Source organism: Osmerus mordax, chromosome 8 (genome assembly GCF_038355195.1).
Source record: "Osmerus mordax isolate fOsmMor3 chromosome 8, fOsmMor3.pri, whole genome shotgun sequence".
NCBI classification, from domain to species: Eukaryota; Metazoa; Chordata; class Actinopteri; order Osmeriformes; family Osmeridae; genus Osmerus; species Osmerus mordax.
Genome location: NC_090057.1, coordinates 14,816,696 through 14,870,528, shown reverse-complemented (window position 1 = coordinate 14,870,528; position 53,833 = coordinate 14,816,696). Strand labels below are relative to the sequence as shown.

At 43.0% G+C, this 53,833-nt stretch overlaps 5 protein-coding genes across 7 annotated transcripts; 2 read left to right on the top strand and 3 right to left on the bottom strand.

Moving 5' to 3' along the window:
• Positions 1–1,847: 1,847 nt before the first annotated feature.
• Positions 1,848–22,827, bottom strand: vash2 (vasohibin 2). Its single transcript, XM_067241837.1, has 8 exons — positions 22,015–22,827; positions 17,450–17,538; positions 16,567–16,623; positions 15,758–15,832; positions 11,378–11,615; positions 10,863–11,006; positions 8,584–8,705; positions 1,848–2,055 (listed from the first exon to the last, which is right to left on the bottom strand). Exons 1-8 carry the CDS (start codon positions 22,333–22,335, stop codon positions 1,986–1,988), a joined length of 1,116 nt encoding a protein of 371 aa, XP_067097938.1. The 5' UTR covers positions 22,336–22,827; the 3' UTR covers positions 1,848–1,985.
• An 804-nt stretch (positions 22,828–23,631) lies between these two features.
• Positions 23,632–37,816, bottom strand: flvcr1 (FLVCR choline and heme transporter 1). The gene is given in 13 exon segments (XM_067241253.1): positions 23,632–26,366; positions 26,848–26,915; positions 27,201–27,312; positions 27,530–27,635; positions 28,705–28,815; positions 29,045–29,148; positions 30,640–30,707; positions 31,147–31,287; positions 32,088–32,232; positions 35,604–35,724; positions 35,726–35,739; positions 35,970–36,050; positions 37,709–37,816. Coding segments are annotated over 13 exon segments (1,203 nt in total). The 5' UTR covers positions 37,751–37,816; the 3' UTR covers positions 23,632–26,276.
• nsl1 (NSL1 component of MIS12 kinetochore complex) lies at positions 36,523–43,842 on the top strand. Of its 3 annotated transcripts, XM_067241256.1 has the most exons (7): positions 36,523–37,917; positions 38,659–38,950; positions 41,936–42,008; positions 42,202–42,332; positions 42,827–42,878; positions 43,029–43,096; positions 43,231–43,842. In XM_067241256.1, exons 2-7 carry the CDS (start codon positions 38,855–38,857, stop codon positions 43,477–43,479), a joined length of 669 nt encoding a protein of 222 aa, XP_067097357.1. In that variant the 5' UTR covers positions 36,523–37,917; positions 38,659–38,854; the 3' UTR covers positions 43,480–43,842. The 3 variants fall into 3 exon arrangements, with proteins under 3 accessions (XP_067097357.1, XP_067097359.1, XP_067097356.1); XM_067241258.1 differs by lacking the exon at positions 36,523–37,917 and having other exon boundaries at positions 37,926–38,950; XM_067241255.1 differs by lacking the exons at positions 36,523–37,917; positions 38,659–38,950 and adding an exon at positions 41,590–41,749.
• On the top strand, positions 43,740–46,872 carry batf3 (basic leucine zipper transcription factor, ATF-like 3). Its single transcript, XM_067242463.1, has 4 exons — positions 43,740–43,768; positions 44,616–44,694; positions 46,001–46,108; positions 46,442–46,872. The coding sequence occupies exons 1-4, from the start codon at positions 43,740–43,742 to the stop codon at positions 46,655–46,657; spliced, it is 432 nt and encodes a 143-aa protein (XP_067098564.1). The 3' UTR covers positions 46,658–46,872.
• A 3,464-nt stretch (positions 46,873–50,336) lies between these two features.
• On the bottom strand, positions 50,337–53,588 carry atf3 (activating transcription factor 3). The gene is made up of 4 exons (XM_067241527.1): positions 53,471–53,588; positions 52,639–52,891; positions 52,348–52,455; positions 50,337–52,158 (listed from the first exon to the last, which is right to left on the bottom strand). Exons 2-4 carry the CDS (start codon positions 52,879–52,881, stop codon positions 51,868–51,870), a joined length of 642 nt encoding a protein of 213 aa, XP_067097628.1. The 5' UTR covers positions 52,882–52,891; positions 53,471–53,588; the 3' UTR covers positions 50,337–51,867.
• Positions 53,589–53,833: the final 245 nt, after the last annotated feature.

Genomic DNA, 53,833 nt, shown 5'->3' with positions numbered 1-53,833 from the left:
ACATTGTTACACACTAAACATAAATAATCAACAATGAAGTGTTTACACTCAAAACTCTCTTGATTGTTATTGAACAGAGCAGTATTTATGAACACTGCTCAAACAACCCTGTTTTTCAGGTTCTCTGGATACTGACCTAATAGAATTATGTGACAGGAAGGTAGCAAGTTCGTTGGGTAGTATAATAGTATTTAGGCTACTTGTATATTACTAGTAGCTGGTTTCAAATAACCCCTATTGTGCAGTTTTTGGAAAAGGGGTGCTAATGGGTAAGAAAAAAAAAACTATAGGCATCGTAAGGAATTTTACTGTAACCGTTTACCAACAAACCTTGTGATTATAATGACAGCACTGATGATGACAACGTGGTAACAAACTGGTTCAAGATCAACAGTTTAGATGCACCAATGAAAGCACTGATAATATGTAACAGTTCAAGGAGATATCAACTCATTTGTAGGCCCTGTTCTCTGATTCACAGTAGTCAGGGCAGTCTTTCCCCCCACCGTCCCTCCTTGATACAGTTAGTCTACTTAACTTACTTGAAAGTATATAACCGTCTTGTAATTGACTGATGATTACCTGACTGGCTGGCTGGTAACTCTGGCTGGCTAGTTGGCTGACAGGTAACTGTCTAATTTACTAACTGGCTATGTAATTAGGTGATTGTGCTTCTAAAACAGTTATCAAAACCGCTGAACCAGGTAGTAAAACCTGTATTAAACATTAAACTGACTGTTTTGTGCTTAGCGGCTGGTCAAGACATGGCTTAACTCTTAAAGATGAATGGATGGAAAGACTGAATTCTAACAATGCAGCAATCAAGGAACAGTCGGTTCAAGGAAGACATGGATTATTTCTCTGTTGAACGTGCATAGCTTCTTGTTGATCCAAAAGCTACAAAAGTTGGATAAAATACTTTTAGTTGGCAAACTTCACACCTTGTTAGATTTACAAGGGTTTGATCAATGAACCATTTGAACAAAACTATCATTATAAACAGTTGGTAAACTGATATGCCTGGTTATATGCAGTTCAATGTTTTGCATTGTTTCTTGATTATTCATTGTTCCAAACTATAGGGTGATACACAAAGGCCTCTGGAGAAAGTTCAGAAAAAACATACACACAAACACACATACCTGTATTCACAGGTTTATAAGGAATTCACCTTTGATTCAACCCTTCATCACATTCTTTTTTGGGGGGGAAAAACTGATATTCCAAAGCACCAAAACATGAATCATTCTAAGATCCGGCTGTGGGGCAGGTGAGGCTAGTGGAGCCGAGAGTTTGGAAGGAGAGTCAAGCCAGAGATGAGGTTGACTGCAGTGCTCTGTGCTGTACTCTACTCTGCTCTGTAGACCCTTCTATGAGGATCTTCTCACCCAAGGATTCCACTTTTTCCTTGACTCCTCTCTTACCCCCATCTCTCTCTACCTCGCCCTCCTCCCTCCCGCTCTCTGATCGAGCACATCCATTCTAAGGTACCAAGAACACCACTGCTTGAAAACACGGACCGTAAAATACATGAGCCTCTGTGAAATGATGGCCTCATGCAATTTAGGCACATCACTTAAGCGTCAGTCCTCGATTAAAAACATTGCTTGGTAAAATGGTACGCACGGAGGCATAGCCACGGCCATGCGCAAACATGTGTATAAACACACACACACACCTTCGATGGAGGTGTCAGAATGATACACGAGACAGGAGAAGACTGGAGGGCTGAAATACCTCTGGCGGTATCGATCTCAGTCTCTCGTGTCCTCTCTCTGGGGGGGGGGGGGGGGTGAAGTGCAGAAAAAAACACTGAAGTTTGGGGGGGGGGGGGGGGGGGAGAGAGGATGTCCTGGAGCTGGACTGCGTGGAGACCGGATGAGGTCTTTCTAGTCGGTGCAAGGGAGGGTTGGTTGAGAGGGAGCCTGGGAGGATGGAGGAAGGGCGAGCGAAGGGTGAGGAAGGGCAAGGGGGGCAAAGGTGGCTCAGATGCGTATCTGGTATCCATCGTTCAAGGTGCTGAGCTCTGCAGGCTTCCGATCCAGGGCTGCAGGTCTACGGGAGAGAGGGAGAGAGATGGAGGGGAGAGGAGATAAGGAAAGAGAACCATTAGAGCCTGTTCAACTCAGCACGTTTGATTATTGTCTTTACTGAACATCTCAGATGACAGGATTGTAGCTGACTGCCAACAGGGGGGTCAGTGACCAAACTACAGTCTGGATGACACACCAATGCGATAGAGACAGAGCTCCTACAGGAAGGAACTCACTGTCCTCTTCTCTAGTTCAACTTTAACCTCCCCATAATCTGAAAGAAAGAGTGTGTGTAGGTTCACGTCAGGCTCATCAACATATTGTCCTTGGCCATGGACTGCGAAGGCGCCATGATGCAGCACTTTCTTCTATTGTACAACACACACACACACTTTCTCTCTCAAGGCCTGACAGGGAGAAAGAGAGTGGCTAGCTAGCAGGCAGGACAGCAGCCGTCAAACAATCATCATCTATTAATCCTGCAGTAGTGATGTCAGCTGCAGAGCAGGGATTTTAGACACAAACTTAAGCCAGAGGCACTTTACTTCTGTGAAGCCATAGACACACACACACTTAAACCAGAGGCATTGCACTTCAATTCAGTGAAAACATACACACATTTTAAGAGGCATTGTACTTTACTTCAGTCAAAACACAAACACACACACACACTATGTCTCACACACAGTGAGCATCTTCCCCCTGACATACAGTGAGAACCTTAAGCTCATACATCAAAGAGTGGTGCTAGAAGCCGATAATGACGTTCTCTCACCCTTTCACACACACACACACACACACACACTCAAACACACACCCTTTCACGCACACCAACCAGCTCTCCTCACAGTAAGTCTCCTCTGTTGTCAACTGGGCTCAATTTTAAACCTGGCTTCAAGTCCTTAACAGCACCAACGCCCCCCCCCCCCCCCCTCCCACCACCACCACCACACACACTCCCCTCCTCTCCCCTATGTCCTGCTCATTCTACCTCTCTTTCTCTGCCACATCTCGTTACCCCAAAGTGCATTTCCTACCCTCTGTGTCTTACCTTCCTATTGATCCCCCCATGTGTGTGTGTATGTGTGTGTGTGAGAGAGTCAGGACCCTGGACAGCATCCCGGCTCTCTCTCGCTTTGCTATTTCGATCAATGGCAATCTGTACTTTTAGTGAGGCATAGTTCTATGCTTTCAACACCTACACCCTACCATCTCTCTTCAGAGACAAACTACACAAACACACACAGTGCCAGAGCCACTCACACACACGCTAATTAAACTCTAAAGTTCCCTTTCTCTTGTGTGTCTGGGGGTCAGTGTGTGTCAGTGTGTGTGTGTTCTAAAATCAGTAACATGAGATGTTACGAGGCTGAGGCTGTTGTTAAGAGGCACGGGCAGCAGGGCAGGTCTGTAGGAGATGACAAAAGGGTGAGGAAAGGATGGGAGAGAGGAGAGAGGACAGGACAGCAGAGCAGAGGAGTGAAGGGTCAGATTTGTGAACATGGTGTCTAGCGGTTCTAAAGATACCCCGATGCTCTGAGGAGAATTTACTCTGACACAGAAACACACACACAAACAGATACACAGACTCACATCAGCTCAACTGAGATTTGTTCTGATCTGAGTTGTTGACACAGCAGTCTAGAAGTGACATCAGACAGGGCAGGGACTCCTAGAGCTGGGGGGACACGTGTCCTCCTTCCTGCCTCTTCTCTCCTCTCCAGCGCTCTCTTTTTTCAATTTCCTATCATACTCTCTCTCCCTCCTTCAAAGGTAGACACCCAGGAGACACATTCAATATTCATCAGTCCAAACCCCCCCCCCCGTCACCCGTCCCCTCAGCCTGCTCCCTGTCCCCTGTCCCGTCCCCTCCCCCAGCAGACCTGAGTAGAGCAAGTGAAATACCTGGGGTCTGCTCAATCTAGCGTCTCTGCAGTTTCTTCTTAACTTTTGATATTTGTTCTTGTCTTGATGCTGTGTAAGTCAGCATTACAGTTCCTGTGTGCTGCAGTATCTCCTTACTATTCGGTACCATACTCCTCTCTCTCTTTCTCTCTCCCTCTTTCTCTCTCTTTCTCTCTCCGCTTTAATCTCAGCCAGTTCTCATCCCTTCTTCCCATATCTGGGGATAGAACACATTGTAGATGCTGTCAAAGTGCTTGTATACTTTTTGGAGGTAGTAGCTAGCTGAACTACCACATCAATCTAGTACAGCCAGATATTAGGAATATACAGTATCAGAAGGTAAATGATTTGAATTGTCTTGTCTGGATTTTATGGTTGTTACAAATTCAGACATTGAAATGATCTCATGGGAAAGTATACGGGAGTTGTAAAGTGAAATATCTTAAATACTTTCAGTTATTGTTTTCTTAAAATGAACAACATTTATGAATGTGATTTTGGCCTTAAAATGCTTAGAGTCCTTTGGAGGACGGGAGGGACATGTCTAGGTTCTAATCTCTGGCTCAGCCGTGCTTTAGCCCCCTCCAAGGCTAAATGTAGCCTGTTTAACTAAGCAGCGACCTTGGCAAGCAGCATCCTGTTTAGCCTGGTAAATTAGCCTGCTTAGCTGAAGCCTGTTCATGTCCTGCTGTAGCCTGCTAAGCTTAGCCACAGCCTTGGCTATCCTTCTTAGCCTGGCTAACTGGTATGCTTAGCTTAGGTCTAGCTGTAGCTTGGCCCTGCTAGACATTTTGTCCGCCAATACTCAGTTAACTAAGTTAAACTAATACTAAGTTAAATAACTATTGCTAGTCTCTCCCTCTTTATCCATGTCATTTATCTTAACTGACCTGTGAAACTAGAAAAAACTCATAGCCCTTTAATCACCCTCAACCCTCAACTCACCTAGAATTTGATCTATTGAGTGAAAACCCACACTGCCATTTCAATGTCAGCTCACTCCGGTTGGCTCCATCTGAATAAACCTCTCTAAATCTCTCCAGATAAATAGGTTTCTGTTGGACTATCTTTCCGTGCCAGAGTCATTAGATTGAATGCCTTCCTAAACCACTGTTGAGTTAAACTATCTTCTGGCTAATCAATGATGTTAGCAGGGTGGCTCCAACAGTCATTAAACTAACAGATATCAACAAATCTCTCTTTATGAACTGTTAATGAGAGGATGGATAGTGTTGGCCTGGCTGTCTGTATAGGGTAATCCTCCTGTTTTTGCAAAGGGCTAAGGACTATTTTGATCATCTAAACACACACACACCATTTTGAATTACAGTGCATCCGGAAAGTATTCACAGCACTTCACTTTTTCAACGTGTCGTTATGTTACAGCCGTATTCCCAAATTTATTAAATTCATTTTCCCCTCAAAATTCTACATACAATACACCATAATGCAAATGTGAAAAAAATGTATAATTGAAATGTTTGCAAATCTATTAAAAAAAAAATTGCACATGTACATAAGTATTCGGAATCAGAATCAGAAAGCGGTTTTAATCGTCATGAAAGTTTGCACAGACAAGGAATTAACTTTGGCAGGAAGGTGCATACATTCATTCAACATATAAGGATCATAAATCTTGATTAGTGATGTACAAGTCTAACTATACTAACGGTACAAAGTCTAACTAATACTAAGGGGCTGTAAAAATGTTGAATAAAATAAAAATATACAAAGTTAAGTAGCTATGATATACAATATAAAATAAAAATATAAAGTACAAAAATACAAAAAGGGTAACTTAGTGCAAATATGATAAGTTTGCAAATATGGCAAGTGTGCAAATGTGGCAATGGTTAAAGTCTATGTGGGCCCCTGGCCTTGTTGAAGAAGCCAGCAGCGGATGGGAAGAAGCAGTTTTTGTAACGAGTAGTTTTGGTCCTGATGGACCGCAGCCTTCTGCCGGAGGGGAGTGTCTGAAACAGTGTGTCCAGGGTGGGAGGAGTCAGCCACAATTTTCCTCGCTCGCCTTAGGGTCCTCGAGGTGTGCAGGTCCTTGAGGGTAGGCAGATTGCAGTACTTCTCAGAAGTATGGGTGATACACTGCAGTCTGCTCTTGTCCTTGGCAGTAGCAGCAGTGTACCAGATGGTGATGGAGGAGGTGAGGATGGACTCAATGATGGCTGTGTAGAAGTGCACCATCATTGTCTTTGGCAGGTTGAATTTCTTAAACTGCCGTAGGAAGTACATCCTCTGTTGTGCTTTCTTGGTGAGGGAGCCGATGTTCAGTTCCCACTTGATGTCCTGGGAGAGGATAATGCCCAGGAAGCGGAAGGACTCCACAGTGTTGACTGGGGTGAGTGGGGCTTTATTCTTTCTGAAGTCCACAACCATCTCCACTGTCTTAAGAGCATTGAGCTCTAAGTTGTTCTGGCTACACCAGGTAACCAAGTTAGCTTCCCACCTATATTCAGACTCATCTCCACCAGAGATGAGCCCAATGATGGTGGTGTCGTCCGCAAACTTCAAGAGTTTGACGGACGGGTGACTGGAGGTGCAGCTGTTGGTGTACAGGGAGAAGAGCAGAGGTTAAAGGTTGCAGCCCTCAAGTGATCCGGTGCTGATGGACCGGAAGTCAGAGACTTGTGTTCCCAGCTTAACGCTCTGCTTCCTGTCAGACAAGAAGTCTGTGATCCACCTGCAGGTGGAGTCAGGCACGTTCAGCTGGGAGAGCTTGTCCTGAAGCAGGGCGGGGATGATGGTGTTGAAGGCAGAGCTGAAGTCCACAAACAGGATCCTGGCGTAGGATGCTGGGGAGTCCAGGTACTGGTACTGTAGGGTGAAGTGGAGGGCCATGTTAACTGCGTCGTCCACAGACCTGTTGGCTCTGTAGGCAAACTGCAGGGGGTCCAGTAGAGGTTCTGTGATGGATTTGAGGTGTTTCAGCACCAGGCGCTCAAAAGACTTCATTACCACAGAGGGCGACGGGTCTGTAGTCATTATGTCCTGTTGGCCTTAGCTTTTTGGGCACAGGGATGATGGAGGAGAACTTGAGACAGGTTGGCACATGGCATGTCTCCAGGGAGGTGTTGAAGATGTAGGTGAACACCGGAGACAGCTGGTCAGCGCAGTGCTAGGGTTATTCATAGCCTTTGTAAGTATAGCCTTTGCCATGACAATCAAAACTGAGCTAAGGCGCATCCTGTTTCCACTGATCATCCTTGAGATGTTTCTACAACTTTATTGGAGTCCACCTGTAGTAAATTCAGTTGATTGGACATGATTTGTAAAGGCACACACCTGTCTATATAAGGTGTTAAAGTTGAAAGTACATGTCAGAGCACAAACCAAGCCATGAAGTCCAAGGAATTGTCTGTAGACCTCCGAGACAGGATTGTATTGAGGCACAGATCTGGGGAAGGGTACAAAAAAATTCTGCAGCATTGAGGGTCTCAATGAGCACATGGCCTCCATCATCCGTAAATGGAAGAAGTTTGGAACCACCAGGACTCTTTCTAGAGTTGTCCGCCCAGCCAAACTGAGCGATCGGGGGAGAAGGGCCTAAGTCAGAGAGGTGACCAAGATCCTGAGGGTCACTCTAACAGAGCTCCAGCGTTGCTTTGTGAAGAGAGGAGAACCTTCCAGAAGGACAACCATCTCTGCTGCACTCGGCCCATCAGGCATGTAAGAGTGGCCAGACGGAAGCCACTCCTCAGTAAAAGGCACATGACAGCCTGCATGGAGTCTTCCAAAAGGCAGCTTAAGGACTCTCAGAACATAAAGGCCGAATTATACTACTCCGTTTTCACGGAGACGGACACAGGGAACGACCTCTACAATTTGGAACGCCCTCTCTGAGCCCTCTCCGAGCCCTTCGGAGAGCTCTACGTGCACCTCCTGATTTTCCTGACTAACCGCTTGCGTCAGGGGCGGGGGTGGGGTTGCCGTGACCAACAAGACGAACAGAATCCCTTGACCGTCATTGCTGTAAGTTTTTACAATTCAGATTTCAGCTAAACAGTACATGTAAATCAGCATCTGAATTAAAATGTGATGAGAAATGGGCAGTGTGGTTGCTGAAAATGTGCTTATTTTATTGATGAAACAGCTAATTTGTAAATTTGCTCTGACTTTTCGATAACCTAGCTAGCATTGCAGTGCAGCGCCACCTACTCTTCTGGTGGTGAATTGTTTTCAGCACCCACAGCCTTCGGAGTACTAAAAATTCAATGAATCCGTCCAACTCCGTCCGTCTGTCTGTCCGTAACGGAGTCGGAATAGTATAAATCGGCCTTAAGAAATAACATACTCTGGTTTGATGAAACAAAGATTGAACTATTTGGCCTGAATGCCAAGCATCATGTCTGGAAGAAACCAGACAACACTCATCACCAATTAATACATTAATTGAATCTATTTTGGAATAAGGCTGTAACCTAACAAAATGTGGAAAAAGTGAAGCGCTGTGAATACTTTCTGAATGCACTGTAGTAAAGGGGCATTCCCAAATTTAGAACATTTGAAATATTTTGAACTGGTAATACACACACTGCCACACATGCCAGGCATCCCTTCTGGAATCCAAAGCACTGCAGTCATGTGTAGGATTTTGGACCCTCCAAATATCTGCAGAGGGCTTGATACTCACGACTTGTCTCGGCGGTGGAGGTGGCGTCGCTGGGGGCTGCTGCTCTGGCGTCGTCGCGGCGACAGGGACTTCCCCCTGGTCCGCTCCTTGATAGGTGATTGGGCGCTGGATGACTTTAGGATCTGAGGAGTAACAAGAGGCGGGTTCTAATCACTGAAACAATGTCAACAAATCATCCAAATACAAATATACGGAAGTGATGTAGTAGCTATCTGAATGTTGTGTTTCTGGGGATGCTAAGCTCTTCCCTCCGTACTTTGTTACTAACAAGGCAACTAAATTAAGCTAGGTTAGGCTTAAGGAAACTTCATTTTCATTTGACTTATATCCAGTATATTTATATATTTAAGAAAATATTTAAGGTTCCAATTGAAGGTAGGTGTAAGGGAACTTCTACTGTTTATTGTATGAATTTATTGAGAAGACAATCCTATTTGTTCTTTAATATGTCTATAATATAAGTGCTGCTGTAATAGTGTAATTTCCCCTCATGGATCAATGACATTCTAACAGATTCCCCAAATTCCTGGAATACTGTGAAAAATATCTTTATATTGTTTTCCCAATACATTATTTAGAAATGGTCTGTAACAGGAAACAAATGCTTCAGGGAACAAATGGGTTTTCAGGGGATTTCTCAGACTGGAGGAACCTATTTGGAGATCTTTCTTTTAACAGTTTAGAGAGGGATGTTCCTTTCTTGAGTCATACTCGGGAGTCCTGGGGTAACCCCCGTTCAAAAAACAGAGAAATTAGGGAGGAGTATCCTGCCCTAACGCACACACACACACACACACACACACACATGCACACCAATACATACACACAATTGCACACACATACACATTCACACAAACACAAATAAACACATACACACATGTAGGAACACACACAAACACATTTAGGAAAACAGAGTCATACTGTAAAGAGTCACACACATAGGGACACACAGACATACGAAAAACACACACACACATCAATAGATAAAAAGTTAAACCAACCGTTTCTCTCACTTCCAAATACACAACACAATCTAGCTACCAAGCAACATCACCCATGGTAGCACCCCTCCCCAAACACGCTGCCACAGCACACAAAGAATGTGGGACACAAGGTCAAACCTAACCTATGAATACATGCAGGAACACACACAGACACACTTGGTGTCCTATTTCTCTCATTCTGTTGGCAGGCTGAGGTCCAAAATGTCAAACTCATTTTCTTCAGGAACATCATGTCCGACTGCCCCACTTTTGGGCGGGAAAGAATTATGCACCCCAACATGGATGATGGAGTCTGTGAAAAATCTTGAATTTGTAATATAGTTCTCTACCAAAACATTACATCAGCCACCTGTGTGGGCTCACAGATCATCCCTGGAGTGATCTGTTCCGCCTCGAGCCCCAGGGTCCTCCCTGAGGATAGGATTTAGTTTTTCTTCTACACCCTTGCCTTCCTGTCGGTCTGGGAGAATGTTATGGAAGTTCCCCTCTCGGCTTCCTGTGGGGGGAGTGTGTGTGCATGGGGACGGGGGGGTGGGGAGTGTAACCTTATCTATCATGGAGTATTGAGGGCAAGGGAGAGGGTGGGAGATAGGATGGGAAGGGAAAGGGAGGGCGGGAGAGAAGAAGGTGATATGTAGAGAGGAAGAGGGTGGGTTGAGGGGGGACAGCGAGAGATGGGGTGAGGCGAGACGAGTCAGATGGAGAGATAGAGGCGGAGGGCAGGGAGTGGTGGGGGAAGGGACACTAACACTGCAGACTGGTTTAACAGTGAGATATCTAGGTCATGTATTCGCAGCTGTCACACTGGAGAAGCTAGCATTACCCCTTACTTTCTGTGTGTCTGTGTGTGTGTGTGTGTGTGTGTGTGTGTATGTATGTGTCCACATTCTCCACACAAAATATGAGGTCCTGCTATATTTGTGAAACGGAGACATGCTTTTCTAAACATGGCCCTTTCCTAGTTGATATAGTGCAAGGTCGATACATAGGAAGGCTGGTATCAAGCTGCCTCACGAGAGAGACACACGTACACACACAAACTGTACCCCATATATCTTTCAACCTTATGACTAATTTCTTGGTCACACTTTCAGCTGTTCATCCTCTAAATGAGCTGCTTCCTGTGTGAGGGTTCAGACAGGACGATTCTCTGGCCTTGCTTTGTGTGTATGTATGAGTGTTAGTGTGCGTGCGTGTTTTGTATGTAAGTGTGTGTACGTGTGTTTGTGCGTGCGTGCGTGCGTGCATGTGTATGTTTGTATGTGTGTGTCTGACCTTCATCCTCATGTCTCTCCCGTGTTTCTCCAGCTCCTTCCTCATCTCCTCCTGCCCCAGGCGTCCGGCGTTCAGCACCAGGTACTTCCACTCGATTGGCTGGAACACGTGAGGGTCATGGGGCACGTACAGACCTATCTTCACCTGCGGACACAACATTCCACACGCACGTTAAGATATCATAACGTGTAACAGAAATAGAACACACAGAAAAACCTTTGGAGGAACCCGCACTTCCGGTTGAACCGTAAATTGGCGTAGGATTTGAACACAACCTGCACCACAGCTTTCGAGTAGACCCTCTAGAACATGGAACCCATGGATGGAGCAAAACACACGGCATAACTTCTACAGTACGTCCTAAAGCTGAACGTTGAGACCTCTGGCATCCGTATACACATGAACCCTGACATGGAAATGGGTCCTCCACTTGCTAAAAGCAGTAATCGTCTACTTTCCCAACCTAAACTTAACCTCCAACTTCTCAAAATCAAATCCACACGCTTCTGAGACACCTTTTTGAGCGTGTGCTGGTAGCGCCGGTACGAGTCCTCGAAGTCGGCAACCAGCTCGCCGAGAGTGCGGAAGGTCAGGGGCTTATCCATCAGGTCCTGGCGCCGGCTCATGCCCAGCGTGCCGTAGCGGCCGTTGCAGTAGACGCCCAGGACCACGTGGTGGAAGTGGTGGCCAGAGAACTGGGTCTTAAAGCTGATGGGGAAACGCTCCAGGGAAGTCAGGCCGTTGGTCAGGTAGCTGGAGGCGAGGCGTGGGGGTTAAGGAAGAAAAGGGGGTGGGGGGGTGGTGTGATGTGCACGTTTTTTTCCAAGTGATCTGTTTCTGAGAAATGTTTTGTGCCTGTGGTTGTTTCTATAAAGTGAGTGAGGCAGAAAGAAAGAGAGACAGTGAGAAAGACATAAATAAATAGAAATAGAGAGACAGTAAGAGAGACAATAAGAAAGAGAGATAGAGTGAGAGACATGTAAGGGACTACAGCACTTCTCAGAAACTCATTGTGTTGTGTTTACATCAACTCATGACCTAACTAAGGTTGTCTGTTATTGGATATTTGAGACTGAACCTGTGAACCTTAGCACACACACAGATGCCTGAACACCTCCACACACACACAAAACACATACAGTGTAGTATCTCAAAATTTATTTTCTAATGCCCTAGTTCATAGGTGAGATCAACTAACTATATATAACCATCTATCCAGCCAGCCAGCCAGTCAGTCAGTCAGTCATGTAATTGACTGTTTTCATAATCAAGATCAGTACACTCATATCCCCTCCAAACCTGGACTGCACTCCCACTACTGTCTGTCTGCGACTCTTATGTAACTGGCCTCCCCCTACCTCCCTCTCTCCCTCCCTCCCTCCCCTGAAGACACTGCAGTCTGAGTGCAACCATGCTACAGGAAGGAAGGGAGGAGATGAGTGAATGTGTAAGCACGATTATCTGGGACTATCCAGAGCCTGGGGCACTCATGATACACACAGGGGGGTTCCCTGGTTTGTGTGTGTGTGTGTCAGTGGCCTAATGACTGAATCGACCACCTGACATGACTTCAGGGTTCTGCAAAGATCATCAATGAACCTTTACACCTTCAAACCATAGCGCTCTCTGTCTCAGCTGGTTGGTTTTCCGTGTAATCTGTGGGAAACAGTGGAACCCTTTGTGACATTGTTTGTAAAAAAGGGGCTATTAAAGTATGTTTTCATTTGAATTGGACCTTGAGTGCAGTTTAATCCCAAAGCAAGCAGACTATTTGACACATAGATGCAGAGAACATAAACTGGTTGTGGTTCTTTTAGCATATTTTAGGACCAGCTGGCTGGCTTGGTCTGCACTCCTACCAGCAACCATCTGCCATGCGGTTCCTCCCAGTGGAGTGCAGTCAATGGACGGGAAACCCATCAGTCATCCCAATAGCACGCCTCCACAGCATTCCCATTGGCCGGAAAGCTTAAATACTGCCTATTGTAATTCAACAGGCCGGATGGTAGAGGTGTGTAACTGTCCAGCTGACAACACCCACCTCAACATTCTTAATTAACCAGCATGTTTGCAGTGTCCCCAGATAGGAAGGACTCACAAAAGACTTGTCCTGGACACGATTGTTCGCTGACAGTTACAGGTTGGTTTGTGATATGAGTGTGTGTGTGTGTGTGTGTGTGTTAAAGATAGCTGTGGGTTTAAGCTAGCGGGTTGCTGTGTAACCCTTACAAAAACAAAGTCTATTAAAGTATACTATAAGTGTACTAAAAAATGGATAGTACTTTTAGTTCACTTTTGATATACTTTTAAAAAGTACACTTAGAAAATAGTTCACTTTTGATATACTTTTAAGTATACTTTGAAAATAGTTCACTTTTGATATACTTATAAGAAGTATACTTGGAAACAAAAAATGGTATACATTTCTTCTGGAGTAGGATGTAGGCTACATTTTCTTTTATTATAAAGCAAAAACATTCAAAATACTTACAATATACTAAAGTACATTACAAGTTACATTTTTTAGATCCATCTTGTATATTCTAATTATTCATGTCTAGGAAAATATATTATGCATTGCACATTGAATCTTTTTTGTTACTGAAGCTGTAACCTTAATTACGGCCAAAACATTTTGAAACCCTATACTCTTATACGATACTAATAATTATCAATTGGAGTATTAATGGAAAAAACAAAACAAAAAAAACTACTTGAGAAAGAAGCAGACAGAAGGGTTGCATTATGCATTTGAAGGTTATACTGTGAAAAGATGAAGATAGCGTGGCTCATTGGCTGGTCAATTCCCATGATGCAAGGCGGTAAATAGTGTTAAAATTTGCTGATAAATGTGTTTATCAGTTTGTTCGAAATACAAATGTAACTTCAAGAATTTCGTTTTTTTATTGTGTCTGTTTAGAATGTAGTGTTTTGTTGCATGGTAATTGTCATTGTTGTGCTGGTTTACAATTGTAACCATGAGTTAAATGACTAACGTTTGATAAGAGCTGGATTAATGCAACATGAGTCCATACGCAGGAATTAGCTTCTTTCATCTTATAATAAGTGTCACTTGGCGAGGGCCCCCGTTCTCGTCAAGTGATGCAAGATCGGTGGCGTTGGAGGGGCCCCTAAACATATAAATATCATAGGAAATCATAGTAAATGGACATTTATTAAGTTTACTTCTTGAAGTACTTACATTAATTGAAAGTGCACTTGAAAGTATTCCAAAGTATATTTTGAAGTACTTTAGGAAGTATACTTCATGAACTGAAAGTGCACTACACAGGTTACTTTAGAGTATTCAAAGGTATACTTTGAAGTACTTGAGGAAGTATACTTCATAAACTAAAGTGCACTACACAGGCTACTTTACAGTATTCAAAAGTAAACTTCAAATACATTATAAGTGTACTTTAAAGTGTACTAAATGACCTAAAAAGTGGGCCAATTCAGTTTACTTAGTACAAAAATAGTATATAAATAAGTACACTGCTAGTATACTTTAGGTACCATGATAATAGTATACTTTTTATACTTAAGTATACTTACAAATTAAACTTGAAGTATACTTCTTCTTTGTAAGGGAAGTGGAGTGTTAGAGTGTAATTCAGGGAGTCAGATGGCTGAGCGGTGAGGGAGTCGAGCTAGTAATCTGAAGGTTGCCAGTTCGATTCCCTGCCGTGCAAAATGACGTTGTGTCCTTGGGCAAGGCACTTCACCCTACATGGTCCCTGTACTTACTGTAAGTCGCTCTGGATAAGAGCGTCTGCTAAATGACTAAATGTAAATGTAATTATACACAAAAGAAGCAGTAGTTGGCGAACAAGAGAAAAAACAGTTCCTCTGTCCTCCCCTCTGCTGCAGCTGAGGCACTGAGTACACACACATTCCTTATGCTCACACACATACACACCTCACACACACAAACATGATCTCACAGACAAGGGGAGTCATAAGAACACACATGCACACACTCATCTTGACACACAATTACACACAAACGCACACGCCCACTCGCTCTCTTCACTCATCCCCCGCTGTCTCTGTCTAATGAATGGTCCATTAACGGACTCAGAGAGAGATCATATTTCCTGTGTTAATCCCATGTGATGCAGCCAGCCAGCGCTAGCGTAAGTATGTCCCACTCAGAATGACGGGAGGGGTTAATGTTGCCATGGAAACACTGCCAAGAAACACAGGAGTGTAACGGCAGTGTTTGGGATTGTAACTCGGGCGTACAAATGACACACAAATGACAACAAGCCTTTGAGACTTGAATGTGGTGTTTTCTGTGTGAAAGGACAATACCGTACTAATAATACTGAGGTTAGGGAGAGGGAATATATGTGAATCCAAAAATGTGTAGACTGGCTGACATATGATAACATAGCTTTAGAATGGCTTGCCATTTTGGTCAGGACTTAATTCCAAACCACTTTAGCCCATTTTATCCCCTTTTTACACACACACACGCTAGCGGAGCAGTTTAGCTGAAACACACACTGGCAGGGTTTCATCACCAACACGGTTACGTTCTTTTGTTCCCTCAGACAGTCATGACCACACACTCCGTCTTCTGAACCCTGTCTTTCACATAACCACAACCACAGTTATGACGTACAATCAGTAGAAAGGCAGTTGGGAGGTCAGGCAGTTTAGAGGTCAGGCAAAATAAGTGTCAAAGTTCCCGATTGGCCAAAAGACCGTTGCAGTCATGAACATCAGGAGGTGCTAGGTTGAAGTTTGCAATTTGATTGGGTGAGCAAAACTTAGCTTTGGACTTCCTAGCTCTAGTTTCCTAGCAACAGGGTGATATGTGTAACCTCGGGGCAGAATGCGTGTGTGTCTGCGTTATCAGCTCCTTAATTATCTAGCCGTGAAAAGGATACATTCCAAGGATAACAGCTTCAAGGCATTTGATTGGAAGAGATTCCCTAATCATCTCTCTGGCTGTCTCCATCAACCTAAACAGAAAAAGCAGGAAAGCATCAGTAATCAATTACAAGAAGAGCATTTGGTGTGTTTTCATACAGTCCTTATCCTTTTGCTAAATGCAGATAAGAGAAAGTCAGACACAGACAATGGGATAAGATCAGCGTTCGTCAAAACCCATTCTCCTTTATTGAACCCAGATTTTATTAGAAAAAACCCCTGCTGAGATAAGGACGGCCAAACATATGAAATCTTGACCTGCTTACCTAGTTTTAGTTAGAGAAAAAAATGGCTGCCGTGAGAAAGCCTGCAGAAGGGAGTTTCCACTGTGTTCTGAATACTGAGGGTAGAGGCATCAGAAAAACCAATTCTGGCCTGCACTGATCTACAAATGGCGATAGCTAGCAGATAACTTTTATTCTTAAAGACCAGGTGTGCCAAGACAAAGTATTACAGGGTTAGGCACAGGTAACACCCAGAATTGATGCATATTTTTTAATGGGTTGAAATAACTTTAATTGTTTGTACAAAAGCGGACAGTGTTTCTCTGCGTGGCTCTTAAGTGGTGTGTGATATCTTCTATCAAAAACTACGGACCCTTCTGTGAAACCCCATCTGTGCTGGAGAACAACCCCTTAAACTGTTCTGTAACAGTGAACAATAAATAAAACATGAACAAGCATGATGACAAATGGACTCTTTTTCCTCACACACACATACACACTGGTGGTAATGCTTCAGGAATGTCCTTGGGGCCTCTACTCACCCAGACAGCGGTCTGGTCTTCTTGATCTCAAAGAACTGCGTTCCTGTGTGATTGTATCTGGCGAAAGTTGAGGACCAGAGAGACAGTGCTTGTATACAGTATTGAAGTATTGTTCCTGTTACCACACTAAAGTACCTTAACCAATGCCTGAAATACCATGTTTCTTCCTAATCTTATTTGTCAGCAATAAATAATACCTTCCTTCTAGCTATATCAAGGGTATGTAAACATTGTGACTCTGTATGTTAGTCACATGGCTGCTTCGGTCAAACTTATGTCTGGTTTTGTCAAGCTTATGTCTGGTTCTGTCGGTTTTCTGTGACTTCTGCTGTCAAGTTCTTGACTGCTTCTGTCAAGCTTATGACTGCTTCTGTCAAGTAATCTGCTTCTGTCAAGAATGTCTGCTTCTGTCAAGATTATGCCTGGCTATGACAAGCAGAAAACTGGAAGTGGTTCCATCTGGCTATATCCATGATCATTTACTATTATATGACACCTAACTGCACCAGGAAACACCTGTTGGCAGTTGGCACACCTGCATTTCCTCAGGATTCAGTCAAAGCAGATGAAGGAAATCCACCTGAGTCTTTACATCCTGTTAGCTTGACACGCTCGCTGGAAGCTAACGGCTAGCTCGCTGTTTCATCTCAGCATATAAACATTGTTTATGTGTCCAAAAGCAGCAGAAGCTAACAGAACAAATACCTATATAATCAGCTAAACAGGCTGCATCTCAATAAGGAAAAATGTTTACCACATTATGATCCCTACAGACAAATACAACAGTAGGTCTGGTTTCTAAAAAGAGGGATTTATCTCTATCTTTGCAGTATATTTTACACAACAAATGTGTCTCAATCCAGCAAAGGGAGGGTAAGGATACTGCAGAGTCTTCATGTAGTTCTGGACAGCCAGCAGCCAATCAGGAACAGACATGGAGGGCTTGAAGTTGGGCACAGAGGGAACATGATGCTGAGGGAGAGAGAGGGAGGGGTTTTAAGGGGTTAGAACAAAAAACAAATCAACCACATTTGTGTCTCTCCGCGGTCCGTCATAACCAGTGAGTGAGACCGAGTCTGCTCTGACACACACACTTCTTACAAACTTTTCTCTTGACTCTGTGGTCACAAAATAAGGAAAAATGTGTGTATGTGTGGTTGTGTGTGTGTCTGTTTACAGGAGCTGGGCCTGGGGAGGGGAGCAATAATAGCCGTATCATTTCCTGAGGGGGAGGGGGGGGGGGGGAGTGTTCCTTTCCTGACATGAAGCAGCCTTTTTTAGGAGTGTGTCTCGTGGTGGACACCAACAATCTGAGCCTGAAGCTGGGTAGAAAAAGGGTGAATGAGAGTAGACAGAGACAGAGAGAAAGAGAGAGAGAGAGAAAGTAGGAGAGAAAGTAAAAAATAGAGTGAGAGACAGCCTAATGAATAGTAGAGATGCAAGTCTGATGCAACAAGCATTGCAGAGAGACAATAAAGAATCAGAGAGAGAGAGAGAGAGAGAGAGAGAGAGAGAGAGAGAGAGAAAGTAGGAGAGAAAGTAAAAAATAGAGTGAGAGACAGCCTAATGAATAGTAGAGATGCAAGTTCAAGAAAGTATGCAAGAAAGTATGATGAGCGGCAGTAACAGAAAAAGAAAGCCTGATGGGAGAGAGATACAAAAAGGAGGGGTACCATATGAGCGTTTATTTGAGTGTGTCTTGTAGATAGGCAATCGAATGGAGGTGTGATGTAAGTTGCAGTTTATGTTAGTGTTGTGATATAGTCTTTCATCAACCACACACACACATCATCCAACAGATCAGTTATATGGTTACATGGCTAAAATTAACCACATCAATGAATGAAATGCAGAGAAATAATAGCAGCAGTCTGGGTCTCAATAATCTCTCTATTCTAAATAGGAGCTGATGCTCCTCCCAGGAGTTCCATTGAGCTGTAGGTCAATGGAATTCTTGTTTGGAGTGGTGATTGCTCATTAGTGCTTTGTAATTGTTTGTGTTGTTGGGATTGTGGGTTGTATAAATGCCCTCACTTACAGGTGGGTGGGGGTTAGGATTTAAGACATCCATAGTCACATTTTAATGGGGATCGTTTTGCTTTTTCACATTGGTGTAGAATGCTTATCCATTCTACCGTTTCTCCTCTCTCGCTTTCTCTTCCTCTCTCTGTCCCCTTTCACTCTTTCACTCCATCTGACTACCCCCTCTCCATCCCTCTCTTTCACATTGAAGAGAGATACATCAGCGTAGGTCTCTACATATTGGATCCTCACAGGAGAGGAGCACCCTGATGTCTCACTTCACAGGGTGCCTCTGCTACAGATAATTAGAGGGTTTATTTGAGGCTGATTCCAATTCAACCTTGCACTTATCTATCTGCCTTCTCTTCTATCCATGCCTCCCACCTTCTCTCGTTCCTACATGTTGATTGTTTGTGATGTCAGATGCCCAGCAAAACTCAGTCTTATGTGCATGTGTGTGTGCTTTGACAGGAACGTGTACTTTCCTCTGCGTGTTTAAATATGTGTGTGTGTTTTTCTCCGTGTGAAAGTGTACCTCGCCGCCCTGTGCTAATTAAAAGCGTGACTCTGCTGGTGGGAGCAGAGAACATTCCCACTGCGGGGTAGGTGTAGGAGTGAGGATAGAGTTAGGAGCAAGATGACACCGACCCCTGACCCCCAGACAACAGGCCACCGCCTCAGAGGCAATACGCCCCTTGCGGGTGCACCGACAGATAGCCAGAAACTATGATTTCTCCGGTTCTCTCCGGTTCTTTATCCCTCCCTGTCTGTTCAGCTGTCCCTTCAGAGGGGGGTTGTGTGGGGGTTAAAGAAAAAAGAATGCTCAAAACTCCTGGAGCTCCAAGGCTAATCTAACCCTCCTTCCACCAGAGATAGAGAAGAGGGAGAGAGAAGGGAGAGAGACAGAGAGAGAGACACACAGACACAGCCTGAATTTAAACTGAACAAGCCACCTAAGGCATTTGTCTACATCAGTAAGGCTGTTGTGCCTGGAGAAGGTCTATCTTTAGACAGTGATACAGTAAACCTTAAACCAGTAAACACACGTGTAACCTGAATCACTGTACTCTGCTCAGCCACAGCTTGAAGACGTGCCTTCAGTCAGGCGCTGACATCCTGATATCCTTGGTGTTTGTGTGATGTTAACAGCAATAGCCTAAAGACCTCTCATTACAGCTGTCTAGTGATTTTGCCTAACCAGAACATATTAAGCTTGATTTGATTAGTCACAAAATACCGCAACATTCCTTTTCTTCTAATTTTACCTGGCATCTTGCAAATAAGAGGGCAGTAGATACTCCTGCTACTCTACACCATCTTCTCAAGGTCTTAGGATTTTGAGGTCTTCTCAAAATCCTGTTATGACAATCAGTGAGAGTGAGAGGTGAGTAAGCTTTGAAATAACTTATTTCGGAGCTGAAAGCTTGTTGTTTCCAGAAAGTGGGAAAAAGCTTTTGGCAACAATAGGCTTCAGAGATCTCAGTCCCAGAAACCAGATGGAGGATTATTCAGATACCAAACGTCCATTAATCTGAGCGTTGCAGAGTTCAAGTTGTGGGGTAACCAACACTGACATGGTGTTGGTCAAATCATGTTTGGTAGGGAGGCAGGAAGCTAGAAACACATTATTTAGGCTATTTCTTTCAAACCTTGTCACACACAGGAGCAGTGTATTGCTTTGAATCCTGTGCCATAATTCCTTTTACACAAAAGACACAGTCCTACCAGTTTATGTCAGTCCAATTCTCTTAAAAGGACAGCTAGTCTAGCCGAGCATCTCACCTGGAAGCCATACATGGTCAAAAATGTCTCCTAATCAAAACCATATGCTATGCTAGGCTAGCTAGCATCTGGACACCATACATGGTCAAAACTTTCTCCCAATCAAAACCATTTGCTATGCTAGCTAGCTTTCAGGTCATCCCCTTCTAAGTCAATCTCCTTAGTGATTTAGCTAGCTAGCGTGGGGGAGTCTGGTCACAGCAAGCTTGCCTGAGGCCAACAGCCAACACGACTCCAGACACCTGTCCAGTCAAGCTGTACAGTTCAGCATAGCCGAGTGTAGTCTAGCACAGCCCCACTTAGGTAGGTAGGTACTAAGGGGAAATTGTATAGTTAAATCAGTCCTAATTAGAATTTTGTAAAGCTTTTGTAAAGCTCTCTCTTGGAAGTCGCTTTGGATAAAAGCGTCTGCTAAATGCATAAATGTAAATAAATGTAAAATAAATAAAAATGTTCAATTCATGATTTTTGGTCACCTGTCTTAGCCATGCCTGGCACAGACACACACCTGTACACGGACAAATGGCCTTGGCCAACTGATACATGCATTAGTGCAACTTTAGCCCTTTCTACAGTTAGCACCTGCTGTTCCGCCTTATTAAACCCTAACATGGCCACACTTCATACCAGTATAGTACTGACAGCTGATATTCAATTTAGACTTGTATACAAGTACAAATTCCCTGGCCTAGCCTAGCTTAACCTATCCTAGCCTTACAAGCCTACTGTGTAATACTGTGTGACAAAGACATTGTCAGTATAGAACCACCTTAACCCAGTTCACACTTTGCCCATCACCATGACTGGGTGAACATGGTGTTGTTTTGGGTTGCTGGTTGAAGGTGTGTTGGGAGGGTCTAATTTATGGGCATGAGATGACCCTTATACCATATTATCCCTTGTCCAAAAGACAGACATTTTAATCTAACATTTTAACTACTGTCTTCATTTGCATTGGTTTATTGCTGACAGTCGGGACATATTACATTTAATGTCACTTCTTCTGTAGCTAATAAAGTTTCTACCCCCCAATTAACACCGTGGTGACATGGTTAGGGACGCTGACAATGGGTCCTTTGAGCGAGGGTACGTGTACTATCATAATTCTGTGCTATTTGTAAGCTTACCACTCTGTGCTATAGGATCTTGGCATCCCCATAACAGTTCAATAATTACAGCATGGCCAGTTAGTTCAACAGTTTCCTTTCACAGAGCACCCATAGAGCAAGGTTAGTGGTAGAATCCTGGGGAAGTTATGGGGTGTGGGAAGGGGCAATGGGCAGGGAGGGCTGCAGGGACAAGGCCATGTACTGAGACAACAGACAGGATATGAGGCAGGACATTGAAGCTAGGGCAGGAAGAATAGTTTGCATGCAACACATGTCATTCCACCAGTAAAACAATAGAGAACAGTTAGGATAAAGGATGGTGAACCTCTCAGCATGAAATCCTGATTTAATTATTTTGTTCTGTTTTGTGCATGGGACACTGGACTGGGCTGGACAGTTTGTGAAACTGCACTTCTGTAAACTAATACTGGTTTGGTGACCATCATTTCAATTATTTTACTATTTTATAGTTTTCTCTTACACGGAGATGATGGATTGTGGAGGTCTGTGTGACAGCTTCTGCTGCAATACTTACTTTGGGAAGATATGCAGCATTCCGTATTTTGTTAACCATCTCCTGCCCATCTGGATGCACTTTCGCTACATGAGTCCACATCCTTTCCCAGGTCACTGTCTCAATAGGAAACCCAGTCCGGTTCACGTAGAACAATACGCCCCCGTCCTTCTCCTCCTCCTCTCCCGACGATCGCCCGGTGTTGTTAACTGTGTCCCCCTGAGAAGAGGACTCGGCACCGGGGCTAGAGTTGCAGCAGTAGCCGCTGGTGCTTTTTGACCGGTGCCTGCCCATTTTACCGGCGGAGGAGCAAGTGCTGGGGGCGGTGATCGGTCCTGTCATTGTTAGAGTCAAAAAAGGGGTCTCTCTCTCGGCAGATGGCGGACCGTGCTGATTCCCCTTGTCGTTGTAGGTCCTGATCAATACATGTTGCTGTCGATCTAGATACCTACTCCAGTCTCTACCTCAGGACAATAAATAGGCTAAATTACAATCATGTAGCCTAGCCTACTGCAATTATTCTACTGGCAGACTATCCTATTCTATTAAGCAAAATGAAGAATTGCTGCAATGTATTGTCATCGACTGCCACATATGACAGCAGGTGATCAAAGCGCACATAGTTGTCATGGAGCCTACCTCGCATGAAAATCCATTCATGTTTTCGTTATGCTAGTCGACCACAGTCGAAGTTGGGCTTCGTTTTCTGAGGCACCGTAACTTCATCCCTCTCTCACTCAAAAACACTGCGGGGGCGGCTGACTCCCTCGGCTAGTAATGATGACCTCTGCTACGCCTTCCTCCCAGATCGTCAACATGTTGCCTCCCCATCGATCCTTTGGTCAAAAGCGTCGTCCAGATGATGAAAGTATTTTTCAGTCGCTAGCTTAATTAATTAATAACATGCTTAGAGCTAATCTTTTTGGATAAATTATTTCACGATGTTGTTCTCAATTGTAACCCCGGCAGCAAGCCACGTTCTAAGTTATTTGATTGGCCACAGCAACAAAGAGGGGCGGTCGTATTTCTTTCACAGAGGGCTACTGACAAAAACGTTAGTGCAGCGTTCATTAACTTCATTAATAATAACAACACTAACAACTAATTGCTGTCCAGTTTGCCAGTGTTAAAAGCCAGTAGTGAATTAATAGTAAGTTATAGCTCACTTAGTGAAAGAATAGTCCCTACGTAAATGAGAGTAGGTCTAGTCCTAAACATTAGGCTAATTGTTGACTAGCCTACATTTAATAGAAATATGAACAATATTAAATCATAACAAACAATGGATACAGAGAATCCCTTCTATCAAAGATACTGTGGTTCAAATAAATAACTTCAATGATCCAGTTCAGTTTCGTTGATCTAGCCTGCCCCCTCCTGGACCAAAACGTTCCTCTCCTTTTTTATATTATTATGACGTAGATGCACTACTACATCGGTTATAACGAGTTTACTAAGAGTGAACAATAAAACATGGACTTTTCGGATTGAAGTGCTTTAAAAGCACATCAATCAAGCACTTTTAAAGCAAACATTAATTACTGTACCCAGTGTAGGTCACATAGCGATACTGCATCTCCATTCCAAATCGTATGTTATACACATAGCCTTTGTTTCAACGTTTCTGCCGACAACTAGTTGCCCACTGAAACTAAAACCCGATTTATTAAATAAAAAAACTTTGTTTACAGAGTAGGACATGAAATCATGTGCAACAGCAGATTTCCAAACCAGCCAATTAGGCTACATGCGGTAAAAACTGTGGTTTCGAAGGAACATGTTTTGCACCTACATTTGTTTCACATATCAGAGCACCTCATCGTTGAGCACAGCAAGGGTACAATTATAAAAAGCAGTAGGCTAACATATGTTATCAAAAAAATGTTAGCCATAGTTCTTCCTTCAGACAAAATAGAAATGCATTAGTTAATGAATAACTTTTTTGTGTAAAAAAATTATTTACAAAATGATGCTATACTGGAATTCAGAATCCATCAATATTTTAATAAATAAATAAAAATAACTTCGATGCGAATAGCAAATCCAATGACAGAGCTCTCAATTCTAACAAGAAAACGATATAACATGGGTGATTAAAACCTCATAGTCCACATCACATTTTCACAGGTGATGGGAATCCAGAGAACATTTTTTAAATGCCTTGTAAACTGTAATATACGGATTGTATATTATGTGCTTCGGTTTTAAACCATATTATTTCCATTTTATTTATTCCCGGTTGTGCTTCATTCCCTCACTATGTGGTGCAGTTCCACAAATAACCACTCAGCGACACTGATGTTAGAATTTAGACAGCAACAGATGGAGTCTTCTCAAAGGGACAGTTCACCCAAAAATGTAAAATACAGCTTTTCCCTCTTACCTGTAGTACTAGTTATCCATCTTATATGTATTTTTTGTGGCACTTTCAGCACCCCAAGACTAGCCCAATCTAGTTCCATTATAGTCGAGAGAAGGCAGACATCTCCACGGTCAATACCTCCAAAACTCGGCAACTCGCACCCAAACAATCTAGATCGATAAATGGCACTACAGGTAAGTATATATAAAAACATATATATTTCTGATTTGGGGGTGAACTGTCCCTTTAATAATTCAAAGGTGCAGTCTTTTTCTCACAGTGTACCACACTTGACACAGTTTCACATTCAAACAGCATGCATTGAGTAGAAAACATGAATGTTGTTTGTGCATGTTTGTGTGCTCTAACCCTAAATTGGTGAACTGAGAGCTATTTGGTGAGGCAGAGGTCTCTCTCTGCCAGCAGCATAATGAATACTGTTCAATTGTACTGGACAACGGCAAAACATGTGAACACAGCATTTAGTATAGTATAGTAGTAGAAGTATAGTAGTAACACCACTAACCCAAACCCCATACCTTCCTACTCTATGTAATGTACAGGACTGTAATGTACAGCAGGTATCATCATTATTTCCACACACAGCCATAGTAAAATGGAAAAGGACTTGGATTGCAGAAACAGCCAGCAGTACATTATACAGCACACGTATAAAAGAGTATATGGAGTAGAGTCTGAGGAATAGGGTCTAGGGAGTAGAGTTTAGGGAGTACAGTCTAGGGAGTAGAGTTTAGGGAGTAGAGTGTAGGGAGTAGAGTGTAGGGAGTAGTTTAGGGAGTAGAGTCTAGGGAGTAGAGTCTAGGGAGTAGAGTTTAGGGAGTAGAGTCTAGGGAGTAGAGTCTAGGGAGTAGAGTGTAAGGAGTAGAGTGTAGGGAGTAGAGTTTAGGGAGTAGAGTCTAGGGAGTAGAGGCAAGGGAGTAGAGGCTAGAGAGTAGAGGCTAGAGAGTAAGGTGCTGGAAAGTAAGGCTTAGGCAATACAGGGCTAAATAATAGGCCTAGGGCATCGGTTTTCAAACTGCGGTATAAAAATCTGTAATGGCGCACAATGAATTGTATTTACTATCATTTGGCAATCTAATAAATGTTTAATATCTCTTTTTTCTAAAACTTCAGATGCATTGATGATTGTTTCAATTGCGTGCTGACTACCAATGTTCAGTGCACACGTTTTTAACAAATGCCATATTTAAATATGTTAGGTAACAACTGGGCAGGCCGACTTAGTGGAGGTCTAATCCCTCCTCCTGTGTGTTTGTACCATCCAATCGTGAAGTGTTGTTTTTGCAATTACCCGATTATTGGTTAATTTTAAATGCATGACCAATTAAAAGCCAAAGTTCTGCCTTGCAGACTGATTTAACTATTTTTTTACAAGCCACTATGCTCTGTATGCCTATTGTGAAAGCTGAAGAGTTTTCAGAGTTTAAGAGTAAAAATATGCATCGTTCGCTAAAGACTGGTACATTGGCAAAGGATGGAGCAGGAGAGCAGTGTAATTACATTAAATGTTTCAAATAGTTAGGTCATTGTTTTGTTGTTTTTATCACATTATTGTACCATATATACATATATATTCTATATTATGACTATATCAGATGGGGGTAAGTGGTGGACTATATTATTTTGAATGGGTTAAGCAGATTATAAAGTTTGAAAACCCCTGGCCTAGGGAATAAGAGGCTAGTCAGTACAGTCTAGGGAGTATGGTTGTGGTGGTAGTGACTACAGGGTAAGACCATAGAGCAGTGGTTCTGTAGGGTGTGAGAGGCAGGAGACAAGGAGAGAGGGAAGCATATTGCTCTAGAAAGAACTAGAAAACGGGGCCTGACTGAAAAGGTTCCTCCGGTTTGCTCTGGAAAACGTTGACGTGTAGAATCCCATATCCATCCTGTTGTCGCGGTTACAGTGAGGTCTCATGAGAGAAGCTTACAGAGGGCTTCATCATGGCGCCGTTCGGGGTAGTTTCGTCGGAAGGGCACTCAGTAGGAACCTGGAGCATAGGAGACAAGACTGGCTTCAACCAGACCCCAACCCCAGGAAACTAGCCTGGCTGTCAACACCTCCACCCGCTCCCACCAAGGAGACCAGCTCTTTCCACCACCAGGGTGATTTATCACAGGCTGATTATACTTGCATAGCCATGGGGAAGAGTATCTTAGTGCCTGTGAGGAGGTATTTAACCACTTCTTGCTGCCACCTCTGCCCTGGGATTCCCAGAGCTACAGAGCACACTGTACAACTGGAACTCCTCACAGCTAAAGTAGAGGTAAACTGTGGCTGGATGTGAGGTTTTAAATGGCCAGGTGCCTGGTGCCATGGTCATGTGCCAGGTGATTAAAGTGATCTGGAACTGAACAGCCTCTATTGAGTCCTGTGTGTGTACATGTGGGGGTGGATAATTAACAGAGGTCAGTGCTAGGGGCTGAGTAGAACGCATGATTTGAAGGAGAGAGAGGGGTCATGTGACGTACCGCCGTAATGCCTTTGGATTCGACCCCCATGTTGACGTTGTTTCGTTTCAGCTCGGATTTGATTAAGGCTGAGAAAACAGGAAAGAGATACAGTGGTGACGGAACAGACAGAAGACAAACAAATTCATATACAAAACAATATTCATGTTAAACATTGTGGGTGCCCAAGACTTCTGCACAGTACTGTATATTACCGTGCTCCTTTTCTGCCTCTCTCTCACATACACATGCCTAACCTGTGAGGAGTATTTCCAATCAAATAGTATTCTCTCTCTCTCTCTCTCTCTCTCTCTCTCTCTCTCTCTCTCTCTCTCTCGCTCTCTCTCTCACCTATACGCACACGCACAGTTTACCTGTGAGAAATATTCCCAGTAACATCCACGCACACAGGAAGAGGTTCCCATAAAGGGGATTATAATCTGTGGTGAGCCTCCCCTGGATCAGAGTGAAAATAATCCCAAACACCTGCCAGACAGGAGAGACAACCAGTCACAAGACGCGTGGATAGAGCAGCTCCTTTGGCGTGGTGTGTACACATTCAAAAGTATACAATTATTTGTAAGAACGATGTCATAAACAGTGACAGAGATTAACAAATTACAATTCAATGAATTTAAATGTGAGTGATAAGTAGGATCATCGTTATTAATAACAATTGTCCTCATCCTCTTTGACGCTGTACCTGTGCGAAGGCGTTGAGCAGACCGGAGGAAGTGCCCTCAGATTCGGGGTAGGTGATCTCCACCCCAAACTCGAACCCGAGAGGCAGGTAGCCTGTCATGAAGAACCTGAGAAGGAACATGGATGGACGGTAAATGGGTGTTTTGTAGTTTTCAGATCAATGCAATGTTTGTCAACTGACATGGCGTTCCATTTGTTTTGAGCAATCTTGGGCCTATGTCTCTGAAGTTTCCATTCTCAAAGCTGAACTTTAACTTGGCTCCTTACCTATTCAAGCCATCCCAAAAGATTTGCAGTAGGTGCTTTAAAAATGTTAACAAAATTCTAAATTATATACGAGTTAATTCATTTATCCATCCATCCATCAGCAACTGCTTACCCGGAGTCGGGTTGCGAGGGCAGCAGCTCCAGAAGGGGGCCCCAAACTTCTCTATCCTGAGCCACATTAACCAGCTTCGACTGAGGGACCCCGAGGCGTTCCAGGCCAGTGTGGAGATATAATCTCTCCACCTAGTCCTGGGTCTTCCCCGAGGCCTCCTCCCAGCTGGACGTGCCTGGAACGCCCAAGGGGCATCCTTACCAGGTGCCCAAACCACCACAACTGGCTCCTTTCGAAGTAAAGGAGCAGCGGCTGTACTCCCATCTCCTCACGGATAACTGAGCTCCTCACCTTATCTCTAAGGGAGACGCCAGCCACCCTCCTGCGGAAACCCATTTTGGATGCTTGTACTCGCGACTTAGTTCTTTTGGTCATGACCCAGCCTTCATGACCATAGGTGAGGGTAGGAATGAAAATTGACCGGTAGATCGAGAGCTTTGACTTCCGGCTCAGCTCTCTTTTCGTGACAACGGTGTGATAAAGCAAATGCAATCCTGCCCCCGCTGCCCCGATTATCCAGCCAACCTCCCGCTCAATTCTCTGCCCCAATTCTCCCCTCACTTGTGAACAAGACCCCGAGGTACTTGAACTCCTTCACTTTGGATAAGAACTCTACCCGGAGTAAGCACTCCATCGGTTTCCGAGGTCCCCGGACCTCAGATTTAGTTTTATAATAATAGACTTATTCATTTATATAATAATAAGATATTACTATTTATTTATTTTACACAACATTGATAAGGAAAACCTTAGTGGATGTGTGTGTGTTGGGTCTGTAACAAAGTGATCTTACTCACCCCAGCACACCGGCGTTGACAAACACTATGTAGATGTTGTTGAGGTCCAGAGTGAAGGTGAACACCAACATGCCCATGAAGGAGAACACGTACACTAGCAGAGTGGTCATCCTGGATACACACACACACACACACAGGAACATAGCACACACACACATGCAAAAAAAACACACACACAGGCGCACGTGGTTAGGACCGAACATAGACTGGCAAGTCGGCTTGGCCGTGTAATACATGGATGGGCCTCTTGGTTGCTCCAGAGAACTGTGTCATACCACATCAGTTTTGGAACATGACGCTGCATCTGAAGATACACTGCGTGTGTGTGATTGGCCCATACTTGAATGCCTTGCTGTAGTCCAGCCATAGACCACAGATGATGGAGCCCACGATCCCAGCCACCACCAGGGTCAGTCCGATCCTGCCTGCATTGAGTTCCTGGTTCTGGGGAGGGGGCATAGAACGGAGGGAGGGGTGTAGAGCAGAGAGAGGTTTGTTAAGATTGACAGGGTTTCCATGGGGACTGAATATTTCTTTAGTGGGTGTAACAAGCCCAGCCCCAGCTGTCCTGTAACACAGACTGCATCTGCAACATGATACCATATTGTTTCTGAGATGCTGTTATGGTACTGTGTCTTGTAAAACACTCAAAATGTCCTAACTTTGATTCACTACTGCACTGACTATATGCACTGTTTGTTTAGTAGCTTTGGATAAAAGCTTACTCTAACTGAATTAACGTAAATGGGATTGTACAGTAAAAAATGTTACTCCTGATGTGTGAAATGTGTGTGCGTGTGTTTATACTGCTGAGGATTTACAGGCAGACTGATGGGAGGACAATTAAGACTTATTCATCTGACATTTGAACACAAAGAGCAAGAGAGAGAGAGAGTTATCCCAGTCTGCCAAAGTAGTTATCGCTCCCATTCCTAGTCTGGGTAGCAGGCATGCGTGAACGCTGGCTAATGACGACCGACCAGACAAAAGACTCACATCCAGCCAGGATTTTAACTCTTATTTAAACACTGCTGGCATCATCTCCCTCTAGGGTTGCAAAATTCCGGGAATATTCAAAGTTGGAAACTTTCCACGGAAATTAACGGGAATATATGGGAATTAACAGGATTTAATTGGACATTTTGGGGTAATTTAACTGTATTTACCTTGTCATAAGCAGACATGCATGCAAACATTTATAATACAACTTTTGTGTGGACATATACATACATCCTACTCTCACTGCTGTAAATAGTTAGTCTACTGTATACAAATAAACTTAGTATTAAAATGAACATGGCTTCAGTTTACCAAGTAATCAATATGCTAGGTAATGACAAACAGTGTTGGGAAAGTTCACATTCTACATGAACTAGTTCAGTTCATTGTTCACAAATTTTTAAATTAACTAGTTCAGTTCATAGTTCATAATTCAAATTAAATTTAACTAAGTTCACAGCTCCAAAAATGCCTTTCAATATGTTGCGAGCTATAATTGAAATCTCTATCTGTCTGCAATACCGCTCTTGGCGCTCTCACACTTGCCAGGCATAGGGCTGAAACGTTCAGATGCAACACTGATGACAAAGACGTTCAAAAACAACAGAACGTTTTACGTTTATGTTTCTGGCAGACAATGTTCCCAACCAGCTGCATTCAAGGTCCAGCTGAGCTAGGCGTGCATAGTCTTGTTCTCAACTACATTGAAGTTCCCTGTTATATGCTTTTGCAAAAAAAAAATTACCAGAAACTTTCCGCCCCTTTGCAACCCTATCTCCCTCTCTCTCGCTCTATCCGTCACCCTATCTCACTCAGACGTTTTCTTGTAACCCACGTCCTCAGCCTCAGTCTCCCCTGGTGTATTTACATAGTCAAAACATTCACAAACAATATCCTTCCATATCTGTTTGAACAGATCCGGTTTGCATCTCACACCTCGTAACAGGACATGATCATCTGATTGAGCAGGGTGGAGACAGAGTAGAAGGAGCCTGTCATGATGCCTGCAGGGAGAGGACAACCAAAACAAACAAAAAATATGAAACCCCACGCAAGAAACACATTTTACAAATTGTTATAAAAACATGTATTTATTGTATGTTCTGTCTTCCTTTATGTTCATTGTCTTTTCATTTATGTTGTAAAGCGCTTTGAGATGCAACTTTTGAAGGTGCTATAGAAAATAATGTTTTATTATTATTATTATTATTGATAACAGTTAATAGTTTAATATTATCTATTAGGTAAGACTTTAGTTTTTATGCTGTTTCTTTGTATAATGCGCCAACTGGAAGAGCACTCCTTATTTTGTTGTATGCAAAGCTATACAATGATAATTAAGTCTTTAAATCATCAATTCAATTTTCAATTTACTTTCTTATTTACATGAAAGCTATTGTCAAAGGGGAAACAACTGGAGCTGTCTGTCCCCTCTGGTCTTACCATAGCTAATGAGGAGCAGGATGAAGGCCTTGTTCCTGAACAGGTTGACTATGGAGCGTTTGTAGGAGTAGTCCTCGGGGGGACCGTCGGGCAACACTGCCTGGGCATGGCTGGGGGGTAGGGGGGGGTGGTCCTTCATCACTGGGGGGGTGAGAGGGAGGGGGGCACACAGAGGCAGTGTCATGGCATTGGTGAAGGAAAGTTTCATCTGTCTCTTCTCCATCTCTGGAGGAGGTGATTGTGATTAACCTAAACACATGGGAACACCACGGACATGTTTTCAGGTCACTTTGTGGTTTACAGGAGAGTATGTCTTCTGCGAACAGGTCACGTTTTCCCTTCACTGTTTCACGAGCGCTGTGTTTATGACAGCACTGTCTCTCTTCTATACACATACACCCCCATCACACCGTCTCCCTTACCTATACAGGCATGGTTAGTATTTATATAGAGCATATTGTATACAAGCTGAGTGCTGTGGCTGGCTGTGTCTATAGAACAACTGTACTATAGAAACGACAGTTACAGTGTATTCATATGTCCACATGCCAACATGTCCGCACACACAGAGTGAGAGAGACTACATTCAACTACTATGGGGAGAAGTCTGGCTTGATGAACACAACTGGTCCATGTAAGTCACGGCTCTCCTCACCTGAAACAATGAAAGGAACGCCTAGATATTAATCATGTAACACTATCCTACTGGCTGAAAAAATTAAAGACAGAACACTGTTCACCTAGCACTACGGACGTTAACCATAGGTCAATGACCCCTTCACTAGCATTATGAAGTCATTTTCAATGTATAGGGCCGTTTAGTTTTTTTTCCTGGAATGAGCAGCCCATTTGACCTGCTATTCCAGTCTCAGTCATCTCTATCTTTTAAGATCTGTCACAGCCGAAAGGACCTTAGTGGAAAAGCTTGATGCCCTGCTTACCTATGACCGTCAGTACTAAAAGCAGGGTAGAGACAGCTGCGGTACCATAGAACATGATGCTGATGTTGTGACCCATCAGCTCTAAGTTGTCCGCTGTGTTGGGTACCAGGACAGGGGGGAGCAGAAACCCTATGGCCGTCCCCAACTGCAACACAACAAGCAACAAAAATCAGTACAGGACAAAAAGTATGGCCACGTTTTGCAGTGTCAAGTTGTTATTTGGTTGTACACAGATATAACTCCTAGCCTAGCAGATAGGTAAAATAAAATATTGTAACCGACTCCATTTCTGTGGTAGCCTAGTTCTGTTGTTGATTCATTTCTGCGTTTGTATACATGCAAAGTAGAAATAACTTGCACTAAATGGCCTTTGTTGTTTTACTAAATAAAGTAAAAAATATTAAACATAGTATACAAGAACAGTTTTAGTACGCTATAACACAATACATTTAGTACAGACAATGGGGAAAAAAAGAATGGATTGAACCATAGAAAAAATGAAACACAGTATGCTTTCCCACTGCTAATTAGCCTGCCCACCTGGTTACCAAGCACTGCCGTGGCGCATGCCGTGGACACCTCTTTCGGCCCGAACCACACCGAGGCAATCCTCGAAGGCAGCCCGAGGATAAACACCTGTGCTACGGAGCAGATGATCTGCGCCGTCATCGTGACACCAAATAGGTCGGGGCGAACGCTGGCGCACTTCAGCCACGCTCCGATGCAGTTCAGCCCTGCGCCGATTAGAGCAGTGAGTTTAAGCCCCTTCTTATCCAGAAGCCACGAAGCTGGGAAAATAAGAGGGACGTAGGTCACCATGTAGACGATGGACAACAAGTCGATTTTGTTGCTGGTCACGCCGTAAAAGTGGGTGAATATGTTTGAGATGATACTGTACTGGATCCACTGAAACGCATTGACGAGCGAGTAAAGACTAAAAACGGCCAGGACAGCGAACCGCCTTGAGTAGAGCTTTGTTTCGAGGCATTTCTCTTCGCCGGGAAGCATCGCCCCTTTCTCATCAGGGGGGATCTCCTGTTCGAGCGCTTTCGAGTCTAGTCCGTAAAGACTCGCGGCTCCATTCAATATTTCAGGATATTGTTCACGGTCAGCGGCTCCTCCGTTGGTCACCGGCGCCTTGCAAACTATGTATATTTCGTCAGGTGCGTTGTCACAGCGCAGATGCTCCTGAACGAGTTCCCCAGCCACCATGATGGTGATGCTGCGCCGACGCCAAATCCGAAAGACAGCGTAGCCGATTGAGGAAGTACGTTATAAGTAAAGTAGGCTAGCTAGACCATACAATATACAATTGACATGACTGAAGTATGTATTTCTCCAATTGAAAATACAAGTGTTAACTGTCAATGGGCTGATTCTTGTCCGATCTCTTTGTCAGTTTTATGATCTATTCGTTGAGTGCGCGTACCGCCTGCTTCCCTGCCTCGGATGCATGAGGGGCAGGGAAGGGCTAGCCTAGTACCGCACGCTGATGGCACTGCGATGATGCCGACCAATCAGATCGCAGTGTATGGAAACAAATCAGTGACAAATTTCGAATTTTAAGAGGCATTGAATGGCCTACCTAATATTGTAATTTAAACACCACCGAATTCAATGCATCAAAATATTTCTCCCTTAACCGATTTTGCTACCATAATCATAACCTTAACATTGCTATGCGCCAGGGGTAGTAGGCCTAACTACTTTATGATCGGTAGCAAAATTATAGGACACCGGCACCCCACACTGTTTTGCAAAGACGCATTCAGTAAAGTATCTAAATAAAATATTTAGATAGTTTAAGTTACTGCAAACTGACATGACGAGTCACCTCACCAAAGCAGTTTTATAACTTCTCATCGGAAAACATAGCGAACTTAACATATATTTTTATTAATGAATACTTCCCTGACATAAATAGGCCTAAGTAGTTTTACTAGTTCGTAGTTTGGGAATGTGTAGCCTATCATAAACCAGTCCAAGAAAAGAAGGCGTTAAGGAGCCATGGAATTAGCCTATCTATCCGTAATCCTAATCTCCGTGGTCGGTTACAATCACTCTAGTATGAGGGGCTGATTAGGAAATAAAACACGTTTCTGCACCCTCTACGAGTTGTCTTTTATTGTAGCTCTACTTTCGGTGTATGGTTTGGGTTAAATCAGGATCCAGGATTGAGAATGTTGACTTTGTGTAGTAGGTTTAGGCCCTATGTCTAATGTTATTGTCTCAACACTTACATAATAATGAAATTATTTTTACCACATTTAAATTGTAATGACGGACATATTCATGGTATTGCTCGTGTTCCATTTGTGTGTGCCCAAGCGGCCAAGCCGGTGCTGTGCCGAAAACCGACCCCCTGCCTCTAACTCCTCTGCTCGTTCAAATATAAGCCGTGGTTAATATTTTAATTTTGTTTATGTATTATAAGTATTTATAGACTAGTAGCACATTACACGTCTTTCAAACGCGAACAAACAAGATTATTTTCTATTCTATAAAATGCGGAAAACGTAATTTTTACTGCACAAAATGGGGACAGTATAAGGACAATAAATAACGCTATCACGTAAGAGCAACATTGCATCACGTTGCTTACATTTTGAACGAACTGAATAATAACATCTCCACAAGCAAGTGTGTGCGTGTTCACGAGCAGGATATATTTCGGCAGGGAGTCGGATTTCGTCACAACACCTGTCCAATTGTCGGACAAGGGTGCACTGATGCATATGGTTTGCCTTGTAGTTTTGCACAATGGTAGGAAAATCCACGACAAATCGACAGAATACCGGCACAATGATATCGCTCTATACTGCACACACCCACACTCATTTAGTCAGTAGCCTATAACCCATAGCTCTCATGTTTCTGAATCCATGGAAACAAGACGCCACAAAAAGACGCTCATGCGTGTTTTCTTTGACCACTGGTCGGTAGGCTACTTGAAAAAACCTTAGTCCTAAACATGGCACAATTCAAAAAGGAGGCATGGTTTGAGTTGAACATGAGGAGAGAGCCTTGGTGTCGGGTGGAGGCATATAGTCCCTGGCAAGGCGCTGAGAGGAGACATTTTGGCTGTCACCTGCAGGAAACATGCGACTTCAAGTCGACCGAGCAGCGAACCTCCTGTGTAGGACATTCTAACAAACACCGGGAAAGAAAACACTTCGAGGAGAGCAGTAAGCATCCTATTACGCCATAAGGACGTTGTGTGTGTTAAAACTATTTTTAATATACATTATGATGTAGTTTTTTTCTCGGATTGAAACGTTTATTTATTTTCCCTACTTTTCAGACAAAGCGCACCTGGTTTGAATTATTGATTGACATTCCATACACTTTGCCTGGAATATTTCTTAAATAAACCACAATTTACAATGATCGTTTTCACCTTGCTTTTGGAGTATTTAATTTAATTGTATAAATAGCCTGTAGGATACAACATTTTAGTCATATTACAGGATTAGGCCTACATATTACAGGAGGGTCGTTTTAAACGGACTCCGCTACCTTTTGAGTGTGGGTCCTGATCTTCTGGAAGAGCATGAGAGCGTTGTGTGACGTGGCCTGCTGGACAGTCTGAGGCACCAGGCCCTTCACCTGGGCTATGTATTCACCTGACAAACGGACAAGGCTCATTCCTCATCTGTAGTGAGAGATGAAGAGATTGTGAAGTTCTCTGAAGACAATGATGTTGATGCTCATTTTTATAAAAACAGCTTTGCAGACACAGGCCAACACTTCAGTCCAAACAAACACATAGGCCTTGATGGAACTGCAGCCCAAACCTCCAGTCTCAGTACAGGACATGCACCATTCCATTAGGCTAAACTAGTCCCATTTGTGGTTCCAGGGCAGACGTGTGTCTAAACCTACCTGTTTGTCGAATCCCAGAGCAGGGGAGTCAATCTCCAGGCAGATGTGTTCCAGAGAAATCTGCTTGATAAGCTTGTCTTTCTGATATAAGACAGTATAAACAGTTATGACATGGGAGCTGGGGCACTGTAATGGGGGGGGATTAGGATGATTCTAAGGGCCCTGGTCAGACAGGGGGCCCAGCAGAACCCCATACATTCCTGTATGATTTCAATTTTGGAGCTCAGAGTATAATTTAGCCAGGGGGCCCAGAAATCCTAGCGGCGCCCTTACATTACATTTTACATTTAGTCATTTGGCAGACGCTCTTATCCAGAGCGACTTACAGTAAGTACAGGGACATTCCCCCGAGGCAAAGTAGGGTGAAGTGCCTTGCCCAAGGACACAACGTCATTTGACACGGCCGGGAATCGAACTGGCAACCTTTAGATTACTAGCCCGATTTCCTAACCGCTCAGCCACCTGACTCCCTAACCCTGACTCGCCCTTGCATGGGAGTACACATTTGTTCTTTCCAGTAATAGAGTACTGCACAGTAATAGGAGCTTTTTTGGTATATAGGCTACTTTGTGAATAAGTGTCTCTTATCAGACAGGGTCAGGCACAATCTGTTCTATCAATTATAGCATATAATAACACATAAGCAAAGCAGTAACACCGTATCTGGTCTAACACAGTGTGAAGAGTATGACACAAGTTAGTTTGTTATTTACATACCATTGTGACATGGTTATACAAGAAAAATGATAACAGGGGTAAGGTTCAGTACAGAAGGTCTAGGACATTTCTTTTTTTATTGTGACCATGTTCAAAACTACAGCTATATGTTTCCACAGAAATACATCCTAAGCTGTTTCAGTCACAGTAAAATATTATATGACCAGGGTCCTTGTGTTTAATGCCTGGCTATGTCCCATGCCTGAATACAAACTTATAAAAGCTACATGGACCTGATCAGTGACAACATTCCTCGTTTGTAAGACAGCAGAGGGAATGGCTGAAAGAACTAACTCCTAACAGTTTGTCAGTGCAATTCCACCTTGTTCACAGACTGCATTGAAGGTTAAGACCTGAGGTATCTTTTGTGGAAGAATGGGATTTCCACTGTGCTAATGTTGATCACAATCAGTAGATAAGCTTCTGAACAGCATCTGTTCAATATCAATATATTATGTTTTATTATCCATTCATATAAACGGAAACTACTATATTCCGATGACAGTCACATGTCTGATGTAGTATCCTCCTGCCTATAATAACAAACATCAATTGGCTGTATGTTATCTTAGTTTTTCTCTATCAACTATAAACACCATCCCCTGACCTTCATGCCTGAAAGAGACTTTGCCAGTACCACCGTGGGCATTTTTATGTTGAGTTGTTTGTTAAACTCTCCAGTCTGCATATTGCTAAATAGGCCTAATTATAAAACCCAGAACTCAACTGAACGTAGTCATTCCATTCCTGAAGAGATTCCAGAAATGTGTTTATCACCTTACCATGGCCTATCATTAAGTACTAGCACTGTGTTTTGAGAAGAAGGCAGAGACACGGAGGTAAGGGAACAAGGAGACATTGTTGAAACTCCAGCCATTCCTTCATTGACTGTCCACCTAATGGGTTTCATTCCAACACCTGGCTACTGTGTGTGTGTCCAACACTGGAGAAATATTACATTTCTATTCTAAGGTGATGAAAGGAAATGTGTTCGTTAATATGTTTGTTTGTTTGTTTCTTACCTCCCTCACTCCCTCCCTCCTTGCTTCCTTCCTTCCTTTCATCCTATTCTGATTGCGAGTGTGGTTGCCGACCCACCTGTGTGTTAGCAACCACAGGGGTGGGGGAAGAGGTCCTCCAGGGCCACGGAGGGACGCCCTGCAAAGTTATGCAACAGAGCTCGGCTGACACCTGAGAAGGACAGCCCAACCAACAAGACTTCAGAAAGCAGGTCGGTAAGCGGTATCGCTTACTGACCACCCCCTCACAACATCAACCCTCCCTCCCATTCCCTCCCCTCTTTCTGCCCAACATGTGTGTTTCATAAGACCAAAATCTAGGAACCGTGAAGTACAGTCTATTATATAAATCACAACCCATTCAACTAGTGACACAAGAAAAGATTGTGTTATTAGTTAAGCGCCCCTGACAGTGATTTGGTCTACAATCTAAATGTTGTTTAGTCTGATGTTTGAGGCATTTACCTTGCTCCTTAAGAGTGGCTATGGTGACCTTTGCAGCTGATCTAGAGTGTACATTCCTGAGGGGAGACAGATAAGGTACAGCCAGCTGTATTGGAGGAAAAATTGAACCGTGTCAAGGACACGCTAGATATGCTGATGCAGTTTCAGAAAGACATTCAGTGCTCAGCCTGGTTATACTTCACAATAACAGCTCTTATGTCTTGACATGTCACCCAACTCTCTGAACCCAACACCAACAGCAGCCCCAGTAAACAGATCTGAATGTGGGTACTTACACAGGCAGGTCCATCTCCTTGGCTATCTGGAGCTGTCGGGTGAAATCAGACAGCTGTCCCTCTCTCTGCTGGGCCGTGGGGCAGAACCATTATATCCACCAGAATATTTACCCCAAAACACACAAACACATGAGTTATAGTAACTCTGTGTATACCATTGTTATAATCTGTAAAACAAGGTTTCTGCCTATCTCTTCACTCTTATGCCAACAGTACAACATTGATCAGTTCAAGCTCTATCACCTTAACCAGCTGAACATACCCTAGAGCAGTAGCTTGAGAAGTATTGTAGTCCTCACGAGATTGGCTTTCCGAACCACCTCTACAATCTGTGGAAAAATAAACAATTGAGTCTTCCTACCTGGACTGTGGTGCTACGCTGTTCTGTGGTCCCCCATCCCTGGATAGGATGGACTCCAACACATGGGATGGACTCCAACTCATCTGCTGGATCCTCTGCCTAACAGCCCGTCCCACCTTCTCTAAAACCTTCATAAGTAAAGATGTAAGTGCTACCGGTCTAAAATCATTTAAGGACTTTGGTTTTGTACACTTACCGACGGGGACAATAATTGAATGTTTCCAGATTTCCCGAATCTTTTGTAACTCCAGAGAAAACATTGCAGAGCTGATCAGCACAAGTCCATAGCAACAAGGTCAACCCCGCCCTTTGTCTTAGCTTAAGATTTCTCCCCATTCCTTAGTAAAAGTTGGTCTCAGCACCTTGTGAACATGTTTTAGGAGGAAACTCTGAGCTAAGAACTTTTACTGCTATTTAGGAGAACTCTTAGTGGTGAGATAAAATGTTCTGTGAATACAGCCCCTGTAGGTTATTGACCCCGAGGTGGGACACATGTGTGTGTTTACTGGATGCAGACAAGGTCAGTTTTTACTGGATCTTGTAACATGATCACTAACATCATCAAGTTTAGGTTTTTCCAACTTTATTAAAGCATGTTATAGGGCGAAGTTCTAGACTTACACCAGAGAAAGACTTAGTAGAAGAATTAGTGACAGTAAAATGTAACAATGTAAAATGCACAGCACCTCTCTCACACACAAACACACGCACTCACACAGGCCTACCTCCCCCATGGCTACAATGTCATCTCTGTATGTGTAGAACAGTGGCAGAGCAGGCTCCAGATCCTGTGACAACAACAGGCTGTGAAGTCTGTTTGAAACAGCTGAGTAATAGTTACCCCCAGAACATCAGATATAATAGAATAAGTAGAATAGATTTAAATTATTTTTTATCCAGGATTAATTAATTTTCTTTGGCATCACCTTTCATTGAAAGGATCACATACACATAAAGGTTCACATCATACAGTTACTGTAAACCAGTCAGTAATGTTTTATTAGGAGGAATAGTTACCCCAGAACACTGACTAGGAGGAATAGTTACCCCAGAACATTGACAAGGAGCAATAGTTACCCCAGAAAATGGTCTGAGAGCAATAGTTACCCCAGAACTGGGAGTCAGGTGGCTGAGCGGTTAGGGAATTGGGCTAGTAATCCGAAGGTTGCTGGTTCGATTCCCGGCTGTGCAAAATGACGTTGTGTCCTGGGCAAGGCACTTCACCCTACTTGCCTCGGGGAGAATGTCCCTGTACTTACTGTAAGTCGCTCTGGATAAGAGCGTCTGCTAAATGACTAAATGTAAATGTAGAACTGATTAAGTGGAATAGCTACCAAAGGACACTGACTATGAGTAATAGTTACCCCAGGATGCTAACAAGGAGGAATATTTACCACAGAATATAGACAGGGGAAAGATTACCCCAGAATACTGCCAGGAAAGATTTTACAGCAGAATACTGACTAGGATGAATAGTTACCCCAGAATATAGACTAGGAGGAATATAACCCCAGAAAATACTGACTAGGGGGAATAATTACCCCAGAACACACAAACACATGAGTTATAGTAACTCTGTGTATAGCGTTGTTATAATCTGTAAAACAAGGTTTCTGCCTATCTCTTCACTCTTATGCCAACAGTACAGCATTGATCAGTTCAAGCTATATCACCTTAACCAGCTGAAAATATCCTAGAGCAGTAGCTTGAGAAGTATTTTATTCCTCACTGATTGGCTTTCCGAATCACCTCTACAACCTGTGGAAAAATAAACAGTTGAGTCTTCCTACCTGGACTGTGGTGCTACGCTGTTCTGTGGTCCCCCAGCCCTGGATAGGATGGACTCCAACACATGGGGCCACCAGGTCTGGGTATCTAGGAAAACAGTGATAAGACTAAACTCAGAGAGAACATTTTTGGAAAATAGTTTGCTTTTGTCTCATCTTACTACACAACCAGAAAACGATCTCTCTACTAAAAATATACCTGCCGTCAGAAAGCTGCTGGGTGTCCTGGAAACCTTTTGACATTATTTATCCAGTGACTATGGAGCCCTATCTGGTAGAAACATTCTGTACTATGATCCACCAGAAAAATAAACGCCTACCATAAATCACAATATTGTCGGTCTTGCAATTGACTGTCAGACAGAATTTTTCGACAGCTGGATAACCCTCTCAAACTCGCTGGCCTCCTCTGTAACTGAGATTAAATTCTGGACTACAGCCTGATAAAAATATGACAGGAGAACTGTCAAATGCAAAAAACGTTTATAGCCAAAACAGTTGACAATTATTGTAAAGGTTATCGCATTACATTTTGAAATCATGATATTACCTCGATAGTCCTCTTGATCACATCATCTTAATCATGCAAAGAAGAAAACTATTATTTTTATGCTGGGTAATGTGACCCTTAAAAATGGGCAACCTCGTTGAACAGTCTTTCTACTTAAGTCAATTGATACGATGCACTCTGCACTAGCAATCTTTTCAGGCAACAACCTACCTCCGCAAATTGGTGGGCTGACATGTGGCAGTGACAGTCAACAAAACCAGAATCCACTGGAAATTAAACATATTTAGTTTTCTGGAAATTTGTCAACAGTGCATGCCTGTTTTTCGCAAGGGTTACATTCAGAGTACTGTAGCGGAACCTTTAGAATGTATTTGCTGTTTCTTCCAGACATCTACAGCTGAAAGTACGAACGTGAACTTCCGCTTCCTGGTTACTTATTTCAAAATATTGGCGCTACGTTCGGAGCTCGAAAAGCGATACGTTTAAACGATGGTTAAAGAACAGTATTTAAGGGTGAAACTGTCATCGAAAAATATAGTTGTGGACCAAATTAAGACATGTAAAGAACTGCTAAGTAGATCATTAGATGCTCAAACGGGGATACCCAAAGAGTCAAAGCAACTTTTGCTGCAAGAGTTGTTGACAGTAGGTGAATTGATTGTTTATATTAGGGATAGTTGTTAGTGTGCACGTTGATTATTCGTTGTATTGGCTAACTACATTGGCAAATTGTCTAGATCGGTGTATTCTTTCAATGCTTAAGATGAGCTAGATATCCAATTTCGTGAGCTGAGCTACGGTGTTCCTTGTTTTACGCTGTATTATATGTAGAACTTCGAGAATGCCGTTCAGGACAACGTATTAATCAACGGCCAGACGTGGGAGGATGCTCCAGACGATGGCGGTGAGTCTATTGGCTAAAGCTTTCGTGTTCCCATCCCAACCAATATCTGCTGTCCTCGTTACTAATTGTTATATAAAGTCGGATGAGTGGCGATTTGAACTGCAGCAATGTGCATCAGTATGTATTACGAATGTCCGAGAGATGGGAGAGACTTGTAAAGGAATTCACTTTCCTGTTTCTTTTGCTCCTCTAGAAAATGAGAGCGGTTCCCTTGACAACCTCCTGGATGAGAGCATCGTGGAGACTGCCAGGCGACGTCGTGAATACCCCCAAGCGATAGTTCCGTACGTGGTGCGCACCCTGAAAGCTGAGAGGAAACTAATGGTGGGTCCCGTCCATAGAATTAGAGTAGACTAATGTACAGTGCCTGTCAAAAGTTTGGAAACACCCAGTCTTTAATTGTTTTTGAGAGACACATGCATGTTCCTATTGTTAAATGCAACACACTAGGCAATTTAACAGTACAAAGATTTACACAATGGGGCAACATTTTTAATATTTGATTTCATTATATACATGTAGGTTAAATGCCCAACAGACTGTGATTGAGTGATTGAATTCATGAATTCAAAACTGGTGGTGCATGTGTCTCTCAATGATAAAAGGCTCGGTGTTTCCAAACTTTGACAAGGACTGTATGTATCTTTCCCGTCCCTGGCATTGGGTGACCTACAGCCATATATCCTTATTGTAGTGTCAAATTATAGTGGACAATTCAATACAAGTATTTTGTTGAACTCTGTATGGGTTGACCATCTGTAAGCCACTAGGTGTCATGTTGTTCACGCACATAGCTGACATTGTCATCTTTTTGGTAGGGGATGTTTGAGCAGGCGGTGCCACAGGAGCTGGAGAAAGACCCAGTCCAAGGTGAACCCACACACACACACACACACACACTCATCTTCAGCTGTCTACATATTTGCACCACAGTGTGAAGTTTCACATGGAATAATTCATTGTTGAGTAGAACCTCCACATGTTTCAGAATGAACTCTGAGTGTATTTGTTTTATTCCAGAGCGCATCCTGTCAGATCTGTCAGCTACTGCACAACGGATGTTCAAACAGGCCAGCTCGATGGTGAAGGTGACAGGAAGAATCTCATTGTTCACACTTAACTCCCATTTACAACCCCTGTCAGGTGTAAGCCCTGAACTATACCCAAGTCATTGATGTACCTGTGTGTATATTGATGGGTGTGTGTGGTTATGTGTGTGCAGTCTCAACAGGTCTTGCAGCAGAGAGCTGAGGGGCTGAGGCAGGTGTTGAACGTCAGACCCACTCCCGCCTCGCTGGAGGTTCACCGGGAAGTGTTCTCCATCGGCCCGTCCAACGGAGAAGTTGTGACAAAACCTCCGTCCCTTCCCCCGGGAAGAGCCATCAAGAGAGGAGTGGGAGAGGCTGATGTACGGGCCTGTTACGCTGTTCCGCAGAAAAAACAGCTGGTTGCCGTCAGAAAGCCTGATTGACAGACCGATTATCGAGCTGTATGGACTGTTGCATGTGTGTTGTTTAAAAGACCCCGAAAGATGTTCTGTGATACATTATGCTTTATGCACTTGTCGACGAGGCTGTGGCGCCCTCGCATGGCAGATGGTGTAACGACACTTGAAATTGTTAAATATGCAGATAAAGAAATTGGCTTTTGATTTGTATGCTATGAAACTGTGCAGTTGTGCTTAAAAGAAGAACAATGAAAGAAATAAACGTTCTATGGAGTAATAGAATAATGATCCACGTCAAGGCCGTAGCCATGGAGTCAACATTGGGGGGGACGAATTCTGCTGGGGAGTCTGAGGGTGCCCCCCTGAAAGGTTTTAATAATAAATTAAAAAAAGAAGTTATCACTGAAATCTTCTGTTCCACACTATTGTTAAACTTTCTCACTCTTTTATAGGAATATTTAGCTAGACACTCGCGCTATCTACCCCTTGCTCTTCGCGCACTCTCATCTCATCCTTACCAACCAGTGTTAGCTTACACCTCCCGTACAGAACACCGGTATCAGTAATACTAGTAGTTATAAAATGGCAATTTTAACTTCAAGTTATGAATATAATTAACTTTTTTATGTTATTTTTTGGACAGCGTGCGCTGTTGCCTTTCGTAGCGTAGCACATTTACATTTAGTCATTTAGCAGACGCTCTTATCCAGAGCGATTTACAGTAAATACAGGGACATTCCCCCCCGAGGCAAGTAGGGTGAAGTGCCTTGCCCAAGGATACGTAATTTGGCACAGCCGGGAATCGAAACGGTAACCTTCAGATTACTAGCCCGACTCCCTAACCGCTCAGCCACCTGACTCCCCACATTTATATTTTATTTATATTTTAATATCAATATATTGGGGGGGACATTTTGACCAGATTTGAATATTGTGGGGTCCCCCCCAATATATATTATGATTACGACCCTGATCCACGTTGACGTTGGCGGGGGGGGGGGGGTATTGTCACGTGACTTCAGAGAAGCCCAGCTGGCTGTGTAACTTTTAGCTGTGGCGCTATCGTTTCTCTATGTTTAATCCTGGACTACAATGAACTGTGCCTGTGCGTAATTAAACATAACTTTGTGAAGACTTTTTCAATCATTTTTCCAATTCAGAAGACTGCGTTGCTTAAATGACTGTTCAAGCAAGATGCAGGGCAGTGATGGAGAAAACGTCATACTTCAACAGTGTGAGGTAAGAAAACCGCTGCCAACATCCACGTTGCGATTTTTTTTGTCCAATTGTGAAAGTCGTAAGTAGATGAATCCTGTAAAGCACACGTATAGAAAATAAGTTGCTAAATGTGTTTTCAAGTTTCAGATGTTGTATTTCCCCTCATAACAGAACAAAATCATATAAAGTCATCTTTTTTGTAAATAGTAATTAAAAAATATATTTTATTAAAATGTAATTTAGTTTCGTGTTCATCAATGTTCATTTGCTAAAGTCCCAAAGATGGTTCATTTCCTCTGAAAAGCAAAGATAAACATTACACTTGCTGCATATTGTGTTGGTGTGTCCTTTTTTGCAGTGTTGGCAGCATCCTCTAGTTAAATTTGTGATTTGTTCCTTCCACACATTCAGTGAGTGGTGTACAGATGAGTTGCTTGGGACCCCGTTAGGTGAACTCCCATCTCCTGAGGACAGTCACAGTCATGTTGAGTAGTTAACCTGAAAGAGTAGATAGGGTGGTGGGTAGAAAAGCTAACAATTTTCAGGCTAAATACATTCAAATGAATCCTAATCCTATTTACACATTCCACAAAAGTGTATTCCAACAAATATTTAGTTATAGTCAATTATCAAAGACATAGGCTATTTATATCAGTATTTGTTTTATAAGGTATAGTATAAGGGTCACATGCTTATTTGACTACCACCCTCACCCAGAATTACATAGACAACAAGCTCAAAATCAAATTTGATGAATGGATTCCATAATAACTAAATATTGACATATTGTAGACATTGTTAGAAATTCACCCATTTAGGTTTTTACTTACTTGAATCTGGACAAATGCAGTCCAAAAAAGAGATGTGCTTGAAGGAAAGTTTGACTATGTAAATGTGGTCTTAAAAAAACTCACATTTACAGATTTATTTATTGATAGCTACCATTGAAAGCTCAAATTTTGCAACGTTGGGCCTCACAAGGCTAAATACCATCTACTGTGCATCTGCATGTATCTTTTCTGGTGGTACAGTGCTTTGCGCTATCGCCTGACACAAAGAATTTCCTGGGTTCGATTCCTGCTTGAGGAATAGTACAGCTCTCAGGTGGGCTATCTCTCGAGCCTCTCTGTGTGGAGTTTGCATGTTTTCTGCATGCTTACATGGGTTTCCTCAGCTAAGGAGCCCAATAAACTTGCTGAACAGATCACTCTTCTGCCAATGACACTCATGTGTGTGTGTTGGTGTCACCACCCCCTGCACACGCATGTGTGTGTGTCACATTGCATTATCCATCAAATCTTCTTCTTCTCTGTTGTCTTTGCCCCAGAACTCAGATTATGATGATAACAGTAGGATGAGGAGGAGAGAGAAGAACAGAGTTGCAGCCCAGAAGAGCAGAAAGAGACAGACACAGAGAGCAGATGAGCTGCATGAGGTGTGCTTGTGTGATTCGGGAGAGTTTCTGTCTGCACTACTGTCTTATAGTGACCTTCTATTTACATTTACATTACATTTAGTCATTTAGCAGACGCTCTTATCCAGAGCGATTTAGCTACAAGTCTTTGAAAACTGCTATTCCTGGCAGTCATTTAAGGTTCAAATGATCAGGTTCATGTTATCCTCACACACACAAAAAAATGAATATAAATTGGATTAAGTGAGTATTTCTTTTTTACATGTGGCTGCATGATTGCACTTACCTTTTTAGAGACCAAATATGAGAACCATGTGTAAAAAGTAAATACTAATGATTGTATGGCTCCTCCAGGCGTATGCTTGTCTGGAGCAGAGGAACCGGCAGCTGAGGAGGGAGGTGGCGTCTCTGTCGGAGGAGCAGCACCGCCTGCTGGAGCTCCTCCAGACTCACGAGCCCTGCTGTCCCATGATGCACTGCTCCACTAACCTGGGGACAGGACCCAGGGATGTTACAGAGAGGCCCCTGAGTTTGATCAAGACACCGACACTCACCATCTCCCATCGCTGACACAAGGACCAGGACACAGACACACAATGTACTTTTTAGTTTCAGGTATCGTATATCAGATCGTGTTTTGGATCAGTGACTCAGACCCAGTTCAGTCGACCCCCACCGGAAAAACACTGAACTCAATCTCCTTCTGTATGGCTATTGGCCATGCTTCTTTAGTTCTGGTAAAGGTTTGAAAACCACATCTCTTATTGTGGGTGTTTTGGTTCACCGAGTACGGTAGACCCTGGCTTTATTAAAGTTAACTTCTCTTTTACTAGAAACTAGATTCACACCCGTGACCAATGAACCATCTACTTTAGGTAGTTATTGTTTTCCCTCACAATTAATTTGTGTAACAAAACAGCTACAAAACTGTATCTTGCTAAAATGAAAAAATCTTGACTTTGACTTTGATTACATGACTGATGGTCATAAAATCTGATGAAAGAAACACATACAAATAAATTATTTATTTCCATTAATTGCAGTACAAATATTTTTAACATTTTGGTGGATCCCTTCAGATTTGAAAAATCTATTTGTTCTCCTTAGACTCTCTTCGAAATGACACACCTCATCAAGACCTACATAGTGTACAGTGTATTTAAACGATTATGAAACTTGTTTTGAAAAGTGTTTTGAAGTACCGGTAAGTTAAACTGTATTTTTTTTTCTTCTTCTCTCAACTGCATCTGACAGAGATGGCAGATGATCGATTGACTTGATGATAGGACGTTTAGAATAGTTTTGAAATTTGAGTTGTTAGGTAACTATATTTCTAATATACTTCCTATAATTTCATATGTCCACATGACCAAGGACTTTTATGTGTCCCTCCTCATAAAACATTGACCTTGATATGATATTGTGTATTCCTCAGTCTGCTCTTGATAATATTGATCATTTGTTTTTTGTTGACATTTGTGCACACAACACAATTCAAAAGACGTACAGTAAATTTGTATAAATCAATATCTATAAATGGCAAACAAATGGAATTGGCAGTATATTCTGCTGCCTGATGAGTTAAGCAAAGAACATCTCAGTCGATAGCTTCCCTAAATAACTAACTAGGAAGGTGTGTTGTACACCGAGAACTTTTGGTGTATCACTTCTCCATGAAAGTACCACAGTGGACCATGTATAGAATATTAATCTACCAAACCTATCTACTGTACATCCTCTTTTCTCTTTCCACCTTCCCTTCTCACTTTGGAAAAGGGCATCTACGTTTCTTTCACTTCGTAACAGGTTTTTTTTGTAGATGGGAAAGAGTGAGGTGAGTGGATACTGACCTCTAGCGGCTAAAACGTGAAAAGCACACAATAAGCTACTGCTCTGCAGTTGATTTAGGGAGGATGGTGTGAAAGTGAGTACCGTTCCGACCCGTAAAAGGTCTACAGAAAATGAATAGCTTGCCTGCCTGAAGCCTATCCTTCATTGAAGATCCTCTGTCATGTCCTAATGTTGGTGTCACTAATTTGTCACTAATTAGACAAAGGTCACAATCATCATAATACATTGGCAGTGTATAATTTTAATGATTTTTACACTGAAGAGCATGCCAGTAGTCCTTTGAATCCTGCTTCCTGTTTCCTGCTTTGATTCACTTGCATCAAAAGGCTCTTTCCACATCTTCTTAACAGGTAAAGCAATGTGTGGTGCCCCACCATTCTGTGGAATGATCTGAACACCACACATAGTTTCCTCTCTGCTCCTGCTGTTGAAGGAAGTAGTTTAGGAGATAAAGGTGAAAAACGCTGCAAGGAAGTGAGAAGCAACCCACATAATGTGAGGATTTGTGAGTTGTTGTTTGCGCTTTTGTTTTTTTCTGGAACTGCACAGAGTTGTATGTAACCACTGTTGTTGTGGATTTTTCTTCCTTGAGGAAGTACTTTTTTATTTTTAAGAATTCAGGAAGCTCCTTTATTCCTCCATTGCTCTGTTAGTGTCTCTTCTGTCATCACAGAATGATTCAGAGACCTCTTACAGTTGATGGAATGAGGGTCAACCATCTCTTACAGTAATTCATTGCCTCATGTTTCCTCAGAAAGTGTGTGATTTCCTCTGTGATTTCAGCACTGCTGTTCTTTTGCGTCACGTGGAGCCTAAAGACTCCACGAGAATTTCACCCCAGGACCTGAGATAGAGAGAGCTCTTAGGCTCTCTATAATATTTGAAGTGTCTGTGATTATGTGTGCAATAGGTATCATGTTAGAAATTCAATTTCAGCACATATTTTCCAAATTTATGTTGCTTTTGCATCAACTATTAGAAGTGATAGGGGTGTAGGTTTGTTTAAAATATGTTGACAGCTTTTTTAAATAACTCAGTATCAAATTTGAATATCCTTTTTTACAAGCAATGTCAAAGAGGGCTACACATATAGAACTGAACTCACCTAAAACCCTGAAGGAAGACAAGGAAATCTCCTCCAGAGATGGTTGGTGACACAGAGAGGTGCATACCACAGACTGAACATAATCATGCATCAAGAGTAGAGATAAAAATAAACGGATGCAAATCCATTTGCAAGCACAGATATTTTGAATTCCAAGTCATTGCTCTGAGTTGGAGCATGTCAGTTGAGGCAGTGGTAGTACAAGTAATGGCTGAGAAGCATAGGATAAGCACAGCATCACAAGAAAGCCAGGCAGAAGCAGTAGGCGGCTATATATAATTTTCTTAATAAAAATTGTGTGTGTTATGATTTTACGTTTTCAAAAACTGGGGGGGACATGTCCATGTAGTATAATGAATCCCATGCCCATAAGAAGCGTTATTGGCAAAGAAAGGAATTTGAATGCCGACAGCAAGTGAACACTATTTACAAAAACAACAGCCGACTGCAACATTGGTCAGTATGAGAGGGGTATTATCTACAAGTACTATATGTACCGTTAGAAAATCTCGAATCCTGAGCACAAGGGGAGGAAGCTAGAAAAGAGCCAAAATTTCAAGACATGGATTGTGTCAAACAAAGGTTAATCGTGGTGACATTTTTTAACTCTGGGTGATGTAGAAAAGCAGAAATACTGAAATCACAGAGGAAATCACACACCTACTAACCTTTCTGAGGAAACATAATGCAATGATGTATTAAAGAAACAGTTGGCCCCTGTTCATGTAATGTAACAGTGTTTTAAAGGCTGACATCTTAAGATGTCTTCAAACAAGGCGAAAGAGTTGTTAACCTGATTGATTGTAGAACCACCTGAAGGAGTCGTTTTATGAAAACATTTCAGGAACAGTATCTTTCAGTCGTGCTTGTTGAGGAACAGAATGCCATTCTATTGTTGAACGTGAATAGACGTGGGTGACTGAGTGAGAAGGTATTCCCAGCGTTTCATTTTGACAGATGACCAGTGAGTCACGACCGAGCTGGCACCAGATAAAAAAACACCTTTTTATTGTCACTCCCTTCTCTTTATCGCCCTCTCTCTCCCCATCTTGCGCTGTCTCTATCTCTATCCCTACCTCTTGTGTCGTCAACTCTCTCTCTTTCTTACTGAACCACCTTACTCCACCCCTCCCCATCCTGTTCCATGGCATGAATTCAGACAGGCATGTTCTGACTTGTCCTCAGATGAATACCAGTTCTAATGAGTTCAGCCCTTACAGAGGTCATGAAAGTTTACAACCAAAGTTTGTTTTTATGTCAAATCCAACGTATGTAAACACAATGGAACCAAAAAACATTGAATCATATATTTTTATTAATAAAGTATCAAAAACAAAAGTGGACAGGCATTTTAGAAATAAGTACTCGGTTGCAGCTTTGCGCAATAGAACTCCAACAGTCTAACAAACAAAGTAATCTAAAAGTCAATGGCACAACCGTCATGACAACTGTTATCACTCGTGACTGAAACACTGTATTGCAAGCAAGCTGGTCCCTGGCCATGCTAACCTGTATGAAACCTTCCCTGGGAGGATTTTGTCCACAAACATCCGAGCACGTTGCCCCGGCTTGAGCAACCAGTCTGCTGACTGTCACCCATGCCTGATGGAATGCGAGGAGTTTCTCAAGAGTTTCATCACAGCTTCTAGTTGCTCTACTTTGGGGGTGTTTGGCAGCGGAGGGTGGGGGTGGGGGAGTGTGAGGTTAGGTGAGGTCATCTTGTACAATGACATGCAATTCATGTAATTAAAGAATCGAAATACAACATCAGACGTCAGCACAAAGTCAACACTTTGATATCTAGCTAGTGATACCTTCTGGTGGGTTTATAGTAATAAAGCCAGCTCTGATAAATAAATACATACAGACGTTATAAACAGTCTTATGAGGACCGTGAGAGGTGTTCGTTGGTTTACACAATCAGAATTTTATGCACAATACAAATGACTAACTACTGTATATTATACACTACAGTTCAGATGTAAAACTACATAGCAAACACAAGCACGACTTCTTAGGAGAGAATTCTATAAGCTAAAGTATGTTGAATATGCATATCTCTGCCCTTGTGATCTATTTCTGAGCATCCTGAGAAAGTAGCAGCGCATTCAGGGTTATCATTGAGTCAGGGCAGAGAGAGACAGACAGCACTGAGCTACAGGCATCGTAGCTCAAACTGGACAGATGCAAAGTCATACTTTTATAGACAAGAACACTAGCAAGAACCTTTTTGGCTCTATAACAATTTATACACATGCCTCACACATAAACAAGAGCTTTTTAACTTATGTTCATTATGCTATAACAAGATATACCAGACAAGTTTGTCATGTTAACAAGCTCAATCAAGTGTTCAGTTAAATCGTGTCTTTTACAACTCAATTTGGTGCTTTGGTACAAAAAAAACTAAAACAAATATACTTAAGTCTCCTATCTCTAACAACCACTTTAAGATTTAGGAAAAACAGAACAATAAAAGCAAACATTTCCCTGTTTTAGTGCTTTCTGTCTATGAATCCCTGGCGTTTTCTGGGTATATGCCGTTGGGCATGTCCTCGAAAAGTACTTCTTGTTCCTGCTAGCAGACCCCACCCTGATCAGGAAGTGTTGAGTCTTTGGCTGTCTCCTCACAGTAGCAGCATTCCCTCTGAGGGTGTACAGGGTACAGTGTACATTTCCTTCTTAGAGGCTGGTCTGGCTTCAGTTTTGGCCTTCTCACTATCGTTCCAGGTCAGGACTTGATCCCAGACCAGCTGGCTGAAGGGTCACATCCTGGGTGTAGAACCCACAGTTCTGTCAGTTTGCCCAGCCCAGGCCTCATCGATCACAGGTGCCCACAGGTGGTGGGCACCATGCCGTGGGCGTGCCCGCTGTGGAGTAGGAACTGTCCGTCAAGGTGGTTGGCGGGGGCGACGCCCAGCCCCTGGAGTGCGCTCTCCTTGATGTGCTGGATGAAGAGATTCCTCTCGTCCTCTGGGGTCTGGCCGTTCTGGGCGCGGACGATACAGGTGGGCCGGTGGAGGTTGAGCATGTACACCAGCTGCTGCTTCTGTTGCTTGAGCTCCTCTATCTGAGCCTTCAACTCTGCGTTCACCGTCTCCAGCTTTTCCGACTCCTGGAGAGAGGAATGGGGGGGGGTTATTTGATCATTCATTGCTCCTGCGCTTGATTTAGACACACGTTATTGAACGATACCGTTTGGATTTTTGGGAAAACCGTTGGGGTGAGGCTTTTTGCGAAGTAGACTCCAATGTCATTGCTTGCCTATGTAACTCAACAGCTAGAAATGGGATACTGGTCATACCTTCTGGAGACCGTCTGTCTTCTCCTTCTTCTTGTTCCTACACTTGGCAGCAGCGACTTTGTTTCTCTCTCGTCGTCTTTTCCTCCTGTCACTCTCTTCTGGGGTTACCTGAGGGAAAACAGCTTTGTTGAACAGAGATACTGTAGACAGAGCTCACTCTGAAACTGATCAGCCCCAATGTCTGTTGTAAAGGTTGGAACTATACATTAAAGTATGTAATTGTTTACAGAATCTGATTATATATTACCATAGCAAAGGGGGTGTAAAAGGGACTGTTTCTGAAGCCCTTACCTCTCTCCTGCCACTAGAGACCTCGGATGGTCGGTCCGAGCTTGAGCTCGCACAGTCGCTCATGTCCACGCTGAGACCGTGGGATAGCCGCTTGGTCTGGATGGCGAAGCGGAGCTCCTCCTTCACCAGCGGCGTAAAGCTGGTGAAATCGTCTAGGGTAAGTGTTCCCGGCGGCGAGAGGCAGGGGACTAGGGCGGACGTGCTGATGTCGGACAGACTCGGACCAGGGTGCTGAAGCATCATTATGAACCTACTAAAAGTAGACATTTAAACGAAAAAAGTAACACGTCATTCTCAATGAACAACGCTACTCAGATTCTGAGTAAGAACGAAACAGAAGGCTGGTCTAACAAGCAAACAAAAAAGTTTGTTTTGCTGATAGGCAAGCCAAGTGCTTTCACACGCCTAAATGATGTGGGCGCCGAGGTAAGCTACATTTTTCGAGAATCACGCTATTCAAGTTAATCCCCTATAATATTACCATGCAGGCTAATCATCAAGACTCATAACCTAGCCACAGTAGCCTACATTATTCTGTCAGACTTTCTAAACAACTAACCGCCTGCTGTTAGAAAAACCGCACCGACCCCACCAAAAATACAACATTTAAGGAAACACAAAACTAAATTATTGGGAATAATCAATCGATGCGTTGTATTCTATTAAATAAACACAAGTTTAATTGACAAAAAAAATATAAACGATGTAATGAACATTTTAGGATACTATTAACAGCCCAGCTATAGGCTAACATTCAATCCCGAGTATCCCAGTTCGACTCCGATTCACTTTAAAAACTCATTCTACCGTAGAACACAGAAAACTAACTTACCAGATAAATGATTTAAGTGAATCTGTTGAAAACCCTTTATTGGACACAGACTTGTTGTGAATCTCTTCCGTTGACTAAGAAAGTTACAGTTGCCGCTGTAACGTTGCATCACCCGTTTATATAGACCGTTCGCTTGCTCTGGCATTTTACTAGCACGGTGGGCAGGTCAAAGTGACGTCATCCTATTTATAGATCGGTGGCTTATTTGCAATGATGCAATCCCACAAGCCCGACGGGTGTCCCATAGAGCGCCAGTCTCAGCCCCACATAACACACACGGCCCCTAACATTCACACTAGTGTACAAATAAATAGATTGTTGTTCAATTAATAAAAGAAAGTATATAGCCTAGGAGCTGAGTAA

What these genes read in the sequence shown, in the direction of transcription:
- atf3 (XM_067241527.1), bottom strand. Translation starts at nt 52,881, where the DNA reads ATGATGCTTCAGCACCCTGGTCCGAGTCTGTCCGACATCAGCACGTCC. An exon ending in TCTCTAGTGGCAGGAGAGAG is followed by an intron (nt 52,456 to 52,638) that starts GTAAGGGCTTCA and finishes GTTTTCCCTCAG; the next exon opens with GTAACCCCAGAAGAGAGTGA. An exon ending in AGACAGACGGTCTCCAGAAG is followed by an intron (nt 52,159 to 52,347) that starts GTATGACCAGTA and finishes TCCTCTCTCCAG; the next exon opens with GAGTCGGAAAAGCTGGAGAC.
- batf3 (XM_067242463.1), top strand. Translation starts at nt 43,740, where the DNA reads ATGATCCACGTCAAGGCCGTAGCCATGGA. An exon ending in TCATACTTCAACAGTGTGAG is followed by an intron (nt 44,695 to 46,000) that starts GTAAGAAAACCG and finishes TCTTTGCCCCAG; the next exon opens with AACTCAGATTATGATGATAA. An exon ending in GAGCAGATGAGCTGCATGAG is followed by an intron (nt 46,109 to 46,441) that starts GTGTGCTTGTGT and finishes TGGCTCCTCCAG; the next exon opens with GCGTATGCTTGTCTGGAGCA.
- vash2 (XM_067241837.1), bottom strand. Translation starts at nt 22,335, where the DNA reads ATGACAGGACCGATCACCGCCCCCAGCACTTGCTCCTCCGCCGGTAAA. An exon ending in GAAGCTGTTATCCTTGGAAT is followed by an intron (nt 11,616 to 15,757) that starts GTATCCTTTTCA and finishes CCTCGCCTCCAG; the next exon opens with CTACCTGACCAACGGCCTGA. An exon ending in GGAGAGACATGAGGATGAAG is followed by an intron (nt 8,706 to 10,862) that starts GTCAGACACACA and finishes GTTACTCCTCAG; the next exon opens with ATCCTAAAGTCATCCAGCGC.
- nsl1 (XM_067241255.1), top strand. Translation starts at nt 41,594, where the DNA reads ATGGTTAAAGAACAGTATTTAAGGGTGAAACTGTCATCGAAAAATATA. An exon ending in TGCTGCAAGAGTTGTTGACA is followed by an intron (nt 41,750 to 41,935) that starts GTAGGTGAATTG and finishes TATTATATGTAG; the next exon opens with AACTTCGAGAATGCCGTTCA. An exon ending in AAGCTGAGAGGAAACTAATG is followed by an intron (nt 42,333 to 42,826) that starts GTGGGTCCCGTC and finishes TCTTTTTGGTAG; the next exon opens with GGGATGTTTGAGCAGGCGGT.